We start from the raw sequence: 71811 nt of genomic DNA, 5'->3' as shown, positions 1-71811 counted from the left end.
GTGTTTTGTGAGTAAAGTGGGGGTTTATTTGTCAGGCAAAATGCGTACATCACTGCACTGATTTGTAGCTCAGCTCTCTGAAACCTTGAAAAATGTTAAAACAAATCCCTCCCCATTGTCTCTTTATGGCCTACAGAGGAAATGTTGGGCTTTTCAGTGTTTTAGACCTCCCATTAGTTGGGCAGAATCTGGAATTCTTCTTGGTTATGAGTCAGTGATCATACAGGCAAACGCTCGATAAACTGAAAAGAGAATTTTATATATTACTTAGCCCTGATGCTGTTAGTGATGTATCCTGAATATATGAAGAGGAAGAAGAAAACCGTATTTATAAAAGAAGCCCAAATCCAGACTTTTGTGTAATCTTGTAGGTACCAGTGACTAATATTTCATGCAGACAAAAGCTAGTTAAAACTGACTTGAGATAAGCATTCTTCAGCAATGACTCATCTTCCCTAGCAATAAGGAAAATGTAGCCCCTGTTTATGAGATATCTGAAGTGCAAACAGCAGTGTCCCTGAAGTGAGGTTAATTACAGGAAGGACTTTCATGATAATTGCTAATAAACAGCACTTGTCCTCCTTTGCATCTGTATTATCCTTTGCAGAGGAAGTTAGCTTCTGCAATTTGAATAGAATTTTGAACATTTGCTCAGGAGGTGTAGGCAGTAAGAGGCAGGGGTGAATAATAAAACTCAGCCATAAAAGGGTAGGAAGCTGACCACATATGACATTTTCTCTCTTTTAAAATGTAGAATTCTGAACGGGTTACTGAATTCCCACAGATCGTCACTGTCTCAGCACGTAACGTGGTATGACCAAAAAGAAGCAAATGCCTGTATCCGTTCCGAGATTAAAACTGAAACCTAGGCAGTCTGGGAGTGATCATGTCTTCAAAGGGACAGAAAAATATTCTTTTAAAGGCTTCTAGTTCTCAGGAGTGTCTAGAAAGCTGATTTTAGATTTAAAGAGATGTTCTGTGAGGGATTAAAATGGATTTTAAATCCACATAGAAATTGTAAAATCATAGCAATTAAGCTTGGGAGCATACCACTAGTAGTGTTGTAAACTGTGAAGAAAGCAACTATAAAAGCATTTTGAAAGGTGCATGATAGTGGTATTAATTTTATAAAAAACTTTAAATTGAACCCCCCTTCTTTGTGTATCCTCCTCTTTAAATTCCTGCAGAGCTGCTGTAAAGTCTGTTCCTTTCAGAAGAAATGCCAACAAAAGTTTGTATTGGAAAGGCACAGAAGGTGACCAGGTCTTAGTCTGTGCTCTTTACAATGCCACATAAGTATCTTTATCTTATCTATATTTGTTAAATCAATTAAAAGAACATATGGAAGTTAATCCATGGCTGACTTACTTTTGTAGTGTGACACAGTGTGAACACAGCAGATTTCTTTTCAGTGCAGAAAACACAAAATAGCTTTTTGGTATATGTCAGCAGGTCAGATTTGTGGCTGTGTTGAAAACAAGCTGCTGTTATCTTTGATAAAATTATTCGGCATTTATTTTAGATGGTTAATGATTTAAATTCCTTTTTACCACAAATATTGCAACACTAAAACAGGAATGGTATGCAGCCTTTTTGAGAGATGCAGAGTTCAACTGGCTTAGTGACAGAGCTGCTGGAACTTTGTTGAATGTTGCAGTAACTGAAAAACAGATTTGGTGATCCAAAATGATTCTGACATAATGCTTCTATCTTATCAGTTAGCGTGTACCTGCATCCTCTTGAAAATTCACATTGCTCTTGTTTAGGTGGATTTGAACCTGCACTTTTTACCTCCAAGGTGTTGCCTTGGGCTGGAGACATGGGACCTTCTTCTACTTGATCAAAATAAACATTTATTTGAGTAGGTACCAGAATATGCAAGAGGTGGAGCTGTACACCAGAACCAGATAATTAGGGTTTTCTCTGGAAATAGGAGATTTAGGCATGTGTGCTCCAAGGGAGAAGGGAAAAAGAAACAAGGAAAGATTACTACTTTATTTTTGCCACCTTTATGGATGTAGTTTGTCACGTCTCTTATAGTATCCCTTTGAGAAGCATCTCAAAATATTTTTCTTGATCTTAAATATGGAATTTGATATAAATTTCTTCTTTTGCAATTGAGAAAATGCAATTGGATCCAACATTTCAGGAGGAGTTCAGTGTATCTTCTAGGTTTTGGGGTCTTTTGTTTTATGGCCTGACCTTTTACAGTAATGGTAAAGCAGTAAGTGAAGACTTTAAGAAAGTATTAGATGAGGCAAGACACCTCATCAGTAGACAATGAGATTGGTGAGTGCTTTGAAGTCTAACATGCTCCTAAAATGCATCTACAGACAAAAGGTTTGCTGCAAGCTAGAAATCTAGTTGCATAAAGATCATAAACATAAATCATAGGTGTATGTAAGACAGGAGCTGTGATAACGGGTGGGGAAAAGCAGGGCTATATATGCACAGAAGTACACGGGATACAGTGCTGTTTAGGCTCCTTTGTGAGGATGGATGCTCAGTGGATGGAGAAAAAGGAGGCTAACTTTACCTACATTAAGTTAAAGAAAGGGCAGAAGTTTTGGAAGCTGCTCCAGAGAGATGGAAGATTTGGAAGGTTCCACAGAGATGCTTGCCGGAGAGCAGATCACTGAATACAAGTCAACTGAAGAGAAGGAGAGGGTTTTCTGCCCTTGCCTCCAGCTGGCCCTGAGCTGGAAGTGCTTTGCTTGGGTGTATCAGACACCCCATGTTACAGGGGTTGCGCAAAGCGCATGCACACGGGGCTATACTATTACCAAGGCATGGAGGCAGAGAGACTCCTAAGAATATTAGATAATCGCTTTTATAATTGTAAATTAGCTTCCAACAGTCTTTCAGTTTTCAAATCACAGATAAATCTTTTAATTTAGTGAAGGCATCCTTCTGATGTTAAGCACCAATAACACACTGTACCCTTGATTACTTCAGATTTTGTAATAATATTTCGTAGTTCAGAAGTGATCACATAATTGGCTTCTAATATGTGAAATTTTGACTTCTTAAACTATCAAAAAGTTTCAATGTGTTCTGTCTAAATACATATTAAAAGTGATACACAAATTTACATTTACACAATTGTCCAGAGCTGCAGTCTTCTAGAACAAAAAAAAAACCCAAAGGAGATTGTGAATAATGTACAAGTATTTATATTTATAAAAGGTTCCTTAACAGTGTTCTATTTCAACTAATTTCTTAGGTTTTTAAGATGAAAATAGGTGTCTCATTACATTTACATTAAATGGAGATTTTAATGAAATAATTCCTGTTTCATAGAAATAAAACGAACTGCATGCAGTTCTGTAAAAGATGTAAGTGTAAGCTTCAGCACAAAGTTTGGAAAACCAGATGTTTGTGAAGCTGTTGCTGCTGATACCTGGATTTTTGAGAGAGACCTGCAGAGCATGTCAGCGTCCTGAGCAGGCAGTTCTAAAAGCGTCTGGGACAATAGAATATTTTTACTCCTTGAAATGGGTATATAATCATCTTGTTAATGTGGTTTCATTGAAGATAAATGGAGAGTGGGTTGAACAGAAGGGTTATTAATAATGACCTTGGAAATAAAGCTTCATTTTGTCTTTGCCCCAGCGCCGTACTGGACCCGTCTCCCACAGCCAGGCCAAAACTCCAGGTGGCACAAAACCAGCTTCATAAAAACCTACATGACTGAAATATTAATGCACTATTTTACATTTTTTTCCTAAATCACATTTGAAAAATCTGACTTTCTTAGAATGTAAATCTAGATAGAATCTGACTGTAAAATTTCCTGGTATGTTCTATGTTACAAACACAGAATTGTCTGCTTCAATAATGCAGATTTCCATCTTTTTCTATCTTGTTTGGATGCATTGAATTTGGCATCATGTTTAGCATCTGAATAATGCAGCAGCAGGACCAAATTGACTCCTGTTTCACTAGAAAACTTGTTGCTAAGAAGTTGTCATGTCTCATTTGTAAAAAAAATTATTTTGGGAACTTCTCTTTCCTTTTACGTTTATAACATGCATTGTTATGCAAAGGAAAAGATTGTCAGACCCATAGGCTTGAGAAAACCCAGTTCCCACTAATTCTATAATAATTGGATTCCATTGCCATTGATTTTAATAGGGGCAGTATACCTGGCCTGCATCTCTTAGTTTAAAAAGCTTGAGAAACTGTTTGGAAGATGAGTTAGAATTCAAAGTGTAGTGGAACCATTAACTTAACCATTAAGTTATAATTTAAGCAAATTGGTTTAAACCAATTGGTTTAATGTAAACCAAATTGGTTTAATGTAAAAATACAAGATAGTTTGAGCTTCAACACTTGAAAATAATTGGAAATCTTTTCAGAGGTGTCAATTTTATTTTGCAAAACATCAACAGTTTTATTAGAATTAGATAGAATGATTAGGTTTGGAAAGAACCTTAAGATAGTTCCAATCCCCCTGCCATGGGCAGGGGTGCCTCACACTAGACCATGTTACCCAAGGCTCTATCCAACCTGGCCTTGAACACTGCCAAGATGGAGCAGGAGCATTTACCACTCCTTTGGGCAACCTGTTCCTCACCACTCTCACAATAAAGAACTTCTTCCTTATATCCAGTCTAAACTTCCCTTCTTTAAGTCTAAACCCATTACCCCTTGTCCTCTCGCTACATCCCCTGATGAAGAGTGCCACTATGGCTTCCTTAGAGGCCCCCTTCAGATACTGGAAGGCTGCTATGAGGTCTCCACGCAGCTTCTCTTCTCTAGGCTGAACAGTCCCAACTTTCTCAGCCTGTCTTCATACAGGAGGTCTTCCAGGGCCTGGATCATCTTCATGGCCCTCTTCTGGACTCAGAGTTGAGTGCTCTAACCATAGGTGGCCCTGGGTTATTGCTTTTGTAATGATACTTTTTGGGAGGCTCTACATAATTTTGTGCTTTAAGGTCTCTCATTCTTACAGTTTTCCCCTTGTAAGCTGGTCATCTTATGTCATAAGTGATTTTCTTTCTTTATAGATTAATTGAGGCTGAATTAAAATATACTTTTCCATTTTCAATGTTAACTTTGTAGTCTTGCAACTTTCTGTAATACATTTTCTCAAGTGTTCTTGCTCTGTAAGATGGCAGATTTGTAGTATGTGGATTTCCCATCTCGGTTGTATTTGCGTTAAAGTCTCCTTCTAAGCAGACAGCAAGTAAACTTACGAGTGAAGAAAACAAGTTTTTCTATTAGAATTATCAGAAGTCTGTTCTGTGTAACAAGCAAATCAAAGTATGTGCACAGAACACGATGTTTGCTAGGTAAAAGAAAAAAATTGCTTAAGTTTTTATATTGTTGCAGACTATTTTTACAGATTTTTTTTTAAAGTAATTTAATAGTCCCATAAAAGGAAGCGAGGTGTTCATTGGAAAGATGTTTAAGTACAAATTTATGGTTTAACAAAAATCAGATACTCAGATTTGAAGATATGTCATGAGTAAAATTAGATTGAGGCTTGCACATAGATACCAGAATCTCAAGGGCTATTCTGATAAAATTTCAGCCTATATAGCAAAATCTCAAAATATTCAGCGCATTCTTGAATATTTTCTTCCTGGTCTTGGAATATTTTCTTCCTACTTGGAAATGCAAGCTGTATGGGTAGGTTTGGTTATTTGATTCAGTTAGAAATCACCCCTCCAAAAGAAGAGAGAAAATATCAAAAGTCTTCAGGACTGTGGAATGATTTTGTGATTTCCCACTGATGTATTTTGTCCCCCACAGGGTTTGTTTCTGTAGAAATGTCCTCTATAAAGTATTAAGGTTTAGAATGGTATTAGCAGGTATTTGAGGTTTGGCATGGTCAAGAAAAGTAGCTATAGGGGATTTTGTTACCTTTTCTATTCCTTTCACTTGTAATTTTAGTCCGACCTGGGAATCTTATGGTTGAAATGAAGAGAAAAACAAAACTGAAACAAAATGCAAGTCCTTCAGAGATTCCATTACTCTACAAAACTTCCATCATATTAGCCATATTTCTTTAAAACTTTATTTAAAAACCTATATTTCTTTTAAGGCTTGCTTCTTTAGGATCTAGGAAATATTCAGCCTGGTACATTTTGCTAGTGTTTTGCTCATGCAAACTGTGACAGTGACTATTGCAGGGAGCTAACTCCAAGCTATCATGTTCTGTTCAGGAGACAGCCAGGGAGCAACTGTCACAGTATCACAGTATGCTGGAGATTGGAAGGGACCTCGAAAGATCATCTAGTCCAATCCCCCTGCCGGAGCAGGAACACCTAGATAAGGTTACACAGGAATGTGTCCAGGCGGGTTTTGAATGTCTCCAGGGAAGGAGACTCCACAACCTCCCTGGGCAGCCTGTTCCAGTGTTCCGTCACCCTCACTGAGAAGAAGTTTCTTCTCAAGTTTAAGTGGAACCTCTTGTGTTCCTGTTTGTACCCATTACCCCTTGTCCTATCATTGTTTGCCACTGAGTAGAGCCTGGCTCCATCCTCGTGACACTCCCCCTTTATATATTTATAGACACCAATAAGGTCACCCCTCAGTCTCCTCTTCTCCAAACTATAGAGACCCAGCTCCCTCAGTCTTTCCTCATAAGGGAGATGCTCCACTCCCTTAATCATCTTCGTTGCCCTTCGCTGGACTCTCTCCAGCAGGTCCCTGTCCTTCTTGAACTGAGGGGCCCAGAACTGGACACAATATTCCAGATGGGGTCTCACCAGGGCAGAGGAGAGGGGAAGGAGGACCTCTCTCGACCTACTAACCACCCCCCTTCTAGTACACCCCAGGATGCCATTGGCCTTCTTGGCCACAAGGGCACAGTGTTGGCTCATGGTCATCCTGTCGTCCACTAGGACCCCCAGGTCCCTCTCCCCTACACTGCTCTCTAACAGGTCGTTCCCCAACCTAGACTGGAACCTGGGGTTGTTCCTGCCCAGATGCAGGACTCTACACTTTCCCTTGTTATATTTCATCAAGTTATTCCCTGCCCAACTCTCCAGCCTGTCCAGGTCTCGCTGGATGGCAGCACAGCCTTCTGGCGTGGGAGGTGGGCCTGGCATGTCCCCCTGTTGGGGGGGGGTCCCAGACCCACATGTGGGGGTCCCAGCCCCACATACAAGGGGGACATGGGGGGGGGTCTCCATATACGAGGGGTCCCTTTACCTGATGGGGGGGGCGCCCCCCCGTGGCCTCTCTGGGGGTAGGGGGGGGTTGGGTTGGGGCTCAGCACCAGCTCTGTGAGGGAGAACAGGGACACGGCCCTTTGCACTGGGGGGTGGCACGTCAGCACCCCCAAACCAGCCCTAAACAGCCAAAATACCCTAAAACCAGCCCCAAACAGCCAAAATACACCCAAACCGGCCCAAAATACACCAAAACCAGCCCAAAACATTCCAAAACACACCTACAACACCCCAAACCAGCCCAAAATATCCCAAAACAGCCAAAACCACCCCAAAAGATTCAAAACACCCACAAAGCAGTCTCAAACACCCCAAAACACCCCAAAACCACCCCACAACACCCCTGAAACAGCTCAAAACACCTCAAAACTAGTGCAAACCACCTCCACAACAGTTTAACACCCCCAAAACACCTTGAAACACCCCCAAACCACCAGAAAACACCCCAAAACACCCCAAAAGAGCCCAAAATACCCAAAGTAGCCCAAACCACCCTGAAAAACAGGCCAAAACAGCCCCAAAACTCATAGAGGAACCACACAGGCGTCATAGAGCAGTCATAGAGGTGTCAGAGTGTCATAGAGGAGTTACAGAGGAGTCATAGGGGAGTCAGAGAGGGGGCAGAGAGGACTCAAATAGGGGTCAATGAATGGTCATAGATGGGCAGAGAGGAGTCAGAGATGCCAGGGATGGGGCAGCCACAGCTTCTCTGGGCAAGAGTCTGCGACTCCCTCCCTAGCCTGGATATGAGGAATATTTTCCTAGCGTGATATGAAACAAAAAAAAAATAATAACTGAAATGAAATTAAATCTTTTTCCACTTGGAACCATTGTGAGTCCTTAAAAATTATTATCGATCTGAAAAAACCTCTGACATTTCAGGCAAATAACAGGCTCATCATTATTTGAATAATGCTCAGTGCACAGATTAAAAGGGAACAGCACAGCACCTCAGATTGCCTCACAGCTTAGCACAGCACAGCATGGCACGGCACAGAACAGCACAGCACAGCAAAGCACAGCACAGCTCTGGAGATCCTCCTGCTCTGATATCCCAGTATCTGGAGGTGAACTCACCCCCAGCCCGCAGTGCGGATCATCGGGCCCACGTTCTGGGGAGATGCTGTCTCAGGCAGTCGGCTGTGTCCCCTCTGCCTTGACAAACTGCCACCACAATCCACAAGTGGCCCGTGCCCACTGCGCCCAGAGCCTGGGATGCAGAGAATTACAAGGGTGTCCCAGTCACACGGGGAACCCCAAATGTGGTTTTACACAGGGTTCTCACGCCCTTCAAACGCTCACGTACCACACATTTGGACAAAGACCAGCGCCCTCACTGCCAATGACCAGTCCTGGTCAAACTCTGCCAGGCGCTCACGCTACTTCTGCTGCACTCCTGCTCTTGTCTATTGATGCAGATGCCCCTGGAGCCAGTCCTGCAAGAGACACTGATGAATGGTGTGCGGGACAGTGGGAGGGTTTCAAAGACATGCTGGAGGGGCTGGGATTCTGACATTATTTCTGCTGTGCTGCAATACCCCTTCTCCTTCACAGACAGCTCTAAGATACCCCAAAGAAAAGTCCTAGTTCCAGGCCTGGGCTGAAGCTTCAAGGACAAATCCACTGCCTCATCACATTACAGTGTACATAGAAATATATAGAGACACATGTATAAATAAAAGACCTATGGATACTCTAAAGACTGGTTGATGCAGGAGTTAGCTGGAAGAGAATTTTCATAACATGCCTTGTGGATCCCACTAAACAGGGTCCCAAATGCCAGTGACAGGGTGAGGAGAGGCAGCAAAGATGCCATCCCAGGGGGATCACTCTCCTGGGAAGGGGGAGGAAAAAGCAACCCGAAAGTGAAACAGCCCGAAGCAAACCCTGATGTTCCCTCCCTCAGCTGGCAGACACACTGCCTTCCTGCAGTGCCATTTCTCTGATGAGAGGCAGAGTTAAGGCAAAAAATCAACTTTCCTCAGCATCACAGAATCATTTCATTTGAAAAGAGGCTTGAGAACATCGAGTCCAGCCATTAACCTGTCCCTAACAACCTGACAATATCAACATCTCTGTGGGATACCCTGTCTGGATGGTCACCAACAGCAACTTTAAGTCCAATTTTACAACTTACCGTAATTTCACTCATTTCCATTCTATTCTGTTTGTTCTTAAACAGTCGGCTCTATGGTAGAGCATGGAAATCAGCTGGACAAGTTACGGTACTGCAGAAACCTCTTGGCATAAATCATGGGACTTAAACACCTGAAACAAACTCTTAACCACTGAGTAAACCAACCCAACTTTTCCCTCAGTTTATAACTGGAATTCAGCACTAGTCTCTTTGGAGGCAAAGACGCAAGAGGTGACCACACCGCTCTGTGAGAAGGATGGATTGAGGGGGACCCTTGCACCCTGTGCCACTGTCCCACCACCCTCACAGGGAACAACTTCTAAGATCTCATCTCAATCTCCCCTCTCTGTCACGTTAAAATCGTTCCCCCTTGGCCCATCCCCACAGGCCCTTGCTCTCCCCACAAGAAATGAGGGCAGATCCCAGGATCATCCCTCGGCAGCCGCAGCGCTCCGCTGCCGGCTCAGCCGGCCCAACTCACACACCGAGTCCAAAGCAGCCACTCTGGGGAAGTCTCTTGAGGTGTTCTGGCAACTCCTACAGCACCCCAAGATCGCCATCGCCACCCACCTCCTTCCACGCTCCTGTGTCCACAGGCGGCACCGCCTCCGAGACACCAAGACGGGAACCACCAGAGGAGCTGCTCTTGCCTCCTCCACCAGTAGCTTGTGTTCCGTGGGGCAGCTGTCGTCTCCCGGTGCCTCTGCTGGAGGGTTCCGTGGGGTTCTGTGACCTCACACACCTGAACACGGAGAGTTCCAGAATCAGCCACCCCTGTGGTCTCCATGTCCCCAAGGTCATTGTGATGCAGGAGCTCTGCCTGGGTCCATGGGGTGCTCTGGAGGTGCTGCAGGCATTCTCTGGGATTCTCTAGGGGTATCCCCAGGATGCCCTGGGAGTGCACAGAGACACAGGGCCGTGGAGCAAGCTGCTCTAGTGGAAGGTGTCCCTGCCCGTGCCTTTGGGGGTTGGAGCTGGGTGAGCTTTAAGGTCCCTTCCAGCCCACTCTGGGATTCCATGATTCTCTGCTGCGCCAATGTCGGTCCCTCTCCACTCCTCGTAGGTGGCCGTGACGCCCTGTTCCACGGCCCACGTTGAGCTGTGACCCCTCGCATGCTCCACCTCCGGACCAAAGGCACTGAGGAAGAGCAGCCCGTGAGGGACCTCCCCGAGCCGGCTGGGCAGAGGCTGGTCCCCCCGCAGCGACTCCCGGAGCACCCCTGGGTGCCCAGTGGCCATGGGCACGATGCTGCCGCCATCCCAAAGCCGTGGCGGTCGCTGTGGATTTGCCCATTGTGACGGGGCCCCCACGGTGAGCGTGGGCTCTTTAAGGAGGGAGAGCCCTGCAGTAACCGGTGCAGAGGAGAGCCCTCCCCTCCCTCGGGAGGCTGCATCTCCCGGGGCTGCCCTGCGCATCCAGGTCCGTGTTCTTTGACTTTGCAATCCTGTTTTAGTGTTGGCCTCAAACACATTGTGGGTGCGTGCGTGGGGTTTGGGGGGTTCCCTTTAGAAACGGCTTCATGTAACCAAAAACGGGGGTGGGGTGGGCAGGGAAGGTGGGGGGGGGGGTCATTAAGTGCCTGTTGATGAACTGTCTGTGGGGAAGGGGGGGATGGGCCTCACCTCCCCCCCAGCACCCCAAAACGGGGGGTGGTTGGGGGAGGGTCCCCAATGGACACAACCTCCCATCCCCCACCCGGGGGTGTCGGGGGTGGCACCTCCCCCCCTCTTTATACCCGGGATGGGAGAAGGGAGGATAAAGGGGGGAATGGGGGGGGGTCTATCCGAAGCCTTATTGACACCGATGTAAATAGCGCGGGGGGGGGGCACCATAAGAATGTATAAAAAGGAAACTTAACCAATAAATAAAGATTTCACAGGAAATCTTTCTTTCGGGGGTCGGCTGTGGGACCCCCCAAAACCCCACAGAGCCCCCCAAAACCCTCAAACGATCCCCACCCTGCCCCCCAAACCTGAATCTCCTTGAGGTGCTGGTACCTGAGCCCCAAGTTAAGGAGGAAACCCGGGGGGGTTGGGGGTTAAAGGAGGGGTTGGGGGGCGTCGGGGAGGATCATGGGAGGGAACTGGGGGGTTTCTGGGGATCCCAATGGGATTTGGAGGGGTCCTAAAGGAATATGGGCTCTTGTGCATGGATCTGGGAGAAGGGGCTGGGGGGGGTCACAAGGGGGAATTGGGGGGTGCTGGGGGGTTGTTGGGATCCCAATGGAATTTTGGGGGGGTCCTAACAGGCAAAGGGGTTTGGGGGGGTCATGAGGGGTTTTGGAGGCTTCCCAATGAACTTGGGTGTCGTCCCCCCCCCCCCTTTGGGGTGCAGCAGATACCACAGCAGGTTCCCTTTGATCTTCTTCACATTCCTACAGGAACACACACACACACCCCCGCCATGTATTTTAGGGACCGATCCGAGGTTTGGGGTCCCTCCAGATGTTGCAGTTCCTCCCCCCCAGATGTTGGGGTGCCCCCCTCACCGCGGGGGAGAGACAAAGAGAGGGGGTCAGGAGCACCCGAACCCCCCCCCAGGACCCCAAAAGCCCCCACTGGGGGGTGCCGCGGGCTCCAACCTGCGCAGCTCGGGATCGGAGGGGAGCTCCAGCTCCGCCATGATGGGCGAAATTGGCGCGCTGGGAGCGCCGCGCGGCACGACGGGAGTTGTAGTCCAAGCCGGGCGGCGCCTTAATGGCGCTGTATGGGTGTCGCATTGCATCATGGGAGTTGTAGTCCAGGATGGGCGACGCCACGACAGGCCTCTCTGGTTGCCGCGCGGCATGATGGGAGTTGTAGTCCTCCCCTGGGCACAGCCATAACGGGTCTCTATGGGCAGCGTGGGGCATGATGGGAGTTGTAGTCCTGGCTGAGCAGCGTCATAGCGGGGCTCTATGGGGGCAGCGTTGCATGATCAGGGTTGTAGTCCCTGTAGTCTATGGGTCTCTATGGGGTCTCTACTATGGGTCTCTGTGGGTCTCTATGCTTCACTTTGGGTCGCTTTCGGGCTCTCTGGGGTGTCTATGTGGTATCTATGGATCTCTATAGGGTCTCTGTAGCTATCTATGGGTCTCTATGGGTCCCTGCAGGGTCTGACCATGGAGGGGGGGGTCTCTTCACGAGTCCCTTGGAGGGGGGAGCAGCAGCTGCTCCAGTACCAGGACGCGGGGGGCTGCGGGGTCAGAGCTCCGAGACCCCCCCCTCTACCCCTATTGCCCCCATTACCCCAAACTGCTCCCATTGCCCCATTACCGCCATTGCCCCCATATAAAGCCATGGAGCAGCAGTGGGTGTGAACCTGTCCCTGCCCCATAGGGTTCTATAGGGGTCCATAGGGATCCCATCGCCCCCCATCTCCCTCCGTTCTCCACCCCCACCCGCCAAAGCGCGCCCTGTTCCTGTCGCCCCGCCTACTTCCACAGCAGCCAATCAGCTCCTGGCTCCGCCCACTGCACCTCGGAGCCAATCAGAGCGCAGGGCGGGAGAGTAGACCCTCCCCTCCCCTCAGCTGACTCCGCCCCCTGTGACGGCCACAGGCGCGAGGAGAGGTGGGGAGGGGGAATGGGGCCAATGTGGGGGTAATAAAGGCAATGGGGGGCAATGGGGGGTAAGTGGAGGGGCAATGGGGATCCTGGGGTCTCCATGGGGCGAACTGCGGCCCTTTGGGGCATCAAACTTCACAACTCCATTTCCTCACCCCCATTTCCTCCCTTTTTTCTCCTCATTCCCCCCCATTTCCCACCTATTTCTCCCCCATTCTCCCCCTCCCCCCCCCCCCAGGCTGTTCCCATGAAGCCGCCACAACTCCGCTCCCTCCCCCCCGCGCCGACGCCTCCGCACGAGGCGGGAACTGGACGGGACTAAACTGGGCCGGGGAGGGGGCGAGGCCCGGGACCGATCCTGGCCCCTGCGCGCCCCCCGCAGCCCCCTCCCCCCCTCCGCGTCACGTGGTCATCACCCAGCACCGCCTCCTGCCCCACCCCCGCGGGCTCTTCGCCCTCCAGATCACCTCGGGTCACGTGGGGCGGGGCCTCGGCACCCCCCCGCACTATAGGGGTGCCCCGTAACTTTGAGGGGGGCACAGAGGAGGTGCCCCATAACTTGGGCGGCTCCATAGGGGGGACCCAGACCCCGCCCCATAACTTGGGGGCCTCCACAGGTGGGGAGCCCCATACCTTGGGAGAGGGCACAAAGGGGGACCCTCAGACCCCACCCCATAACTTGGGGGCACAAAGGGGGGGGGGGGGGGGGCACCGGGATTCGAACCCGGGACCTCGGTACCCGAACCCGGGAGCTCGGGGCTCGAACCCGGGCTCCCTGGAGCCTCAATGGGAGCCGCAACCGGATGTGCGGCGGGACCGGGGCATCCCCAGCCCCATCTTTGGATCCAGTGCGGAGCAGTGGGAAGTGAGTTGGGGATGGGGGTAACGGGTGGCAATGGGTAATGGGGGTAATGGGTAATGGGGTAACAGGGCAATGGGGGTAATGGGGGCCAATAGGGTCAATGGAGACAATGAGGGGCAACGGTGGGCAATAGTGTCTCTCCCCCCCACCCCAGAGCCCCCCCTCCTGGAGCCCAGTTCTGCTCTTCCAGCCCCATGGAATTCCCTGTCCACGCTCCCCCCTACAATCGGATCCGGACGTGGATCTGTGTCCATGTGTGGGGCATCCGGATCCGGATCCAGATCCCATAGGATCTGCTCCCCAGCACCAGGAGCTGTGATGCCAATGGGATCCCGTGCTCCCAGATGATCCAAGGCTCTGGAATGAGGCAGAGCTGCAGCACGACCCGGTGCTTCGGGATGATTCCATGCTCCCAGAGAGCCTGGTGCGGCTCCGGCACAATCCGGTCCTCTGGGGTGATCCAGGGATCTGGGATGATCCAATGCTCCGGAATGATCCAGGGATCCAGGGTGATCCAGGGATCTGGGATGATCCAATGCTCCGGAATGATCCAGGGATCCAGAATGATCCAGGGATCTGGGATGATTCAAGGATCCGGAATGATCAAAGGTTCCAGAATGATCCAGGGACCCAGGTTGATGCAGGGATCCAGAATGATCCAGAGCTCTGGAATGATCCATGGCTCCAGAATGATCCCAGCATGATCCGGTTCGGCTCCATCAGGATCCATTTGTGTTCCAACAGGATCCAGTGTTCTGGCATGATCCACAGCTCCAGAATGACCAAGTCTGGTCCCATTCCAATCCCAGTCGGCTCCATTCACACCCAGTTCAGTCCCATTCCGATCCCATTTGGCTCCATTTGGACCCAATTCGGCTCCATCCCAATCTGGTTCACTCCCATCCCAATCCTATTCAGCTCCATCCCAATCCCATTCAGTCCCATCCCGATCCAGTTCCACTCCTTTTGGACCCAGTTCAGCCACATCCCAATCCCATTCGGCTCCATTCAGATCCAATTCGGTCACATCCCAATCCCATTCATCCCTAGACTGATCCCATTCGGCTCCATTTGGACCCAGTTCGGTCCCATTCCAATTGCATTTGTCTCCATCCCAGTATGATTCATCCCTATCCCAACCCAATTCAGCTCCATCCCGATCCCATTTGGCCCCATCCGGGCCCGGTCCAGCTCCATCCAGACCTAACCCAGCTCCATCTGGGCTCAACACGGCTCCATCCGGCCCCATCCAGATCCGATCCAGCTCCATCCAGACCCAATCCGGCTCCATCTGCATCCAATCTGGTTCCATCCGGACCCATCCCAGCTCCGCTGCTGCTGCCCCTCCCTGGCGCCTTGGGGCTGCTGTGGGCACTGGGACTGAGAGCCCCCCCCCCATAAAACACTCCTTTGCGTCAACATCATTTTGGGGTGAAACCAGCACTTTTAGGGTCATTTTCTGGGTTATAATGGGGTATAATGGCAGTATAAGGGGTTGTAATGGGGTTATAATTAAGTATAATGTTATAATGGGGTTACAATGGGGTATAATAGGCTATAATGGGGTTATAATAGGGTATAATGGGGTATAACGGTGGTATAATAAAGTATAATAGATTATAATGTGTTGCAATAAGGTTACAATTGGGTATAATGTGTTATAATGGGGTATAATGGGTTATAATGGGGTTATTATGGGGTATAATAGGGTATATTGGGGGATAATGGGGTTATAATGGATTATAATGCGGTTATAATGGGGTATAATGGGGTATGCTGGGGTTATCTCTTTCACGGACACCCCCCTGTCATGGGGGCAGAGCCTGCATACCCCAGTGAGGTTGGGAGCTACGCTGGTGGTGGCTCATGCCTCCGGTAGGGTCTCCCATTCCAGACCAGTCTCAACTGAAGGGGCAGACAAAGTGTGTCCATGGCAGGATGGGCTCACCAGCCTTGGTGCAACCATCCTAGGAGAAGGACAGCTCTAACTTCAAACCTGGGCAGACGGAGCTCGTTGGGCCCTGTAAGGCCATCCATCTAAGAAAAGGACACTCTAACCAAGCCTGCGACCGGAGGACTTTGCTGTCACCGTCCAAGCTCGCTAGGCCCTGGCAGACAAACATCAGGCATAAAGGACGGGGCCAGTTCTGCGCATGCTGTGCCTCACCTAAAAAACCCACTGCTCCTTGGCCTTTTTAGTTATCAGCACTATTGTAGTAAGCGTGGGTAAAGCCCCTCCCAAATCAAGTCAAGCCATCAATAGTTGCTAACAAAGCCTAACATCCTTGAAGTTAGTCATTTACAACCCCATACATCAATCAACCCCAGTCACAAATCAACGCCATCCTTCAATAAAACCCATCCTTCAATCAACCCCATCCCTTAATCAACCCCAATCTTCAATCAACCCCAGTGGCCAATAATGGGGTCTATAGCCAATAATGGGGTCTATGAGGCAATAATGGATCTGTATGAGGCTATAATGGGGATCTATGAGGCAATAATGGGGCTCTATGACGCAATCATGGGGCTCTATGAGGTAATAATGGGGCACTATGAGGCAATAATGGGGCTCTATGAGGCAATAATGGGGCTCTATGAGGCAATAATGGGATCTATGAGGCAATAATGGATCTGTATGAGGCTATAATGGGGCTCTATGAGGCAATAATGGAGCTCTATGAGGCAATAAAGGGGCTCTATGACGCAATCATGGGGCTCTATGACGCAATCATGGGGCTCTATGGGGTTATAATGGGGCACTATGAGGCAACAATGGGGCTCTATGATGCAATAATGGGGCTCTATGAGATAATAATAGGGCTCTATGAGGCAACAATGGGGCACTATGAGGCAATAATGGGGCTCTATGAGGCAATTATGGGGCTCTATGGGGCAATTATGGGGCTCTATGGCAGTATAATGGGGCTCTATGGCAGTATAATGGGGCATTATGAGGCAATAATGGGGCTCTATGAGGCTATAATGGGGTTTATGATTCTATAATTGGGCTCTATGAGGCAATAATGGGGTTCTATGGGGCTATAATGGGCTGTATGATGCTATAATGGGGTTCTGTGGGGCTATAATGGGGCTCTATGGAGCTATAATGGGGCTGTATGAGGCAATAATTATAGAATCATAGAATAATTAGGGTTGGAAAGGACCTTAAGATCATTCAGTTCCAACACCTCACACTAAATCATGGCACCCAAGGCCTCGTCCAACCTGGTCTTGAACACTGCCAGGGATGGAGCATTCACAAACTCCCTGGGCAACCCATTCCAGTGCCTCACCACCCTAACAGGAAAGAATTTCCTCCTTAGATAAAATCTAAACTTCCGCTGTTTCAGTTTTAACCCGTTACCCCTTGTCCTGTCACTACAGTCCCTAATGAAGAGTCCCTTCCCAGCATCCCTATAGGCCCCCTTCAGATACTGGAAGGCTGCTATGAGGTCTCCACGCAGCCTTCTCTTCTCTGCTTCTGCAGAAAACCCAGAGAACTAGATGGTACTGGTATGGGTAATCAAAGCTAGGAAGTAAGATCCCGAAACATCAGCATTACAGTGCAGATGCCCTGCTAACAGTTTCCCAAATGAACTTACCCAAGTGCCCAGCGCCAGCAGAGCGCATGCCGGGTACTGTGGCTCACGGTAGCCGGCCTGTTCGGTGCGCATGGCCACGCACAGCACAGTCAGGATGCTCCTCTTCACACACAGCTCTGCAAACGCACCGCAGTCCTGACCTCCAGCACTGCTTATTGTGGTTTGGAATGTTTCTGAACAGCTACTGCCAGAATTGTCAAAATGAAAGAAATAAAAAATTGACCTACAGTGAAAACCACGCTTGAATTTTTATGACTCAAAATAACAATATACCTTTCTACTTTTAAAGTCTGTCAAATAAGGAAAGTTTAAAATTATGTAGATAATTCACAATCAGTGATGAAGTTTAAAGTCAGCCACGTGTCTTCAGTTCGTGTCAATACATCTGAAGAAATTCTCTCGTTCGTCTTTGGTATTCAAAGAGTTGGAAGCACGTTGGAATAAACAAACAAGGACCCATGCAGAGATATCAATGGGTGGTATTGCCACAAGGCATGAAAGATTCACCACCAATATGTCAAGGTTATGTTGATGTAGCATTGCGTCCATTTCGGGGAAGACACCCCCAATTATTAGTGTATCGTTATATGGATGATATACTGGTGGCTGAGAAAATAACCTAGAAGCTGTTAAACACGAATTGTGTTCAGTGTTGCAACAACATAAATTGCAAATTGCCCCTGAAAAGGTTCAGGATACCACACCATGGAAATATTTGGGTTGGAAAATCTTAGATCATACCATTGAACCTCAGGAAATTAGCCACCAAGGTCAATATCCATACACTTAACGATATGCAAGTCTTGTTAGGGAATATCAATTGGATTCGAACATTATTGGGAATTGACAACAAAAGTTTAGAACCATTGTTTGAATTGTTGAAGGGTGACACAGACTTCAATGCACCCAGACAATTAACACCAGCAGCAAAACAAGCAATAGCGATGGTAGAAGCCGCATTGAGAGACAGGCACATCGTGCGATGAATGGAGTTCCTACTGAGTTTTTGACTGTCAGTAATGATTTCCAGCCAGTAGGATTAACCATGCAATGGGTTGAATCTGATAAGGAGAAATTGAAAATTCTTGAGTGCCAATTTTTGTCACATCAAACATTAAAAAACATCGTGACCAGAGCTGAAACATTTGCTAGTAAGTTAAATATGAAACGAAGGGATCGTATCATAGACCTATCTGGTAAAGAACGCCAAACCATAATTGTTCCTATGACAGAACAGTATTTGCAATGGTGTATGCAGAATAGTGTAGCACTGCAGATACCTCTAGCAGGATTTGATGGAGCAATCAAGGTCCATCATCCTAGCCATCGAATATTGACTTTTATTCAGCAGAAATGTATAGAGGAAAAACCCAAGTACAGTCTCAAAGCTGTGAATGGTATCACAGTCTTTACAGATGGGAGTGGAAAATCAGGCAAAGCAGATACTACATGGCAGGAACAGGGCCAGTGGAAATCACATATAGTTTTTTCTGAGGGATCACCCCAGATTGTAGAACTGAAGGCAGTGAGTGAGGTGTTTAAGCGATGGAACACATGTCCAATCAATACGATTTCAGACTCAGCGTATGTCGTAGGAGTTGTGCAACCATTAGAAAGGGCTTATTTGAAACAGGTTGCAGTTGAAACCTTGTTTAGCAATATGAAACAGTTATGGTTGTTGTTAAAACAAAGAACAGAAGTGTACTGTATATGTCACCATCGCAGTCACACACACTTGCCAGGATTCTATGCAGAAGGAAATGCTAGAGCAGACCATTTAACTCAACCTGTCAGTGTGTCACCTGTGCCCAACGTATGGCAACAAGCTCACATTTCTCATGAATTTTTTCACCAATCAGCAAAGGTCCTAAAACGGGGGTTTCACTTGTCAATGGCAGAGGCAAAAGCTATCATACAAGCCTGTCCTGATTGTCAACAACTCACTAAGGGTCCTACATTGTCGGTTAACCCCAGAGGTATTCAATCACTTCAAGGATGGCAAACAGATGTCACACACATATCCCTGAATTTGGCAAACTAAAATACGTTCATGTTTCTATGGACATCTTTTCTCTGGCAGTTTGTACGACCGCTTTGGGAGGAAAAACTTCTAGACATGTGCAAACTCATTTTCGTCATGCCTTTGCTACTTTAGGAGTCCCACCACAAATAAAAACAGACAATGGTCCAGCATATGTTTCACAACTGACTGAAATTTTTGTCCAAACTTGGGGAATCGAACACAGAAATCACTTTGTTACAGACTGTTCCTACGTAATGTGCAAAACCAACTCAAGGAGAAGCACATATAAATACCTTCAAATTAATTATTAAAGCAGCATTCCTCTCAAAATAAAGAGTGGCTTTAGCACAAATACTGGAACCTTGGATTGAGTCATCTGTGAACCAGCAAACACCCCAACACCAAGAAAACCTCCTTAGAAGTAGCTGCTAGTGTCAACAGAAACACAAGCCCCAGACCCCCTCCAGTTAAGCACAAAAGCCTGAAGCAAAAAGCAGACAACGGTTGAAGCGTGACAGCTGAGAGATGGCGATCTTGGCAATCCCTTACCCCTCGGGACTGCCAGAGGAAGTGTCCTGATCAAGAGCATATCTCATGGCATATATTTTCAGCAAGTGTCCCTGAAATGGGGAAGGCCCCCGAGAAGCTCTCTCGGAAGCCAGGCTTTTACTCCTGGGACAGAAACCTCTGTGACTATGCCATAACCAGCTGGAAGGAAGTCTCCATCCACACACCTCTCCCCACGCAGCAGAGTAACAGAAGGTCCCTCACGTTAGGCTCAGGCAGCAGGTACTAGCTGCCAGCCAAAGGAAGGATGCTATTCAAGCAGACCTGCAGCTCAGCCTCCACAGGGGGAATCCTGCACTTTCTTTCCTGTCAAAAGTCAGTGCTGAGGGTTTTGGACATACACAACAGCATTTGAAAACCCAAATTCATGCAGACACACAATAAGAGAAGTCTTCGGCTGGTATCCAACTACCTCACTCTGCGAGGGTACTGCACATCTGGGAAATACAAGTGGCTAAAAGATCCTACCAACATCCCATTTTCCTGTAGTTCAACATCAGCCAGAATCCTCATGGATAAAACAATTCCCACATCACAACTCTAAAAATACATCTGCAGGGCTCCAGAGGGCTTGAAGGTTGCTTCTCCTAGCTAGAACATCCCTGCTGGGCTGGAGGGAAAGCTTTACAGCAGCTCATTAAACCACAACTCCATCTGCTGCACACTTCTGCCAAGGTTTGTTTGATTTGGGGAACTTCCTTCCACACACCATACAGATTGATTCCCAAAGGAAACAAAAGAGAACTAAGGATGTGCCTGTCTCCGCCCAAAAGGCACTCCCTCACAGTTGAACATTGGGCCATACAGTCACACTTTTACTGCTTTCTTCCCTGCTAGGGTAATCACAACTAAAATCCAGGTAAATGCAATTTTAGCAGCGACCCAAAGCCCCACTTGCCAAAAGCACAGGCCAGAAAGGATGGAGGAATTCCGCACTTCACCCTCTGAAGGGGGACACAGCCCAGTTCCATGCACACAACCACACCAACTGCTTTGCCAGCAAAGCCTTGTGCTTCACACCTAGGCTTCTCCTGCATGTTCGTTCACAGCAGATGAGACATAACAGCTCTCTTCCCTTAAAACCTACCAACCCATCCTTGTTTGGCCACTGCTGATGGCTCACAGGGACCAGCCCAACTGAGCTGGGGCACACTGAGCCCTACACAGGGAGCACAGATCCAGCCCCACGCTGCCACCAGACACTGGCAAAGGCTCTGCCAGTGGCAAAGAGGAACATCATTTCCTTGGGCAAAAGCTTCACTGCATTATTACAAGAAAATGGTTTTCACAATTACATTGAAAAAAATCCAGATGGTTGGGAACACATGTTAGCACTCCATGCAACACAGAAACAGTTTCATGACATGTTATAGCATCCAGCTCTTTCTGTAGAGCTGAGAGAATGCTACTTCTGTTCTCTTAGTGCCACTCTCTTCTGTTGAGAGAGCTTTTTGGAAAGATTGCATCTCATCTGCACATCCACAGCACCTACCAAAATGCAGTCCCTATCTCATGCCAAGCCTCTGCAACCCAACAGCAAGAGAGGGACGTCAGAAGAGCACCTCTGACACACAAACAAGGACAGGTGAAGACTGGACCTGCTTTGGCAACACAAGTAGCAGCAAAGGAAGCAAAACTGTGGCTCACCTTGTAACAAGAAAGAAAAAGCAGCTCCCACTCTCCAAGGCTGCTCTTCACACAGAGCAGGGGGACACTGGACAAGGTGAGCATGTGCTGGCACATGGGAGCCACCTACAAACTGCACTGACCACTGCAAGCAAGAACCTGGAGAGCTGCTGCAGCTGCAGGCCCAGCCTGCGGGGCTTGTCCCACAGAACACCAGTGCAGCCAAACACAAGGTCCAGCCTGAGCTTACCTTTAAAGTAACTTTGCTTTCTTCCGCCCTTATTTAGCAGGGACTCCCAAGTCCTACCCAGAAAAGGCAAGCCTCAAGAGCTCTTGTAATGTTATTTATGAATTATAATCCTTTTCAATAGACAAGATTTAGAGAAGAAAGAATTGAAGGAAAGGGACAAGTGTCCCTCTGACAAATCCACATTTAATGAAGTTTTTCTTCCGAGCCACAGCAGCAGAGGTCAAAGCCCAGCCCAGCCCAGCCAAATGAGCTGCTGCAGATGAAAGCACAGTGCTCCTACAGGAATCTTCCACACCTTAAAAGTTCCAGGAAGATTTTGGAGAGCTCTAAACCCCTGTATCAATTTTAGTTGGTTTTAAATCTGACAGTTAAGTACCCCAGCCTCATGCAGGTAGCTTAAAATACAGCTAACAATTCTTGGGGACTCCAACAAGTTTCTGCCTGCAACTCAAAATTGCAGACAACCCTTTTTCTGTAAGCCTTATACCTTAAGCACCTTGTATCTTAACACTCACTGCCTCATTTCAAATAGGACTTCACCAGAAGTTTCTTCATCCAGCGTCAGCATGGTTTGGTCTTCCACAGCCCTCACATGCTCACAAAGGAGGTGATGGACACTCCCAGGGCCATTGAATGCCTTTTCAGGGGAGAGCGCCAAAGGGGATGAGGAAACATCCCCCCTGGCAAATGCACACAGAAGAAAACAAACTTCTTGACCATATATTGTTTCCTGTAAACCCCATCTCAGTCTTGCTCTCTGTCTCTCTCACACACACACCCCTTTTTCTTTACATTGCAAATGTGACTCTCAGCATCATTACATTTTCCTTTGGGAAACCAAGGACATTAATCTCAAAACTGTGTCCAGAGAATATGCCCATTTGATTGCTTCCCAGCTGTCCTGGGTTCAGCAGTAGCAGTCATGTTTTTTCCTTTGTGTTAGCTGGTGCAGTGCTGTGTTTTGACTTCTAGTTTTGAGAACAGCGTTGGTGAAGCCGATGTTTTCGGTTGTTGCTAAGTGATGTTTACCCTGACCAAGGACTCTGTGAGGCTCATGCTCTGCCAGGGAGGAGAGGAAGCTGTGAGGAAGCAGAGACGGGGCGCCTGACCCGGGCTAGCCGGGGAGGTATTCCATACCACAGCACGTCATGCCCGGGGTGGGGGGTAACTGGGAGTGACCCGGAAGGACAGGAGCTTCCGGGTGGAACTCGTTTTCTTGGCCGGTGGTATCGTATTCTCTTCCCTTGTTATTTTCCCTTATCATTGTTTTAGCTGATAGTAGCGGTGGTGATTTGTTGCTGGACTGTTCTTGTCTCAACCCGTAGGAGTTGCACTCTCTCGATCCTCCTCCCCGTTCCTCCAGGAGCGGGGAAGGGGAGAGCCCCGGTGCAGGGAGGGGGGGGGAGACGAACACGGACCTTGATTGTTGTCAGCTTGGCACCACTCACTGGGAGTGAGTGAACAAGTTACCTGACTGGGTTTAAACCACGACAGTTCTTTTTGGCGCCCAACGTGGGGCACGAGGGGTTGAGATAAGAACAGATCTGACTGGATTGATAGTCACTCATCACAATGCTGATTTATTGTCTCTCAAGGTTTTTCCTCTTGATCTCACAGTTTCAGTATACCATATCTTACGTCCATCCGGTATTGGCTGTATTAGTGTTTTTCAAGTGTGGGGCTTGGGCTAAGGTTTTTATCCCATTGTACTTTATGGTAATGACTTGTAATACAATAGAATCATTGATCATGAAACTGATCTGGTTTATGTTCCCAGTGTGGTCACCACCTTTATACTTTGGGAGGTATATGATGGAGGTGCTTAGCAATTACACATCTTTTTTCTCCTTCTCAGGTGCTCAACCTGTGAAGGAGACATCCTTTTACCCTCCTAGTCGTCCCCCCAGACCATTTACATTTGAGAGTTTTGAATTTTTTAAATGGCCTTTTAATGCTCTTGAGACTTGTTTGCTGATGGTGATGGGAATCACCATGCTAACACGCATACAGAGTGTGTTTTGCCCACTACTGATTTCAAGAGTTAAGCAGATTCAGGTTTGGGTCTTGTCTGGGGTCAAACGACGATGTAGGAGGACCGAGAGATTTTCCCAGAGGCTGGACAGCCATGAGTGGCAGGGTGTGTGGGATAGTATGGGCAAGTATCTAGGTCAGTGGGCCCCTCCAGTATTTTGGAATTTCACTACCGAACAACTGCAAAATCCAGAAGAATTAGTAAAACACTTAAATGAGGTGTGTGGTCATTCTGGCCATACCAGAGATGGACAAATCACGGCAACGTGCTGGGGCTTGGCCTATGCTTACAGGGCCTTGTTCAACACTATCCAGCACCTTCAAAAGGAAAAGAATGTCGGCGGATTTGAGGGCAAAGTGACAGTCGCTACTCAAACTTTGGCTGCAATGAACTGCGCAGCTACCCCAGTGGCAAGTACAGCAGCTGCTCGAACTTCAACTGCAACAGACAGCGCGGTTACCCCAGCTCCAAGCACGGTAGCTACACCACCCCCAGCAACAAGTACAGTCGCTACTCAAACCACAGTGATAATCACTGCAGCCAAACCAGAGGACCAATTCGTACCAATATCAGTTGCCCCTGTACGCAAGAGAACAAGCAAAAAGGAGGCAAAAAGGGTGAAGCGAGATGAAGAACCAATGAATTCACCACCCGGTCCAGAATCTGATCAGGAGTCATCCTCACATGACGAAGAAGAAGAAGAAGAGGTAACTTCTCGACCTCGGACCTCAACCGAGCTGCGGAATATGCGAAAAGATTTTACCCGTCAACCAGGGGAGCACATCATCACCTGGTTACTCCGATGCTGGGACAATGGGGCCGATGGTCACGAACTAGAAGGTACAGAAGCCAAGCAGCTGGGATCACTTGCTAGAGAAGGGGGAATTGACAAAGCAATTGCAAGAGAGAAAAAGTCCCTCAGCCTTTGGAGGAGGCTCTTGGCAGCTGTGAAAGAAAGGTTTCCGTACAAGGACGATGTTACGAGTCGTTCGGCCAAGTGGACTACTATAGACAAAGGCATCCAGTCTCTGAGGGAATCGGCCATCGTAGAGATGATCTATCACATCAAGCCGAATAACGGAGATACACCTATAGATCCAGATGAAGTTGAATGTACACGACCCATGTGGCGAAAACTTACACGGAATGCACCGTCATCATATGCCCATTCATTGGCAACAGTGACCTGGAATGACATAGTACCACTAACAGTGGATGAAATGGTTCATAAACTCCGAGAGTTCGAAGACAATCTCACTCCTTCCATCATCTCAGCTGTGAAAAAACTGTCCCAGGACCTCGAAAAATTGAGGGACGATGTATCTGATTTATCCAGCTCCTCACGTGTACCAACACGCGTCTCAGCTATTAATAAAAGACGTCCTATTGTTCAAGAGAGGAGATACAGAAGGTATACGCCACGGGGTACCCTATGGTTTTACCTGCTGGATCACGGAGAAGACATGACAAAGTGGGATGGAAAACCTACTTCAGCTTTGGAGGAACGGGTGAGTGAACTGAAGAGGGGAGCAAGGGCCAAGACTGATCGTCCCATGAGAGCTACGGCTTCAGTTTCTGGTGAGCAGTTTCCCAGATGGAGTGGAAGAGCTGATTTTACTCCAGCTCCTGTGATAACGAAGAATAATCCCTTTCAACACGACTTAAGTGTCCAATGCTGTGACGACCATTAGAGGGGCCCTGCCTCCAGCCAGGTGGAGGTAGGGGACAATCGGATTTACTGGACTGTGTGGATCAGATGGCCTGGCACATCAGTCCCACTGCAGTATAAGGCTCTAGTAGATACCGGTGCACAGTGTACCCTGATGCCATCAAGCTGTCAAGGGGTGGAACCCATCTATATTTCTGGAGTAACAGGAGGATCCCAAGAGTTGACTGTGCTGGAGGCTGAAATCAGCCTGACTGGGAGGGAGTGGCAAAAGCACCCTATTGTGACTGGTCCAGAGGCTCCATGCATCCTCGGCATAGACTACCTCAAGAGAGGGTACTTCAAAGACCCAAAAGGGTACCGGTGGGCTTTTGGTATTGCTGCTTTGGAGACTGAGGAAATTGAGCAGCTGTCCACCTTGCCTGGTCTCTCAGAAGATCCCTCTGCTGTGGGGTTGCTGAAAGTTGAAGAACAACAAGTGCCAATTGCGACCACAACAGTGCACCGGCGGCAATATCGCACCAACCGAGACTCCCTGATTCCCATCCATCAGCTGATCCGTAGACTGGAGAGTCAGGGGGTGATCAGCAGGACCCGCTCACCCTTCAATAGCCCCATATGGCCAGTGCGAAAGTCTAATGTAGAATGGAGACTAACAGTAGACTATCGTGGCCTGAATGAAGTCACACCACCATTGAGTGCTGCCGTACCGGACATGCTAGAACTTCAGTATGAACTAGAGTCAAAAGCAGCCAAGTGGTATGCCACGATTGATATTGCCAATGCATTTTTCTCCATTCCTTTGGCAGCAGAGTGCAGGCCCCAGTTTGCTTTTACTTGGAGGGGTGTCCAGTTCACTTGGAACCGACTGCCCCAGGGGTGGAAACACAGCCCTACCATTTGCCATGGACTGATCCAGACTGCACTGGAACAGGGGCAAGCTCCAGAACACCTGCAATACATTGATGACATTATTGTGTGGGGCGATACAGCGGAAGAAGTCTTTGAGAAAGGGAGGAAAATAATCCAAATCCTGCTGAAAGCCGGTTTTGCCATAAAACGGAGTAAGGTCAAGGGACCTGCACAGGAGATTCAATTTTTGGGAATAAAATGGCAAGATGGACGTAGACAGATCCCCACAGATGTGATCAACAAGATAACAGCAATGTCTCCACCAACTAATAAGAAAGAAACGCAAGCTTTCTTGGGTGCAGTGGGGTTCTGGAGAATGCACATCCCAAATTACAGTTCGATTGTAAGCCCTCTCTATCATGTGACCCGGAAGAAGAATGATTTTAAATGGGGCCCTGAGCAGCAACAAGCCTTTGAGCAAATTAAACGCGAGATAGTTCATGCAGTAGCCCTTGGACCAGTCCGAACCGGACCAGATGTAAAAAATGTGCTGTACACTGCAGCTGGGGAGAACGGTCCTACCTGGAGCCTCTGGCAGAAAGCTCCAGGGGAGACTCGAGGTCGACCCCTCGGCTTTTGGAGTCGGGGATACAAAGGATCTGAGGCCAGCTATACCCCAACTGAGAAAGAGATACTGGCAGCCTATGAAGGGGTTCGAGCTGCTTCGGAAGTGATTGGCACTGAAGCACAGCTCCTCCTGGCACCCCGGCTGCCCGTGCTGGGCTGGATGTTCAAAGGCAGGGTCTCCTCTACACATCATGCAACTGATGCTACATGGAGTAAATGGGCTGCACTAATTACACAACGAACTCGAATAGGAAATCCCAGTCGTCCAGGCATTCTAGAAGTCATCATGGACTGGCCAGAGGGCAAAGATTTCGGAATGTCACCAGAGGAGGAGGTGGTGCGTGCTGAAGAGGCCCCACCATATAATAAACTGTCAGAAAGTGAAAAGCAGTATGCCTTGTTTACTGATGGCTCTTGCCGTATTGTGGGAAAGCATCGGAGATGGAAGGCAGCTGTATGGAGTCCTGGACGACAAGTTGCAGAAACTGCTGAAGGAGAGGGTGAATCGAGTCAATTTGCCGAGGTGAAAGCCATCCAGCTGGCCCTGGACATTGCTGAACGAGAAAAGTGGCCAGTACTTTATCTCTATACTGACTCATGGATGGTGGCAAATGCCCTGTGGGGGTGGTTGAAGCAATGGAAGCAGAGCAACTGGCAACGCAGAGGTAAACCCATCTGGGCTGCTGCACTGTGGAAAGATATTGCTGCCCGGGTGCAGAACCTGGTGGTGAAGGTACGTCATGTAGATGCCCATGTACCCAAGAGTCGGGCCACTGAGGAACACCAGAACAACCAACAAGTGGATAAAGCGGCTAAGATTGAAGTGGCTCAGATGGACTTAGATTGGCAACATAAAGGTGAATTATTTTTGGCCCGGTGGGCCCATGACACTTCAGGCCATCAGGGCAGAGATGCAACATATAGATGGGCCCGTGACCGAGGGGTGGACTTAACAATGGACACTATTGCCCAGGTTATTCATGAGTGTGAAACATGTGCTGCAATTAAACAAGCCAAGCGGTTAAAGCCTCTTTGGTATGGAGGACGATGGTTGAAGTATAAATATGGGGAGGCCTGGCAGATTGACTATATCACACTGCCACCAACCCGCCAAGGCAAGCGCCATGTGCTTACCATGGTGGAAGCAACCACCGGGTGGCTGGAAACATACGCTGTGCCCCATGCCACTGCCCGGAACACCATCCTGGGCCTTGAGAAACAGATTTTGTGGCGACACGGCACCCCAGAGAGAATTGAGTCAGACAATGGGACTCATTTCCGGAATAACCTTATAGATATTTGGGCCAAAGAGCATGGCATTGAGTGGGTATATCACATCCCCTACCATGCACCAGCCTCTGGGAAAATCGAACGGTACAATGGGCTGTTAAAAACTACACTGAGAGCGATGGGTGGGGGAACTTTCAAGCATTGGGATACACATTTACCAAAGGCCACCTGGTTGGTCAACACCAGAGGATCTGCCAACAGGGCTGGCCCAGCCCAGTCAGAACTTTTACATATTGTAGAGGGGGACAAAGTTCCCGTGGTGCATATGAAGAATTTGCTGGGGAAGACAGTCTGGGTTATTCCTGCTTCAGGTAAAGGCAAACCCACTCGTGGGATTGCTTTTGCTCAGGGACCTGGATATACTTGGTGGGTAATGCGGGAAGATGGGGAAGTCCGATGTATACCTCAAGGGGATTTGATTTTAGGGGAAAACAGCCAGTGAACTCAATTGTATGCTGTTGCCTGCTGTGTAATGCTTTTATAGCCCATCAACTAGATGTCTCCAGGTCACCAGCGACTGGCCCTGACTTCCCTCCAGCCATCATCCCAACAGAGAATGAACTTGGAACATCATGGACCGAATGGACTCGGCAGCATTATAGGGATTGGTCCATGCACTAAGAAAATGATTTTTTTTTCCTCTTGGTCTGTATGTATATGGATGTATATATGTGGGAGAGCGATGGTGTATTGAAAATGTGGGATCTGAGCACGACGTGAATGGTATGGAATAAGGGGTGGATAATGTCCTGGGTTCAGCAGTAGCAGTCATGTTTTTTCCTTTGTGTTAGCTGGTGCAGTGCTGTGTTTTGACTTCTAGTTTTGAGAACAGCGTTGGTGAAGCCGATGTTTTCGGTTGTTGCTAAGTGATGTTTACCCTGACCAAGGACTCTGTGAGGCTCATGCTCTGCCAGGGAGGAGAGGAAGCTGTGAGGAAGCAGAGACGGGGCGCCTGACCCGGGCTAGCCGGGGAGGTATTCCATACCACAGCACGTCATGCCCGGGGTGGGGGGTAACTGGGAGTGACCCGGAAGGACAGGAGCTTCCGGGTGGAACTCGTTTTCTTGGCCGGTGGTATCGTATTCTCTTCCCTTGTTATTTTCCCTTATCATTGTTTTAGCTGATAGTAGCGGTGGTGATTTGTTGCTGGACTGTTCTTGTCTCAACCCGTAGGAGTTGCACTCTCTCGATCCTCCTCCCCGTTCCTCCGGGAGCGGGGAAGGGGAGAGCCCCGGTGCAGGGAGGGGGGGGGAGACGAACACGGACCTTGATTGTTGTCAGCTTGGCACCACTCACTGGGAGTGAGTGAACAAGTTACCTGACTGGGTTTAAACCACGACACCAGCCCAGCAACAGAAAATTAGAGTATTATCATCACTATTACTCATGCCTGCAGTTTAGAAATACAAAGGTTAATAAAGCCATTTCATTCCCTGGAAACAAGTCTAGATTGAGCTGTCTTTCCAGTCGACAAGGGGGCCTCCAGTCTCTAGGGGGCCTACAAGGATGCTGGAGGGGGACTCTTCACTAGGGACTGAAGTGATAGGACAAGGGGTAACCGCTTAAAACTTAAACAGGGGAAGTTGAGATTGGACAGAAAGAAGAAGTTCCTTACTTTTGCACAGATCCAACACGTGCACATCTCTCGAGCTACAAAGCTCCGTGGCAAGGGCCAAATCACCTCCAAGGGCTTGCTGCTGAGCACAACCCTTGCTCGTACACATGAGCTGCCACTCTGCTTACAAGAGCTCTGACCCAGTTTCAAGGCCACACCGAAACCTCGATTCAGGTCACAACCTTGACGGGAAGCCCCTCACCAGCAACACTGAACCTCCCAAAGAGCAGAGCTGGGAGCGCTGCGGCTCTGCGGCAGCCCCAGCGAGCCCCTCCAGGGGCGCTCCGGGAACCTGCAGCACCCCGGGAACCCCGCTCCGCCCCCCCTCCCCGGGCAAGCCCCGCAATTGCCCATGGAACACCCCCACCTCCCCCGGGCCTCACCGCCCACGCAGCCGCCCCCCCCGCCCCTCACCCCAGGGCCTCCCCTACCCCTGCCCCTCCCCACGCACCACTGACTCCTGCTCGGAGCTCGCCCGACCCACGGAACCACGGCACATCCTCACACAAACCTCTCGTCCCCTTGCCCCGAAACCACCTCACGCCTCTGACCCCGCACCCGGCCAGCACCCACCACAACATCCTCCCCGCTGCACTTACCTTCCACACACCCCCGAGCTCCTGCACGGCCAACCCCGGCTCCGCCGTTCCCGCACCGACACGGCCCCGCTCCCTCGCACCGACACGGCCCCGCTCTGGCGGTTTGTGTGGTCTGTGGTTCGGGTGGGCAGCGGGCAAGGAGCGTCTGTGGAGGTGGGACGGGGCCGCTGGCCCGTGGAGCCCCAGCAGGCTCTTGTGACAGCTTCCCCGTGGATCTCTTGTGGCCAGCTGCTGCCCCAGGGCATCGCAGCCTTGTCCGCGGCTGAAGGCCGTGTCCCTGCCTCTGCCCTCCAAGACGGGGATCCAGAGAGGAGTGAGAAGGGACAACCCCCTTGGTATAGGCCAAACGCCCCTGCTGGGAGCTGCTCTTGACTTGTCTCCCCCTGTAGCTGTCGAGAGGGCTGAGGAGAAGCGGCAGCAGACCCCGAGCCCACCACCATCGCAGGGAAACGGAAGGCCACGCAGGAGGAGCATCTGCCTGCTGGTGCCCTGGGGTAATGAACCACTGGTGCTGGTACGTCGCTGTCTCGCAGCCTCTTTTGCCGTCGTCTGGGGACGGAATGTGCCCGGTGCAATCCCTGCAGGGCTGGGGGCAGGCTGACCTGCCTGCCTTGGGGCAGGAGGTCTCATCCTCAGCTGAGTGGGAAGTGACGCTCTCCCCTGGCCCAGTGTGTGGTGGGCTGTGTGTGACTGTGCTGCCCGCTGCCAGAGCAGGTACTGGCTGGGCGAGGGTGCTGTGCCCTCAGTGCCAAGCTGGGGACCAAAACGAATGGTGACCAGAGCTCTGCGGTGGCTGTGGCAGAACCACGGCATCCCGGCTCTGGCGCCAGCCTGCTTCGACACCTCCTTTAGAGCTGCTCTGCCGGCTTCCCTGAGAAGGAACTAAGCTACTGCTCTCTTGGCAGCCCCCTGGGCCTGATCCCGGCTACCCCATCATGGCAGAGATCATAGAGGAGGAGAGGAAGGCAGCGCAGCAGCGGTTGCATTGACTCCCAGGGCATAAGGCAGGTAAGGGCAGAGTGGGAATGTGAAGGGCACGGCAGGGAGGAGACGGCCATGGCACGGGCTGGCAGGGCAGTGGGGTGTCCGTGCAGCGCAGGCTGAGGAACCTCCTGGGCCAGTGCTGCCTGGTCCTCGGGTCTGAAACTCCTAGGACCCTAGGATCCAGGACCCAGGGAACGCACAAGGGGCTAAAGGCACGGATCCATCTTTTCCATGATAAGTAACGGCCAGTGCTGCTGGCCCCCCCACCTGCGGGGCTCTGGTCCAGAGCAGCCCCGAGGCAGGACCAGAGTGATGGGGTCAGCCTCCTTCTCTGCTGCCAGCAAGAAACCGTGCTGGGTGGCAGCACCCAGGGTGGCATGGGGTGAACCAAACTCTTCCTACTGGAAGAGTTCCACCCCCAAGGCTGGATGGACGTCTCTGCATCTCTGCAGCCTCTCCTTCCTGGCTTTATTTTGCTGTTTTTCCTAAGGTTCAAACCTTTGTTCCAGCCCTGGCACTCCCTCCGCTCCCTTCTCTTCCCCTCTCTGCTGGTGCCCCTCCCCATGTTTGAGTGCTCTGGAGCCAGCTGGGGAGTCCAGAGGGGATGGGGATCCTCCCCAAATCCAAATTGTTTTCCATCTGTGGCCCATCCCCACCCGTTTGGGGTTTACCAACTCCCAGGAGCTGCGGTGCTGTATCCCCTGGGGCCGTTCAGTGGGAGAGGGGCAGAGGCTGCCAGAGCCAGAGGTCATATGGGAGCTGCCCCCCCCCACCCGCAGGGTCCCCACCACCCGCAGGAGGGCTTTGCTGCCGGCTCCTTTACTCTCTGAGCTGTGTGAGTGTGTGTGTCTGTGGAGTCTAAATTACAGAAACCCCACAAACATTTAAATGTTCTTTAATGGAATACCACTTTGGTTTTCTATCTGAGCTCTTACAGCAGCTCCCTGCTCCTGAATTGTGATGCATGTGGATGTGACTAAACCTGTCCTGTTTGGTTTTTGTTCTTCCCCAGGGAGGAGGTCCACGCCAACGCCAAGTGGCTTTTTGGGCCATCAGCGGCAAAACGTCACTGGCTGTGATGCTCGAAGGTGACACCAGCAGTGGCCAAAGGAGCCGGGCCAGCAGCAGGGCCACTCGCTGACCCTGCTGGATCAGAAGGCTCCACTTACCACCCAGAAACCTTCCCCTAGCTCTTATTAAACACTTGAACATCCCAGGAAGCGTCTGGCGTTGTTGCCCAAGTTTCCAGGTGAGGACGAAGCAGTGGCAAATACGGTGCAGAGCCCATGGCGACGTCCCCCCCCAGCCACGCCCTGTGACGTCCCCCCCAGCCACGCCCTGTGACGTCCCCCGCAGCCACGCCCTGTGACGTTGCTGCTGGCACTGCTTCTATTCCACCCAGTGACTTCCACAGGGCACTTGCTGTGGGAGACGACTCTGAGGAGGTCTCAGAGGAGCCCGTGCAGCAGCATCACTCAGCGCCCGAGAGGAAGGTCTTTCTGGACTGCCAGTGCCAGCAGCACCCGGGGTGCACCAGCCCTGTGCTATGGAGCCACAGTATGTGGGGGGCTTCCCGGCCTCTGCCTGGGCGTCCATTTTCCAGAAGCACCCTCAGCTGCTGCTCTTGCTGAACGCCTGGGTGTCTCGGGAGATGAAGCAGTTCTTTGGCGTGCAGAGCTTTAAGGCGTTCATGCTGACACGCATGATCCTGGAGGTGCTGCCCGTCTACGGCCTGGACGAAGGCATCCTGGTTGCGGTGCTGCGCCCCGAGCTGCAGAGCCACGCGTCCAGGTTTGTGCGAAGGCTCCTTGAGGCCACAGAGAAGGAGTGCGTGGACAAAGCGATGAAACTCATGATCCGCCAGGAGAAGGGGCACGGGGCCAGCGACTGCTGGTCTGAGTTCAGCTGGTGGCAGGAGGGCAGCCCTGTGGCCAGCACCAGCTGGACGGCCTGCCAGGAGCTATGCAAGGGAGAGCTCGTGGTGAGAAGCAGCTCCTCTGGCAGCCAGCACAGAGGCGAGTGGATCAGCACGACCAGAGTGACCCGCTCTGACCGCCCCGGGGGCTGGGAGCAGAACCCCGAGCCCAGCCCCAGCCCCGCTGCCTGCACGCTGGGGACCCCTGTGCCCGGAGCAGCCCCCTCCAGCAGCGCGGACGCAGACGCGCTCCCGAGCACCTCGACCGCTGCCGTGCAGGGGGGTCCTGCCTGCGTCCCCGCTCCCACCCCAGCGCAGCAGGAAGATGCGCAGCAGGAGCCAGGGCAGGCTGTGCCCGGGGCCTCTGCTCCCCTCCGGGGCAGGGCCCGCTCCAAGCGCAGGCGCCACCGCACTCGCAAGAGGAAGACCAGCAGCTCTCAAGACTCCGCTGCACCCGCCAAGAAGCTGCCCCGCCAGTGATGCTCGGAGCCGACACCAGCAGTGGCCGAAGGAGCCGGGCCAGCAGCAGGGCCACTCGCTGACCCTGCGCGACCAGGGGGCTCCATTTTTCACCCGCAAACCTTCCTCGAGCTCTTATTAAACACTTGAACATCCCAGAAAGCGTCTGGCGTTGCTGTCCAAGTTTCCAGCTGAGGATGAAGCATCCTCCTACCCTACACACACCCCCCCCCCCCCCCCCATACTTCATCCTTCCTGAGGGTGCTTCAACACAGGGCCTTCCCTTGGAGCCATTTCTGATGGTTTGGGGGCAGCAGAGTCCGGAGGAAGGCGGGATGCTCACTGCCCTGTAAAGCGCAGCTGCAGGCTGCACAAGGGGTTTAATTTCCCATCCTAGTGAACCATGTCCATAGTCCTCTCCTCGGGGTGTGCTGGCCACGGTGGGATTGGTACAGCTGAAGAGCTGACGATGCCATGTCCCAGTTCCTTCCTTCACTGGGAGGAGGGCGTCTCGCTGGCCGGTGCACGGCGCCTGGCGCCCACAAAGCTTTTCATTTTCATTCTTTATTTTAAATTCTCATTTTGTTTATTTATTCATTTATTTTTCCTTACGAAGCTCAGCTGCTGTCTGAGACAAGGGCAAGGGCTCAGCAGCATGGCCTCGGTGGCCTGCAGGGGGAGATGGTGCAGGGCGGGGGACCGCATCCAGTCCCGCGTTCGTCATCACTCAGCACAGGCAGCCAATCTCCTAGGAAACCATGGCAAGGACTCGGTGCAATTACAAACCCCCAGTTTTCCCCATTTTCCACCCTCCCCCCAGACCTGGGAATCAGCCTTAAAAAGAAATCGCACTGTAAAAACCCAGCTTTGGTGAATTGGTTGGAGGGGAGCAGTTCCTGGCCCTGTGATTTTGTGTGATTCCTGCTTGGGAGGGGAAAGAAAAGGCGAAGCAGGTGTGAAGGAAAGAGGCAAATCCCCAGTGCTGCTGGTTCAGCCCCTGCCCTTCCCGTGGTGACCAGTGCATCTCTATGGAGAGCTGGAATGGCACATTCTGCCTAGTTGAAACCAGACATTTTTCCATTGTTGGTTTGTGGAGGGAAATGTGGAGTGAAATTTTGCCCATAGTGAGAGGGCTGAAGGAACCACCTCAAACATCAGCCCAGCCCCAGGTATGTGCAGGCCTCCCAGCTTGCTCAGCACTGCCTTGGAGCCTCTGCTTGTGTTATTTGCTTTCACTGTCTCCCGACCTCCAGTAAAAACCCCAGGAATGACATGCCACAAAGGCAGGATGTTTTCCAGGAGGTATTTCGTATCAGGGAAAAACCCATTGGAGTGTCAGAGCGGGTGTCACGGTGTTCCCCCTTCAGTGGATATTAACATCTTGTCCTGCCTTTGAAAGGGATTGGAATATAGTTTTAACAAAATTAATAATTGCCCAGTATAGGTCTGGATTCATATACAGAGGCTCCTAAGTGTGCTGCTGCTGGCTGGGGGAAGGATGCCAGGGAGTGTGGAAATGTCATGGAATTCTTGCTCAAATCCAGCCGGCAATCACTCCAGAAATTTCCCAGTTGGGGCAGTGCATTTAGGAAACCCCATTCCCAGCTTAATTATAGACAGAGCCATGGAAGGAAGGGCGATCTCATCACACAGGCTTTACAGCTGCCACTGTAACTATTGCCTGACACTGGGAATCCTATTCCTCGTAGCCATCTGTAGTGGGAGCAGAGCTGGGAAACAGGGCAAGTGCCCTGTGCCTCCATCGCCTCCCAACAGAAAAGCCTTGTCTGTATGGACCATTCCTCTTTGTATCCCCTAGCCATAACCTCTGCCTTCCTCAGAATCCTGTGCTGGTCAGGAATGTCCAGGATGTCTGCATCCACGGCACCAGCTGGGCTCTGCAGAGCCAGGACTGCTGTGACTCTGTGTAAATCCACGTCATCCCCTGCATCCCAGTGGGATGTATGGCATGGCTGGTGCTTCCCTGACACCTTCAGTGGCTGCGTGTATGCTCTGAGAAGCCAAACTCTGGTGGTAACCACGCTCCTTACGCCACCTCATGGTGCACAGGGCAGCGCGTACAGGAGACACAGCCGAGGGTGCATCGTTGCAGCAAGGGTGGAAACCCTGGAGCTCCGTCCCTGACTGTTGCAGACATGAAGATTGATGTTTCAGTGCTTTTTGGATCCAGCCCTTGGGGAGCAGGATTGGCCTGCAGCTGCTGCGAGTCCTGGCCTAATAAACCCCTAAGCCTGGCCTCTGAAAGGTCGCCCGGCGTGTAACATTTAGAAGAACCTCAAAATGTTATTTCAAGGAGTATTTTTATTTTTTTCTCCACGGGAAAAGCAAATATCTAAGCTACCATGACAAAAAATGCCCCCTTCCTGACTCTCCCCTGTGCATGGGGATTCATGAACGGTGGGGATGCAGTGGGAGGAAGCACGGGAGCAGAATGGCAATGGCAATGGCACTGTCGCCTTTCGCTCATTAATGTCCCAGAGCCAGGGAGGATGCTGGAGCCACACGTGGGGCAGCTGCACATAACCTTGGCACGCTTTATGAAGGTGAGAGCTGTTGACAGAAGAGATTCACACCTCCTTGTGTGGCATTACCCTCTCCATTTAGGGTGGTTAACCCTGAATTCTCTCTCCTTAGACTCACGGTTCCTCTCTTGGGAGCAACCCAAGGGGCACAGAGTGTGAAGCTGCAGGTGAGCTCAAGGGGTCACAATAAGATTCCCAAAATAGTGTTAAATGCACATGCCAAGGGCTGGCTCCTGCATCCGTCACCACTCATAACTCACTTCTGAGATAAGAGGTGCTTGACCTGAGTGACGATGGAACAGTCGACTGCAAGCCCTGCGCATTTTCCTCCATCCTTCAAGCTAGAATTGCCACTGACAATGCTTGCACCCGTGGTTAGCCTGCCCTCGGGCTCCACTAGCATGCGTTATCCATCGCCAGAGCTGGAGCCTCTAGGCCAGTCACCAGCATGCAGGCTGCTCTCTGTCTTTCCAGCAAAGAGATTTTTTTCCCCAACTCTAAAGAGCAAAGTGGAGACAAAAGAAATGGGTAACTCCTGCTTCTCTGTTAATACTCCTGCTTCCCTTCTCTTGCATCTCCTTCTCGACAGGCTGGAGAAACAGGCTGACAAGAACTGCAAAGGTTCAAGAAGAGCAAGTGCAAGGAGCCTAACCTGCGAACAAAAAGCTTCACGAACCGGGAAATGTTGGGTAATAACTGTTTGGAAAGCAGCTTTGCAGAATAGGGTGTGAGGGTCCTGGTGGACACAAAATTGAAAGGAAGATGGCAATATGGCCTTGCTACCAAGAAGTGAAATGGTATACTGGGTTGAATATACCAAACCCAGTGCCCTCACAAGAGGAAGCCCAGGAGATCCAAGAACTCCTCTGCACCCGCCAAGAAGCTGCTCTGCCAGTGATGCTCGAAAGCGACACCAGCAGTGGCCAAAGGAGCCGGGCCAGCAGCAGGGCCACTCGCTGACCCTGTGGGATCAGAAGGCTCCACTTATCACCCAGAAACCTTCCTCTAGCTCTTATTAAACACTTGAACATCCCAGGAAGCGTCTGGCGTTGTTGTCCAAGTTTCCAGGTGAGTGCGAAGCAGTGGCAAATACGGTGCAGAGCCCATGGCGACAGCCCCCAGCCACGCCCTGTGACGTCCCCCAGCCACGCCCTGTGACGTTGCTGCTGGCAGTGCTTCTATTCCACCCAGTGACTTCCACAGGGCACTTGCTGTGGGAGACGACTCTGAGGAGGTCTCAGAGGAGCCCGTGCAGCAGCATCACTCAGCGCCCGAGAGGAAGGTCTTTCTGGACTGCCAGTGCCAGCAGCACCCGGGGTGCACCAGCCCTGTGCTATGGAGCCACAGTATGTGGGGGGCTTCCCAGCCTCTGCCTGGGCGTCCATTTTCCAGAAGCACCCTCAGCTGCTGCTCTTGCTGAACGCCTGGGTGTCTCGGGAGATGAAGCAGTTCTTTGGCGTGCAGAGCTTTAAGGCGTTCATGCTGACACGCATGATCCTGGAGGCGCTGCCCGTCTACGGCCTGGACGAAGGCATCCTGGTTGCGGTGCTGCGCCCCGAGCTGCAGAGCCACGCTTCCAGGTTTGTGCGAAGGCTCCTTGAGGCCACAGAGAAGGAGTGCGTGGACAAAGCGATGAAACTCATGATCCGCCAGGAGAAGGGGCACGGGGCCAGCGACTGCTGGTCTGAGTTCAGCTGGTGGCAGGAGGGCAGCCCTGTGGCCAGCACCAGCTGGACAGCCTGCCAGGAGCAATGCAAGGGCAAGCTCGTGGTGAGAAGCAGCTCCTCTGGCAGCCAGCACAGAGGCGAGTGGATCAGCACGACCAGAGTGACCCGCTCTGACCGCCCCGGGGGCTGGGAGCAGAGCCCCGAGCCCAGCCCCAGCCCCACTGCCTGCACGCTGGGGACCCCTGTGCCCGGAGCAGCCCCCTCCAGCAGCGCGGACGCAGACGCGCTCCCAAGCACCTCGACCGCTGCCGTGCAGGGGGGTCCTGCCTGCGTCCCCGCTCCCACCCCAGCGCAGCAGGAAGATGCGCAGCAGGAGCCAGGGCAGGCTGTGCCCGGGGCCTCTGCTCCCCTCCAGGGCAGGGCCCGCTCCAAGCGCAGGCCCCATCGCGCTCGCAAGAGGAAGACCTGCAGCTCTCAAGACTCCGCTGCACCCGCCAAGAAGCTGCCCCGCCAGTGATGCTCGGAGCCGACACCAGCAGTGGCCGAAGGAGCCGGGCCAGCAGCAGGGCCACTCGCTGACCCTGCGCGACCAGGGGGCTCCATTTTTCACCCGCAAACCTTCCTCGAGCTCTTATTAAACACTTGAACATCACAGAAAGCGTCTGGCATTGCTGTGGGGTGCAGGGACCACTGAGAGCAGGGCTGCAGCCGAGCTGCCACAGCAAAGCCTTGGGAGAGGGCTGCCCTTCAGTAGGACTGAAACTCCTCTGTCCTGCAGTGGCCTTGCCCTGCCCCACCAGAGCTCACCCCCTGCTGGGTGCGTACTTCACAGCCACCATGGAAAGACCCCCGGTGTCAGACACAGCGCTTTGCATAGAGCTCTTTGCTGATCAGACGGAAGCACGGCCGGTAACAGCCTGGCTGGCCGGCGCTGCTGCTGCTGCCTGTGCTCCTGGAGGAGGCTTTTGCTGGACATCGATCTTGGGAGCCTCTGTGCCTCAGAGGCTTTCCTGGATCCCGCCGTTGGGCACCGGATCTGCTCCCCAGAGCTGAGGAACTGAATAGAAAGCTCTGTAGCCCTGCGTGCAGAGAGAGGTGCAGAGCAACACTACAGGCCTGCTCGGGACACACGTGCTGAGATCTGCTTCTGGCTGGAGAGATCAGATCCATGGTGCCTGGGATGCGACCCCAGCCTGCAGCGCTCCACACCATGAGAGCTGTCAGGAGAAGCCCCCCTTGGCCCAGGTGTTGGAGGAAGTCAAAGCAAGAAAGGGCAGTGCTGGGCAAGGGCTATGCTTGGAGATCCTTACACGAGGGACTCCTCCTCACCACCCCAGAAACGGGCTGTTCCGCTACTTTCCTGAGGAGGCGGGTCGCTGCTCCTCGCAAAGCCCACTGGGTCCCTGGGGAAAGTCTCCTACCACAATGAGGAGAAAGTCCCACATCTTGACCGAGACCTTCCTGCCTCTCCCCTCTCCCAGTCATGCTCACCCTATGGTCCCACTCAACCCCACAGTGCTGACTGTGCCTGGGGCTGCAGAGAGGCACCAGGCAGTGGGGACTGAGCCGGGACATGAGAAAGGAAAGGATGCTACCCTTGTCCAGGCCCATGGCTCTGGGATTTGCTTCCCCCACCCCCGGCTGGGCCATCAGCCCCCAGCTGGCCCAGGTCTGTCCTGAAGCTGGTCCACACTCACCTTTGCACATATGAGTACTGCGAAGGGCAAAGCCTCAGCTTGTGCTCTGGGCTCTCCTCATCCTCTCCTGGTGTCTCGCCACCACGTGGGAATGCCACGAATGCAGGACCCTGCACGCAGAGGTAAGAACAGGAGATGTCGCTGGGCAATGGGAAGGTGCCTCGAGCTGGTACAGTCCCGCAGAGGACAGTCAGCACCCACGCTCCTCTGCCTTAGGGACCTTCCCACCTTGGCTCCCTGGAGGACAGGAATGCTCTTTTCCTGTTTTCCAGCATCTTCTGCTTGTGGGTACTGGCTTCCCCTGTTCAAACACAGCTGTGCGGTCGAACAACAGTTATTATTATTATTGCTCTTTATTATTTCACTGGTTTTCCTCCACTTTGCTTCTGCTTCGAGCAGTGGCAATTTCAGTGCAGGACTGCAAAAACGTGCTGGGAAGGACAGCAGAGAGACAGAAACTCTGCGCTGGGTCATCCCTACAGTAATACTAAAAGCATGGTACCTCTGGGGCTGTTTGGATTCTGCTCTGTCTATGGCCAAGTAGCTGCTTCTTACGTACAACCACCAAACACTTTGGTCACGGAGGTGAATTCCATGATCACAATTGTACTGTATTAAAACTGCTTTACAGAAGTGCCTTGCTGGAAACCGCTTAACTGGCATGGTTCTTCCTGCTTCTCCATTCCCCATCTATGGATGTGAGAAATGAAACAGAGCTTGTAGATCCTGCTGCCAGGGCCGGGTTAGTTCAGTGACACCAACCTGTGAGTGGGTGCGATGCACTGCTTGGTGTTTCCACCAGCTGTGCCACACTTACTAGGTGTCAAGAAGCTTACTTTGAGAGCAAAAGCTCGAGGAGGAGCAATGACCCATCCGATAACCAAGCTGAGTTGATGGAGTTTGAGAGCTGATTCATGTTTTGGCTTCCAAGTGCAGGACCTGAGTTTGAGAGCTGGAGCCCTTCCGGTGGCTGTCACATGGACACACTGGGCTTTGTATGGAGTCGGTGTTTGCCGTGAGGAGTCTCCAGGCCCGCCCAGCCCAGGACCAGGCAGCAGGGAACCCCTGGGGGTGCTCTGGGGACACCTCTGAGATCAGATGACAGCCAACAGCCAGGGCCAGGTTGGCTGCCCCACCACCGAGTGCCACCATGGGGGTGAAAACTGGGTGCAATGGAGCAGCCAAACTTTTAAACCTCACTGCTAAACCTAACCCAAACCTGTAATCCTAAACCTAACTCTACACCTAACCCTAAAACTCAACCTAACCGAAAACCTAATCCCTAAGTCTAACCTTTACCCAACCCCCTAAACCTATCCCTAGCTCCTAAACTTAATCCTAACCAGAACACTAAACATAACCCTAACCCCCAAGTCTAAACCTAACACTAACCCAATCCCTGCCCTTAACCCGAACACTAAACGTGACCCCTAAGCCTAATGCTAAAGCTCCCCCTAACCATAGCCCTACCCTCTAACCCAAACCCTAAGCCTAAACCTAACACTAAACCCCCTAACCTTAACTCTAACACTAACCCTAAACTTAACTCCTAACCCTAATGCTGACCCTAACCCAAAATTGCTCATGTACTGGGACGAGCAGTTTGTAATCCACCTCTATCAGCTGCTGCAGCTGTCTGAGGAGTGGCCACTCAGTCAAGTCCCAGAGAAACTCTTCCTTTAGGCACTGGGACCTGCCTGAAAGGTCAGCAGCCGATACACTAGCCCTGGAGAACATCGTGGCCTCACCATCCTTGGTCACCAGCCTCAGCTTTTCACGGTCCTTTGCCCTTACCCGTTTTCAACGCGCACCTCTTTTGCTTGGGACATGACTGCTCCTCAAACCCCACCAACCACTGCTCCTCCGTTGCAGGACTCCTGCTGCTGCTCCCCGCCTGCAGCACGTTTGGAATCACAGCTCACATCGGCCGCAAGGGGACACTGAGAAAGAGACAGGTAGAAAATTTCACACAAAGATCATCTCAATGAGAACCACTCTAGAAAGGATAAAACCTGCTCCTCAGAGCAGTGGACAAAGAGGAGGTTTCTTGCTGCTTACTGCAGAGAGAAATAGCACAAAAATTGTTATCTTTTATTCCTGAACTTCCTTTGAAAATGCTGCAGCAACTCATCACCGATGTGCCACGTGATGCTGTCAAATCACACTGGGAACCATTCAGTATTAAATTCACTCCTTTACTAAAGGCTCAAGAACTTTGGGCAGAACTTCAGTTAAAAGCCTGAAATCCATTCTCAGTTTAACTGCTTCACTAAGGCAAGAGATTTGAACCCTATCTCTTTGCCTAGGTCCTTCCATTTCTATTCCCAAAAAAGAATCAACCTGCTTTTGGGTGGCAGGAAGATGTCCAAGGAGGACATCCTTATTCTTTTCTCACCTAAGAGTGTGTCCTCTCCTCTTCTTTTCTCCCACTTGTCTGTCTCTATTATCAGCATTCTGCAGCACAGCCTGTCTTTAACCACCCATCCCTGCAGCACTGAGCGTGAAGCCCCAGGAGACACACAGGCAAGCAGGGTGCAGGACCAGCACTTCCCAACCACCACAAAGGCAAGCCCAGCAAAGTACAACTTCTGCTTTTAAAACCTCTCTCCATTTTTATCTGTTGGATGTGCAGAGATCAAACCTCTCCATAACTCTTACCACCAGTGACTCGTATCAGCTGCAGTGCCAGCTTGTTTCCGTCTCAGGACAGCTGAATACACCTGGATGGTTTGTCAGGCAGGGTGAAAATATGGGACTTGTTTTGTTTCCGGATCCATTGGCATCACTTTCCCAACACAATGCATCAGCACTTGCCCACTTATTCTGAAGCAGGAGCTGCATTTCTCAAGAAGCGCCAGCTTTTACCACCTTTCATTTATCACAGCCCTAGTGAGCAGTGATTAACATCTCATGTGAGCACCAAGCAACGTGCTCTGGAGGAAAACAGAAAGATGCTTCTGCCAGGAAGCAGTTCAAGATCATTTCTGGGTACCAGAATCTTGCATAACATTAAGAGAAAAGCCTAACACGCAGCAGCTTCTTGCTGTCCCCTATGTGTGATGATGAAATATGCAGCTGAGCAGAGCAAACCAACTGGAGCAACTAGTAATGGGCTCTTGTTTCCAGTGTTCCATCAGTGTTTCCAGGACCCTTCCAAGTGCAGTTGCTCTGAGGAGAAGAGGCACCCTCTACCGGAATTCCTCTTTCCCCTTCCCTTCACCTCGACCAGAGTATTTTAAGCTGTATGGACAGACTTGCCAACACTTTCACCTTCAATTCTTTGCAAGGGAATTTCTGACAACACACAGCAATGAATGAACCGTATAAACCCGAGCCGTTTCCCTCCCAGCTCGTTGCTCACGCAGCTCCGGAGCCCTCGCCAGGCAGCCAAGCACCGGGAACAGCGAGTCCCGTCGTGGGGACCAGGAAGTGCCTGTTCTTGGTACAGCCACAAGGGGGGCATCCGGGGCTGCCCGGCCCTGGAGCGGCTGCGGCCCCGCGGCGCTGGGCACACGCTGCATTCCCGGCTCCGGCCACACTGCAGGGAGCGGGCGTCTGCCGGGCTCCTGGGCTCTGAGCGTGCTCAGCCGGAGAGCAGCCAGCTCCAGGGCTGCGCCAGAGGAGGTTTACATTGGATGTTAGGAACGATTGCGACGCCAAAAGGGTGCTCAGGCATTGGAAGAGGCTGCCCAGGGCAGTGCTGGAGTCACCGGCCCTGCAAGTGTTCACACACCGTGTAGACGAGGTCCTCAGTGACATGGGTTAGTGGTGACCTTGGCAGTGCTGGGGGATGACTGGACTTGATGATCTTAAAGGTCTCTTCCAACCTGCTTGATTCTTTGATTCTAAAAGCAGCTCCGCACCTCCTCCGAGTTGCAGCCCCCTTGTGTGTCATTGCTGGGACTGCTCTGCCCTTTGCTATACGTGTCTTATTCCTGGGCTCCTGAGCAAGAGGAGCTTTCTTTCCCTGCTTTTGAATCGCCCTAGAAAGCAGCGGGCTACTCCTCACCAGTGCAGTGCTGAGCGGCAGTGCTGGCTTTACCTGGCTCTGTGTCCAGCTCCTTCCCAGTCTTAGGATGCGGCTCTGTCCTGGGTTCAGCAGTAGCAGTCATGTTTTTCCTTTGTGTTAACTGGTGCAGTGCTGTGTTTTGACTTCTAGTTTGAGAACAGTGTTGGTGAAGCCGATGTTGTTGGTTGTTGCTAAGTGATGTTTACCTTGACCAAGGACTCTGTGAGGCTCATGCTCTGCCAGGGAGGAGGGGAAGCTGTGAGGAAGCAGAGACGGGGCGCCTGACCTGGGCTAGCCGGGGAGGTATTCCATACCACAGCACGTCATGCCCGGGGTGGGGGGTAACTGGGAGTTACCCGGAAGGACAGGGGCTTCCGGGTGGAACTCGCTTTCTTGGCCGGTGGTATCATATTCTCTTCCCTTGTTATTTTCCCTTATCATTGTTTTAGCTGATAGTAGCGGTGGTGATTTGTTGCTGGACTGTTCTTGTCTCAACCCGTAGGAGTTGCACTCTCTCGATCCTCCTCCCCGTTCCTCCGGGAGCGGGGAAGGGGAGAGCCCCGGTGCAGGGGGGGGGGGGGAGACGGACACGGACCTCGATTGTTGTCAGCTCGGCACCACTCACTGGGAGTGAGTGAACAAGTTACCTGACTGGGTTTAAACCACGACAGTTCTTTTTGGCGCCCAACGTGGGGCACGAGGGGTTGAGATAAGAACAGATCTGACTGGATTGATAGTCACTCGTCACAATGCTGATTTATTGGCTCTCAAGGTTTTTCCTCTTGATCACACAGTTTCAGTATATCATATCTTACGTCCATCCGGTATTGGCTGTATTAGTGTTTTTCAAGTGTGGGGCTTGGGCTAAGGTTTTTATCCCATTGTACTTTATGGTAATGACTTGTAATACAATAGAATCATTGATCATGAAACTGATCTGGCTTATGTTCCCAGTGTGGTCACCACCTTTATACTTTGGGAGGTATATGATGGAGGTGCTTAGCAATTACACATCTTTTTTCTCCTCCTCAGGTGCTCAACCTGTGAAGGAGACATCCTTTTACCCTCCTAGTCGTCCCCCCAGACCATTTACATTTGAGAGTTTTGAATTTTTTGAATGGCCTTTTAATGCTGTTGAGACTTGTTTGCTGATGGTGATGGGAATCACCATGCTAACACGCATACAGAGTGTGTTTTGCCCACTACTGATTTCAAGAGTTAAGCAGATTCAGGTTTGGGTCTTGTCTGGGGTCAAACGACGATGTAGGAGGACCGAGAGATTTTCCCAGAGGCTGGACAGCCATGAGTGGCAGGGTGTGTGGGATAGTATGGGCAAGTATCTAGGTCAGTGGGCCCCTCCAGTACTTTGGAATTTCACTACCGAACAACTGCAAAATCCAGAAGAATTAGTAAAACACTTAAATGAGGTGTGTGGTCATTCTGGCCATACCAGAGATGGACAAATCACGGCAACGTGCTGGGGCTTGGCCTATGCTGACAGGGCCTTGTTCAACACTATCCAGCACCTTCAAAAGGAAAAGAATGTCGGCGGATTTGAGGGCAAAGTGACAGTCGCTACTCAAACTTTGGCTGCAATAAACAGCACAGCTACCCCAGCGGCAAGTACAGCAGCTGCTCAAACTTCAACTGCAACAGACAGCGCGGTTACCCCAGCTCAAAGCACAGTAGCTACACCACCCCCAGCAACAAGTACAGTCGCTACTCAAACCACAGTGATAATCACTGCAGCCAAACCAGAGGACCAATTCGTACCAATATCAGTTGCCCCTGTACGCAAGAGAACAAGCAAAAAGGAGGCAAAAAGGGTGAAGCGAGATGAAGAACCAATGAATTCACCACCCGGTCCAGAATCTGATCAGGAGTCATCATCACATGACGAAGAAGAAGAAGAAGAGGTAACTTCTCGACCTCGGACCTCAACCGAGCTGCGGAATATGCGAAAAGATTTTACCCGTCAACCAGGGGAGCACATCATCACCTGGTTACTCCGATGCTGGGACAATGGGGCCGATGGTCACGAACTAGAAGGTACAGAAGCCAAGCAGCTGGGATCACTTGCTAGAGAAGGGGGAATTGACAAAGCAATTGCAAGAGAGAAAAAGTCCCTCAGCCTTTGGAGGAGGCTCTTGGCAGCTGTGAAAGAAGGGTTTCCATACAAGGACGATGTTACGAGTCGTTCGGCCAAGTGGACTACTATAGACAAAGGCATCCAGTCTCTGAGGGAATCGGCCATCGTAGAGATGATCTATCACATCAAGCCGAATAACGGGGATACACCTATAGATCCAGATGAAGTTGAATGTACACGACCCATGTGGCGAAAACTTACACGGAATGCACCGTCATCATATGCCCATTCATTGGCAACAGTGACCTGGAATGACATAGTACCACTAACAGTGGATGAAATGGTTCATAAACTCCGAGAGTTCGAAGACAATCTCACCCCTTCCATCATCTCAGCTGTGAAAAACCTGTCCCAGGACCTCGAAAAATTGAGGGACGATGTATCTGATTTATCCAGCTCCTCACGTGTACCAACACACGTCTCAGCTATTAACAAAAGGCGTCCTATTGTTCAAGAGAGGAGATACAGAAGGTATACGCCACGGGGTACCCTATGGTTTTACCTGCTGGATCACGGAGAAGACATGACAAAGTGGGATGGAAAACCTACTTCAGCTTTGGAGGAATGGGTGAGTGAACTGAAGAGGGGAGCAAGGGCCAAGACTGATCGTCCCATGAGAGCTACGGCTTCAGTCTCTGGTGAGCAGTTTCCCAGATGGAGTGGAAGAGCTGATTTTACTCCAGCTCCTGTGATAATGAAGAATAATCCCTTTCAACACGACTTAAGTGTCCAATGCTGTGACGACCATTAGAGGGGCCCTGCCTCCAGCCAGGTGGAGGTAGGGGACAATCGGATTTATTGGACTGTGTGGATCAGATGGCCTGGCACATCAGTCCCACTGCAGTATAAGGCTCTAGTAGATACCGGTGCACAGTGTACCCTGATGCCATCAAGCTGTCAAGGGGTGGAACCCATCTATATTTCTGGAGTAACAGGAGGATCCCAAGAGTTGACTGTGCTGGAGGCTGAAATCAGCCTGACTGGGAGGGAGTGGCAAAAGCACCCTATTGTGACTGGTCCAGAGGCTCCATGCATCCTCGGCATAGACTACCTCAAGAGAGGGTACTTCAAAGACCCAAAAGGGTACCGGTGGGCTTTTGGTATTGCTGCTTTGGAGACTGAGGAAATTGAGCAGCTGTCCACCTTGCCTGGTCTCTCAGAAGATCCCTCTGCTGTGGGGTTGCTGAAAGTTGAAGAACAACAAGTGCCAATTGCGACCACAACAGTGCACCGGCGGCAATATCGCACCAACCGAGACTCCCTGATTCCCATCCATCAGTTGATCCGTAGACTGGAGAGTCAGGGGGTGATCAGCAGGACCCACTCACCCTTCAATAGCCCCATATGGCCAGTGCGAAAGTCTAATGGAGAATGGAGACTAACAGTAGACTATCGTGGCCTGAATGAAGTCACACCACCATTGAGTGCTGCCGTACCGGACATGCTAGAACTTCAGTATGAACTAGAGTCAAAGGCAGCCAAGTGGTATGCCACGATTGATATTGCCAATGCATTTTTCTCCATTCCTTTGGCAGCAGAGTGCAGGCCACAGTTTGCTTTTACTTGGAGGGGTGTCCAGTTCACTTGGAACCGACTGCCCCAGGGGTGGAAACACAGCCCTACCATTTGCCACGGACTGATCCAGACTGCACTGGAACAGGGGCAAGCTCCAGAACACCTGCAATACATTGATGACATTATTGTGTGGGGCGATACAGCGGAAGAAGTCTTTGAGAAAGGGAGGAAAATAATCCAAATCCTGCTGAAAGCCGGTTTTGCCATAAAACGGAGTAAGGTCAAGGGACCTGCACAGGAGATTCAATTTTTGGGAATAAAATGGCAAGATGGACGTAGACAGATCCCCACAGATGTGATCAACAAGATAACAGCAATGTCTCCACCAACTAATAAGAAAGAAATGCAAGCTTTCTTGGGTGCAGTGGGGTTCTGGAGAATGCACATCCCAAATTACAGTTCGATTGTAAGCCCTCTCTATCATGTGACCCGGAAGAAGAATGATTTTAAATGGGGCCCTGAGCAACAACCAGCCTTTGAGCAAATTAAACGCGAGATAGTTCACGCAGTAGCCCTTGGACCAGTCCGGACCAGACCAGATGTAAAAAATGTACTGTACACTGCAGCTGGGGAGAACGGTCCTACCTGGAGCCTCTGGCAGAAAGCTTCAGGGGAGACTCGAGGTCAACCATACCACAGCACGTCATGCCTGGGGTGGGGGTAACTGGGAGTTACCCGGAAGGACAGGGGCTTCCGGGTGGAACTCGTCTTCTTGGCCAGTGGTATCGTATTCTCTTCCCTTGTTATTTTCCCTTATCATTGTTTTAGCTGATAGTAGCGGTGGTGATTTGTTGCTGGACTGTTCTTGTCTCAACCCGTAGGAGTTGCACTCTCTCGATCCTCCTCCCCATTCCTCCGGGAGCGGGGAAGGGGAGAGCCCCGGTGCAGGGGGGGGGGGAGACGGACACGGACCTCGATTGTTGTCAGCTCGGCACCACTCACTGGGAGTGAGTGAACAAGTTACCTGACTGGGTTTAAACCACGACAGGCTCCCAGCAGATGGGTGCCCCAGCAGCCATTTACTGCCCTGAAGGACGCAGCCGTGACAGCAGCACGGGCTGCCCAAGGCAGCCTTTGGCTCTTCTGCTTTTAAGGCTTTTCCTCCTGTGATTTCTGAGAACTGCACAGTCTGACCTGGCTTAGCAAGACTTCAGCCTGGCTTGAGCTAAAGGAGACCAGGGTAGCTATTGCTTCTCTCGCAGAAGCGTAAACTACAAGTGATTGTCTTAACATTGCTTCTGAGTTTTACATTGCCCTTTCCATGAGGCTGCTGGGGAAGCAGATCCCTGCTGCACCCATAAGGTGCCTGTGCTCTCCTGTTTTGGTTTCTGCAGCTTTCTTATAGTTGCCCATGTAGCACCTCATAGTGTTGGGAAGCACCATGCTCTGGTCAGCACTCTGGCTGCCAGATCCAGAGGGGAGAGGCGTCACCACTTGCTTGTTCTCCCAAATACCCCTTAAGGTCCCAGGCTAGCCCTAAACAGATTTGCTTGCTTGTGAGGTTTGGGCTCCTCTTGTCCACAGTCAGCTGCGGGCGTGTTCATGTGGTGTGAGGTGGCTGCATGCAGAGTCATGCTGTTGTCAGTGCTGATCCATGGCTTTAATTACAAACTAATCTTTTCTTAGTCTTGGATAAGTTAAAAGAGATGACTGCAGCTCAGCCCCAGCTTGGGAGTGCTTCAGTTCAGTCCTGGGGAGCCCTCATCTGCAGCAAAACTCAACTGGAGTGTGAATGTCTCTGGGCAGAAGCTGTTTTTTGTGTCCCACCACCAGTCCCCCGGCATCGAGCTGCTGGCTCCCCCAGCCTTGCTCTGCCCTCGCCACCGTGCAGCTTGTCCCTCTGATCAACTCCGGTGGCTCAGCCGAGCTTCTGGCTCACATACACCTCCTGTGTTGGGTTGGATGTCCCAGGAGGTTTTGCTGAGCCAGACCCCACTTTCTGCAGGGGACACAGGAGGAGGAAGGCAAGACAGGGACCTGTGGCTCTTGGGGGATGCTGCACCCCTAGATGCAGTGTAATGGTCAGGTCTTGGTCAACACCTGTTATTCATGGTCTTGCTTTGGGCACTGCCTTCAGGGCTTTCTGAGTGGCTGCAAAACCCTCCAGCAGCATTTTGCCTCTCCCTTTGCAGATGCCTGGGATGGGAGCGAGGAAGGCTTGAGGGTGGCATCCAGCTCAGGCAGCATTCAAGCCTTTGGACACCTCTATAAGCTAGCAAGCATTAGCCCCAGGCTGCAAGTGCAAATGGTGACACCAGAAACACAACATCCTGGTAAGCAGAGCTGGGGGGGATCCCCAAAATAAACCATCCCTTTGGGGACCCTCCCATGCCCTGGGGAGCAGCCTCTGTATGACACCCCATTTCCATGGGCCTCCCAGAAACGCACTGCAGCTCCGGCCCCAGGGGATGCTGCAGGCACCAGGTTAGCGTGAGGTGTCCGTGCCCATAGCAGGAGGTCATCTGCTGGGAGGGAGCAGGAAATCAGGACCCACAACTTGCTGTATGGGACTACCCCTTAACAGAGCCTCCCAGCATGAAGAGCTCACAGCTCTGGCCCTGGGGACCCTTGCCCATCACCCTGGCGACTGCAGGGCATGAGCTCTCCCACCAGAGTCTTCACCGGGCTCTAGGAGTTTCAGACCCGAGGACCAGGCAGCACTGGCCCAGGAGGTTCCTCAGCCTGCGCTGCACGGACACCCCACTGCCCTGCCAGCCCGTGCCATGGCTGTCTCCTCCTTGCCGTGCCCTTCACATTCCCACTCTGCCCTTACCTGCCTTATGCCCCGGGAGTCGACGCAACCGCTGCTGCGCTGCCTTCCTCTCCTCCTCTATGATCTCTGCCATGATGGGGTAGCCGGGATCAGGCCCAGGGGGCTGCCAAGAGAGCAGTAGCTTAGTTCCTTCTCAGGGAAGCCGGCAGAGCCGCTCTAAAGGAGGTGTCGAAGCAGGCTGGCGCCAGAGCCGGGATGCCGTGGTTCTGCCACAGCCACCGCAGAGCTCTGGTCACCATTCGTTTTGGTCCCCAGCTTGGCACTGAGGGCACAGCACCCTCGCCCAGCCAGTACCTGCTCTGGCAGCGGGCAGCACAGTCACACACAGCCCACCACACACTGGGCCAGGGGAGAGCGTCACTTCCCACTCAGCTGAGGATGAGACCTCCTGCCCCAAGGCAGGCAGGTCAGCCTGCCCCCAGCCCTGCAGGGATTGCACCGGGCACATTCCGTCCCCAGAAGACGGCAAAAGAGGCTGCGAGACAGCGACGTACCAGCACCAGTGGTTCATTACCCCAGGGCACCAGCAGGCAGATGCTCCTCCTGCGTGGCCTTCCATTTCCCTGCGATGGTGGTGGGCTCGGGGTCTGCTGCCGCTTCTCCTCAGCCCTCTCGACAGCTACAGGAGGAGACAAGTCAAGAGCAGCTCCCAGCAGGGGTGTTTGGCCTATACCAAGGGGGTTGTCCCTTCTCACTCCTCTCTGGATCCCCATCTTGGAGGGCAGAGGCAGAGACACGGCCTTCAGCCGCGGACAAGGCTGCGATGCCCTGGGGCAGCAGCTGGCCACAAGAGATCCACGGGGAAGCTGTCACAAGAGCCTGCTGGGGCTCCACGGGCCAGCGGCCCCGTCCCACCTCCACAGACGCTCCTTGCCCGCTGCCCACCCGAACCACAGACCACACAAACCGCCAGACGTGGCCACATCTCGCACTGTGCCACAGGACCCTAGCCACAATGGGCACACGGGAGAAAACGCCACTGCCTCAGCACCAGCACGTTCCTAGTTTCCAGGGGACACCTCAAGCTCATCCCACCTGCAGACCTGAGCTACCTCGTGTCCCGCAGCTGGCCCGCACCAGTGGCCCACCCAACCCTGGCAGAGAGCTGGGCCCCACCTGCACTCACCTTCCTCCATCTGTACAGCCCTGGTCGCTGTCACTGCCGCACAGCTCCATCGTCGCACCTCCCGTTCCCTGTGCAAGCAGGAGAGAGCCAGTTAGGGTCGGCCCCCTGCCCTGGGAGCAGGACGAGACACAACATGCCAAGGACTCCCACAAGCATCCCTGCTGTGTTTCTTTGCCGCCTTTGCCAAACAGCAGAGCTCAGGGCAACAGCCTTGAGTCACCGCAGCAGCCTGAGCGTGGCTCCAGGCAGAGGAGCTGCTCCGCTCCGCTCCCCTCCCCAGGGCCCGGGCTCGGGCAGCTCAGGGCAGCAGCCGGGGATCCCGGGCGGGAGCCGCTGCTCTTCACAGGGCCCTGGTCGCACCCACCCTGTCCTGCTGTTCCACAGCACCGCAGGGGAACAAGGCTGCACCCTGCGCTCTGGCCCAGGAACTAAACACGGGGAAGGCAGATGTGAACACAGACTGTTTATTTGACGTGGGGGACATAAAAAGTGGGAAGGTGAGCGAGGGAAGATTGCACCTTCGCAGCAAAGCGATACTAAAACGGTAGTAAAAACCCCAAGATGACAACTGCGGTAGAAGAAGAGAGCAGCTCCCCTCCAACCAATTCACCAAAGCTGGGTTTTTACAGTGCGATTTCTTTTTAAGGCAGATTCCCAGGTCTGGGGGGAGGGTGGAAAATGGGGAAAACTGGGGGTTTGTAATTGCACCGAGTCCTTGCCATGGTTTCCTAGGAGATTGGCTGCCTGTGCTGAGTGATGACGAACGCGGGACTGGATGCGGTCCCCCGCCCTGCACCATCTCCCCCTGCAGGCCACCGAGGCCATGCTGCTGAGCCCTTGCCCTTGTCTCAGACAGCAGCTGAGCTTCGTAAGGAAAAATAAATGAATAAATAAACAAAATGAGAATTTAAAATAAAGAATGAAAATGAAAAGCTTTGTGGGCGCCAGGCGCCGTGCACCGGCCAGCGAGACGCCCTCCTCCCAGTGAAGGAAGGAACTGGGACATGGCATCGTCAGCTCTTCAGCTGTACCAATCCCACCGTGGCCAGCACACCCCGAGGAGAGGACTATGGACATGGTTCACTAGGATGGGAAATTAAACCCCTTGTGCAGCCTGCAGCTGCGCTTTACAGGGCAGTGAGCATCCCGCCTTCCTCCGGACTCTGCTGCCCCCAAACCATCAGAAATGGCTCCAAGGGAAGGCCCTGTGTTGAAGCACCCTCAGGAAGGATGAAGTATGGGGGGGGGGGGTGTGTGTGTAGGGTAGGAGGATGCTTCATCCTCAGCTGGAAACTTGGACAGCAACGCCAGACGCTTTCTGGGATGTTCAAGTGTTTAATAAGAGCTCGAGGAAGGTTTGCGGGTGAAAAATGGAGCCCCCTGGTCGCGCAGGGTCAGCGAGTGGCCCTGCTGCTGGCCCGGCTCCTTCGGCCACTGCTGGTGTCGGCTCCGAGCATCACTGGTGGGGCAGCTTCTTGGCGGGTGCAGCGGAGTCTTGAGAGCTGCTGGTCTTCCTCTTGCGAGTGCGGTGGCGCCTGCGCTTGGAGCGGGCCCTGCCCCGGAGGGGAGCAGAGGCCCCGGGCACAGCCTGCCCTGGCTCCTGCTGCGCATCTTCCTGCTGCGCTGGGGTGGGAGCGGGGACGCAGGCAGGACCCCCCTGCACGGCAGCGGTCGAGGTGCTCGGGAGTGCATCTGCGTCCGCGCTGCTGGAGGGGGCTGCTCCGGGCACAGGGGTCCCCAGCGTGCAGGCAGCGGGGCTGGGGCTGGGCTCGGGGCTCTGCTCCCAGCCCCCGGGGCGGTCAGAGCGGGTCACTCTGGTCGTGCTGATCCACTCGCCTCTGTGCTGGCTGCCAGAGGAGCTGCTTCTCACCACGAGCTCTCCCTTGCATAGCTCCTGGCAGGCCGTCCAGCTGGTGCTGGCCACAGGGCTGCCCTCCTGCCACCAGCTGAACTCAGACCAGCAGTCGCTGGCCCCGTGCCCCTTCTCCTGGCGGATCATGAGTTTCATCGCTTTGTCCACGCACTCCTTCTCTGTGGCCTCAAGGAGCCTTCGCACAAACCTGGACGCGTGGCTCTGCAGCTCGGGGCGCAGCACCGCAACCAGGATGCCTTCGTCCAGGCCGTAGACGGGCAGCACCTCCAGGATCATGCGTGTCAGCATGAACGCCTTAAAGCTCTGCACGCCAAAGAACTGCTTCATCTCCCGAGACACCCAGGCGTTCAGCAAGAGCAGCAGCTGAGGGTGCTTCTGGAAAATGGACGCCCAGGCAGAGGCCGGGAAGCCCCCCACATACTGTGGCTCCATAGCACAGGGCTGGTGCACCCCGGGTGCTGCTGGCACTGGCAGTCCAGAAAGACCTTCCTCTCGGGCGCTGAGTGATGCTGCTGCACGGGCTCCTCTGAGACCTCCTCAGAGTCGTCTCCCACAGCAAGTGCCCTGTGGAAGTCACTGGGTGGAATAGAAGCAGTGCCAGCAGCAACGTCACAGGGCGTGGCTGCGGGGGACGTCACAGGGCGTGGCTGGGGGGGACGTCACAGGGCGTGGCTGTGGGGGGACGTCACAGGGCGTGGCTGGGGGGGGACGTCGCCATGGGCTCTGCACCGTATTTGCCACTGCTTCGTCCTCACCTGGAAACTTGGGCAACAACGCCAGACGCTTCCTGGGATGTTCAAGTGTTTAATAAGAGCTAGGGGAAGGTTTCTGGGTGGTAAGTGGAGCCTTCTGATCCAGCAGGGTCAGCGAGTGGCCCTGCTGCTGGCCCGGCTCCTTTGGCCACTGCTGGTGTCACCTTCGAGCATCACAGCCAGTGACGTTTTGCCGCTGATGGCCCAAAAAGCCACTTGGCGTTGGCGTGGACCTCCTCCCTGGGGAAGAACAAAAACCAAACAGGACAGGTTTAGTCACATCCACATGCATCACAATTCAGGAGCAGGGAGCTGCTGTAAGAGCTCAGATAGAAAACCAAAGTGGTATTCCATTAAAGAACATTTAAATGTTTGTGGGGTTTCTGTAATTTAGACTCCACAGACACACACACTCACACAGCTCAAAGAGTAAAGGAGCCGGCAGCAAAGCCCTCCTGCGGGTGGTGGGGACCCTGCGGGCGGGGGGGGGCAGCTCCCATATGACCTCTGGCTCTGGCAGCCTCTGCCCCTCTCCCACTGAACGGTCCCAGGGGATACAGCACCGCAGCTCCTGGGAGTTGGTAAACCCCAAACGGGTGGGGATGGGCCACAGATGGAAAACAATTTGGATTTGGGGAGGATCCCCATCCCCTCTGGACTCCCCAGCTGGCTCCAGAGCACTCAAACATGGGGAGGGGCACCAGCAGAGAGGGGAAGAGAAGGGAGCGGAGGGAGTGCCAGGGCTGGAACAAAGGTTTGAACCTTAGGAAAAACAGCAAAATAAAGCCAGGAAGGAGAGGCTGCAGAGATGCAGAGACGTCCATCCAGCCTTGGGGGTGGAACTCTTCCAGTAGGAAGAGTTTGGTTCACCCCATGCCACCCTGGGTGCTGCCACCCAGCACGGTTTCTTGCTGGCAGCAGAGAAGGAGGCTGACCCCATCACTCTGGTCCTGCCTCGGGGCTGCTCTGGACCAGAGCCCCGCAGGTGGGGGGGCCAGCAGCACTGGCCGTTACTTATCATGGGAAAGATGGATCCGTGCCTTTAGCCCCTTGTGCGTTCCCTGGGTCCTGGATCCTAGGGTCCTAGGAGTTTCAGACCTGAGGACCAGGCAGCACTGGCCCAGGAGGTTCCTCAGCCTGCGCTGCACGGACACCCCACTGCCCTGCCAGCCCGTGCCATGGCCGTCTCCTCCCTGCCGTGCCCTTCACATTCCCACTCTGCCCTTACCTGCCTTATGCCCTGGGAGTCAATGCAACCGCTGCTGCGCTGCCTTCCTCTCCTCCTCTATGATCTCTGCCATGATGGGGTAGCCGGGATCAGGCCCAGGGGGCTGCCAAGAGAGCAGTAGCTTAGTTCCTTCTCAGGGAAGCCGGCAGAGCAGCTCTAAAGGAGGTGTCGAAGCAGGCTGGCGCCAGAGCCGGGATGCCGTGGTTCTGCCACAGCCACCGCAGAGCTCTGGTCACCATTCGTTTTGGTCCCCAGCTTGGCACTGAGGGCACAGCACCCTCGCCCAGCCAGTACCTGCCCTGGCAGCAGGCAGCACAGTCACACACAGCCCACCACACACTGGGCCAGGGGAGAGCGTCACTTCCCACTCAGCTGAGGATGAGACCTCCTGCCCCAAGGCAGGCAGGTCAGCCTGCCCCCAGCCCTGCAGGGATTGCACCGGGCACATTCCGTCCCCAGACGACGGCAAAAGAGGCTGCGAGACAGCGACGTACCAGCACCAGTGGTTCATTACCCCAGGGCACCAGCAGGCAGATGCTCCTCCTGCGTGGCCTTCCGTTTCCCTGCGATGGTGGTGGGCTCGGGGTCTGCTGCCGCTTCTCCTCAGCCCTCTCGACAGCTACAGGGGGAGACAAGTCAAGAGCAGCTCCCAGCAGGGGCGTTTGGCCTATACCAAGGGGGTTGTCCCTTCTCACTCCTCTCTGGATCCCCGTCTTGGAGGGCAGAGGCAGGGACACGGCCTTCAGCCGCGGACAAGGCTGCGATGCCCTGGGGCAGCAGCTGGCCACAAGAGATCCACGGGGAAGCTGTCACAAGAGCCTGCTGGGGCTCCACGGGCCAGCGGCCCCGTCCCACCTCCACAGACGCTCCTTGCCCGCTGCCCACCCGAACCACAGACCACACAAACCGCCAGAGCGGGGCCGTGTCGGTGCGAGGGAGCGGGGCCGTGTCGGTGCGGGAACGGCGGAGCCGGGGTTGGCCGTGCAGGAGCTCGGGGGTGTGTGGAAGGTAAGTGCAGAGGGGAGGATGTTGTGGTGGGTGCTGGCCGGGTGCGGGGTCAGAGGCGTGAGGTGGTTTCGGGGCAAGGGGACGAGAGGTTTGTGTGAGGATGTGCCGTGGTTCCGTGGGTCGGGCGAGCTCCGAGCAGGACTCAGTGGTGCGTGGGGAGGGGCAGGGGTAGGGCAGGCCCTGGGGTGAGGGGCGGGGGGGCGGCTGCATGGGCGGTGAGGCCCGGGGGAGGTGGGGGTGTTCCATGGGGAATTGCAGGGGTTGACTGTGTGACTGTATGGCCCAATGTTCAGCTGTGAGGGAGTGCCTTTTGGGTGGAGACAGGCACATCCTTAGTTCTCTTTTGTTTCTTTTGGGAATCAATCTGTATGGTGTTTGGAAGGAAGTTCCCCAAATCAAACAAACCTTGGCAGAAGTGTGCAGCAGATGGAGTTGTGGTTTAATGAGCTGCTGTAAAGCTTTCCCTCCAGCCCAGCAGGGATGTTCTAGCTAGGAGAAGCAACCTTCAAGCCCTCTGGAGCCCTGCAGATGTATTTTTAGAGTTGTGATGTGGGAATTGTTTTATCCATGAGGATTCTGGCTGATGTTGAACTACAGGAAAATGGGATGTTGGTAGGATCTTTTAGCCACTTGTATTTCCCAGATGTGCAGTACCCTCGCAGAGTGAGGTAGTTGGATACCAGCCGAAGACTTCTCTTATTGTGTGTCTGCATGAATTTGGGTTTTCAAATGCTGTTGTGTATGTCCAAAACCCTCAGCACTGACTTTTGACAGGAAAGAAAGTGCAGGATTCCCCCTGTGGAGGCTGAGCTGCAGGTCTGCTTGAATAGCATCCTTCCTTTGGCTGGCAGCTAGTACCTGCTGCCTGAGCATAACGTGAGGGACCTTCTGTTACTCTGCTGCGTGGGGAGAGGTGTGTGGATGGAGACTTCCTTCCAGCTGGTTATGGCATAGTCACAGAGGTTTCTGTCCCAGGAGTAAAAGCCTGGCTTCCGAGAGAGCTTCTCAGGGGCCTTCCCCATTTCAGGGACACTTGCTGAAAATATATGCCATGAGATTTGCTCTTGATCAGGACGCTTCCTCTGGCAGTCCTGAGGGGTAAGGGATTGCCAAGATCGCCATCTCTCAGCTGTCACGCTTCAACCGTTGTCTGCTTTTTGCTTCAGGCTTTTGTGCTTAACTGGAGGGGGTCTGGGGCTTGTGTTTCTGTTGACACTAGCAGCTACTTCTAAGGAGGTTTTCTTGGTGTTGGGGTGTTTGCTGGTTCACAGATGACTCAATCCAAGGTTCCAGTATTTGTGCTAAAGCCACTCTTTATTTTGAGAGGAATGCTGCTTTAATAATTAATTTGAAGGTATTTATACGTGCTTCTCCTTGAGTTGGTTTTGCACATTACGTAGGAACAGTCTGTAACAAAGTGATTTCTGTGTTCGATTCCCCAAGTTTGGACAAAAATTCCAGTCAGTTGTGAAACATATGCTGGACCATTGTCTGTTTTTATTTGTGGTGGGACTCCTAAAGTAGCAAAGGCATGACGAAAATGAGTTTGCACATGTCTAGAAGTTTTTCCTCCCAAAGCGGTCGTACAAACTGCAAGAGAAAAGATGTCCATAGAAACATGAACGTATTTTAGTTTGCCAAATTCAGGGATATGTGTGTGACATCTGTTTGCCATCCTTGAAGTGATTGAATACCTCTGGGGTTAACCGACAATGTAGGACCCTTAGTGAGTTGTTGACAATCAGGACAGGCTTGTATGATAGCTTTTGCCTCTGCCATTGACAAGTGAAACCCCCGTTTTAGGACCTTTGCTGATTGGTGAAAAAATTCTTGAGAAATGTGAGCTTGTTGCCATACGCTGGGCACAGGTGACACACTGACAGGTTGAGTTAAATGGTCCGCTCTAGCATTTCCTTCTGCATAGAATCCTGGCAAGTGTGTGTGACTGCGATGGTGACATATACAGTACACTTCTGTTCTTTGTTTTAACAACAACCATAACTGTTTCATATTGCTAAACAAGGTTTCAACTGCAACCTGTTTCAAATAAGCCCTTTCTAATGGTTGCACAACTCCTACTACATACGCTGAGTCTGAAATCGTATTGATTGGACATGCGTTCCATCGCTTAAACACCTCACTCACTGCCTTCAGTTCTACAATCTGGGGTGATCCCTCAGAAAAAACTATATGTGATTTCCACTGGCCCTGTTCCTGCCATGTAGTAGCTGCTTTGCCTGATTTTCCACTCCCATCTGTAAAGACCGTGATACCATTCACAGCTTTGAGACTGTACTTGGGTTTTTCCTCTATACATTTCTGCTGAATAAAAGTCAATATTCGATGGCTAGGATGATGGACCTTGATTGCTCCATCAAATCCTGCTAGAGGTATCTGCAGTGCTACACTATTCTGCATACACCATTGCAAATACTGTTCTGTCATAGGAACAATTATGGTTTGGCGTTCTTTACCAGATAGGTCTATGATACGATCCCTTCGTTTCATATTTAACTTACTAGCAAATGTTTCAGCTCTGGTCACGATGTTTTTTAATGTTTGATGTGACAAAAATTGGCACTCAAGAATTTTCAATTTCTCCTTATCAGATTCAACCCATTGCATGGTTAATCCTACTGGCTGGAAATCATTACTGACAGTCAAAAACTCAGTAGGAACTCCATTCATCGCACGATGTGCCTGTCTCTCAATGCGGCTTCTACCATCGCTATTGCTTGTTTTGCTGCTGGTGTTAATTGTCTGGGTGCATTGAAGTCTGTGTCACCCTTCAACAATTCAAACAATGGTTCTAAACTTTTGTTGTCAATTCCCAATAATGTTCGAATCCAATTGATATTCCCTAACAAGACTTGCATATCGTTAAGTGTATGGATATTGACCTTGGTGGCTAATTTCCTGAGGTTCAATGGTATGATCTAAGATTTTCCAACCCAAATATTTCCATGGTGTGGTATCCTGAACCTTTTCAGGGGCAATTTGCAATTTATGTTGTTGCAACACTGAACACAATTCGTGTTTAACAGCTTCTAGGTTATTTTCTCAGCCACCAGTATATCATCCATATAACGATACACTAATAATTGGGGGTGTCTTCCCCGAAATGGACGCAATGCTACATCAACATAACCTTGACATATTGGTGGTGAATCTTTCATGCCTTGTGGCAATACCACCCATTGATATCTCTGCATGGGTCCTTGTTTGTTTATTCCAACGTGCTTCCAACTCTTTGAATACCAAAGACGAACGAGAGAATTTCTTCAGACGTATTGACACGAACTGAAGACACGTGGCTGACTTTAAACTTCATCACTGATTGTGAATTATCTACATAATTTTAAACTTTCCTTATTTGACAGACTTTAAAAGTAGAAAGGTATATTCTTATTTTGAGTCATAAAAATTCAAGCGTGGTTTTCACTGTAGGTCAATTTTTTATTTCTTTCATTTTGACAATTCTGGCAGTAGCTGTTCAGAAACATTCCAAACCACAATAAGCAGTGCTGGAGGTCAGGACTGCGGTGCGTTTGCAGAGCTGTGTGTGAAGAGGAGCATCCTGACTGTGCTGTGCGTGGCCATGCGCACCGAACAGGCCGGCTACCGTGAGCCACAGTACCCGGCATGCGCTCTGCTGGCGCTGGGCACTTGGGTAAGTTCATTTGGGAAACTGTTAGCAGGGCATCTGCACTGTAATGCTGATGTTTCGGGATTTTACTTCCTAGCTTTGATTACCCATACCAGTACCATCTAGTTCTCTGGGTTTTCTGCAGAAGCAGAGAAGAGAAGGCTGCGTGGAGACCTCATAGCAGCCTTCAGTATCTGAAGGGGGCCTATAGGGATGCTGGGAAGGGACTCTTCATTAGGGACTGTAGTGACAGGACAAGGGGTAACGGGTTAAAACTGAAACAGCGGAAGTTTAGATTTTATCTAAGGAGGAAATTCTTTCCTGTTAGGGTGGTGAGGCACTGGAATGGGTTGCCCAGGGAGTTTGTGAATGCTCCATCCCTGGCAGTGTTCAAGACCAGGTTGGACGAGGCCTTGGGTGCCATGATTTAGTGTGAGGTGTTGGAACTGAATGATCTTAAGGTCCTTTCCAACCCTAATTATTCTATGATTCTATAATTATTGCCTCATACAGCCCCATTATAGCTCCATAGAGCCCCATTATAGCCCCACAGAACCCCATTATAGCATCATACAGCCCATTATAGCCCCATAGAACCCCATTATTGCCTCATAGAGCCCAATTATAGAATCATAAACCCCATTATAGCCTCATAGAGCCCCATTATTGCCTCATAATGCCCCATTATAGCCCCATAGAGCCCCATTATACTGCCATAGAGCCCCATAATTGCCCCATAGAGCCCCATAATTGCCCCATAGAGCCCCATTATTGCCCCATAGAGCCCCATTATTGCCTCATAGTGCCCCATTGTTGCCTCATAGAGCCCTATTATTATCTCATAGAGCCCCATTATTGCATCATAGAGCCCCATTGTTGCCTCATAGTGCCCCATTATATCCCCATAGAGCCCCATGATTGCGTCATAGAGCCCCATGATTGCGTCATAGAGCCCCTTTATTGCCTCATAGAGCTCCATTATTGCCTCATAGAGCCCCATTATAGCCTCATACAGATCCATTATTGCCTCATAGACCCCATTATTGCCTATAGACCCCATTATTGCCTCATAGAGCCCCATTATTGCCTCATAGTGCCCCATTATTGCCTCATAGAGCCCCATGATTGCGTCATAGAGCCCCATTATTGCCTCATAGATCCCCATTATAGCCTCATACAGATCCATTATTGCCTCATAGACCTCATTATTGGCTATAGACCCCATTATTGGCCACTGGGGTTGATTGAAGATTGGGGTTGATTAAGGGATGGGGTTGATTGAAGGATGGGTTTTATTGAAGGATGGCGTTGATTTGTGACTGGGGTTGATTGATGTATGGGGTTGTAAATGACTAACTTCAAGGATGTTAGGCTTTGTTAGCAACTATTGATGGCTTGACTTGATTTGGGAGGGGCTTTACCCACGCTTACTACAATAGTGCTGATAACTAAAAAGGCCAAGGAGCAGTGGGTTTTTTAGGTGAGGCACAGCATGCGCAGAACTGGCCCCGTCCTTTACGCCTGATGTTTGCCTGCCAGGGCCTAGCGAGCTTGGCCCCCTCCCCGGCCCAGTTTAGTCCCGTCCAGTTCCCGCCTCGTGTGGAGGCGTCGGCGCGGGGGGGAGGGAGCGGAGTTGTGGCGGCTTCATGGGAACAGCCTGGGGGGGGGGGAGGGGGAGAATGGGGGAGAAATAGGTGGGAAATGGGGGGGAATGGGGGAAATACAGAGGGAATGGGGGAAATGAGGAGAAAAAGGGAGGAAATGGGGGTGAGGAAATGGAGTTGTGAAGTTTGATGCCCCAAAGGGCCGCAGTTCGCCCCATGGAGACCCCAGGATCCCCATTGCCCCTCCACTTACCCCCCATTGCCCCCCATGCCGCCATTACCCCCCATTGCCCCCCATTGCCTTTATTACCCCCACATTGGCCCCATTCCCCCCCCCCACCTCTCCTCGCGCCTGTGGCCGTCACAGGGGGCGGAGTCAGCTGAGGGGAGGGGAGGGTCTACTCTCCCGCCCTGCGCTCTGATTGGCTCCGAGGTGCAGTGGGCGGAGCCAGGAGCTGATTGGCTGCTGTGGAAGTAGGCGGGGCGACAGGAACAGGGCGCGCTTTGGCGGGTGGGGGTGGAGAACGGAGGGAGATGGGGGGCGATGGGATCCCTATGGACCCCTATAGAACCCTATGGGGCAGGGACAGGTTCACACCCACTGCTGCTCCATGGCTTTATATGGGGGCAATGGCGGTAATGGGGCAATGGGAGCAGTTTGGGGTAATGGGGGCAATAGGGGTAGAGGGGGGGGTCTCGGAGCTCTGACCCCGCAGCCCCCCGCGTCCTGGTACTGGAGCAGCTGCTGCTCCCCCCTCCAAGGGACTCGTAAAGAGACCCCCCTCCTCCATGGTCAGACCCTGCAGGGACCCATAGATAGCTACAGAGACCCTATAGAGATCCATAGATACCACATAGACACCCCAGAGAGCCCGAAAGCGACCCAAAGTGAAGCATAGAGACCCACAGAGACCCATAGTAGAGACCCCATAGAGACCCATAGACTACAGGGACTACAACCCTGATCATGCAACGCTGCCCCCATAGAGCCCCGCTCTGACGCTGCTCAGCCAGGACTACAACTCCCATCATGCCCCACGCTGCCCATAGAGACCCGTTATGGCTGTGCCCAGGGGAGGACTACAACTCCCATCATGCCGCGCGGCAACCAGAGAGGCCTGTCATGGCGTCGCCCATCCTGGACTACAACTCCCATGATGCAGTGCGACACCCATACAGCACCATTAAGGCGCCGCCCGGCTTGGACTACAACTCCCGTCGTGCCGCGCGGCGCTCCCAGCGCGCCAATTTCGCCCATCATGGCGGAGCTGGAGCTCCCCTCCGATCCCGAGCTGCGCAGGTTGGAGCCCGCGGCACCCCCCAGTGGGGGCTTTTGGGGTCCTGGGGTGCTCCTGACCCCCTCTCTTTGTCTCTCCCCCACCTCCAGGCTGTGCACGGGGCCCTGTGCCCCCATCCGGGAGTACGTCATGGGCCACGTGCGGCACCCGCGGTGAGGGGGGCACCCCAACATCTGGAGGGATCCCAAACCTCGGATCGGTCCCTAAAATACATGGCGGGGGTGTGTGTGTGTGTTCCTGTAGGAATGTGAAGAAGATCAAAGGGAACCTGCTGTGGTATCTGCTGCACCCCAAAGGAGGGGGGGGGACACCCAAGTTCATTGGGGAGCCTCCAAAACCCCTCAGGACCCCCCCAACCCCTTTGCCTGTTAGGATCCTCCCAAAATTCCATTGGGATCCCAAGAACCCCCCAGCACCCCCCAATTCCCCCTTGTGACCGCCCCCCCCAGCCCCTTCTCCCAGATCCATGCACAAGAGCCCATATTCCTTTAGGACCCCTCCAAATCCCATTGGGATCCCCAGAAACCCCCCAATTCCCTCCCATGATCCTCCCCGACGCCCCCCAACCCCTCCTTTAACCCCCAACCCCCCCCCAGGTTTCCTCCTTAACTTGGGGCTCAGGTACCAGCACCTCAAGGAGATTCAGGTTTGGGGGCAGAGTGGGGATCGTTTGAGGGTTTTGGGGGGCTCTATGGGGTTTTGGGGGGTCCCACAGCCGAACCCCGAAAGAAAGATTTCCTGTGAAATCTTTATTTATTGGTTAAGTTTCTTTTTTATAAATTCTTATGGTGCCCCCCCCTGCGCTATTTACATCGGTGTCGATAAGGCTTCGGATAGACCCCCCCCATCCCCCCCTTTATCCTCCCCTCTCCCATCCGGTATAAAGAGGGGGGGAGGTGCCACCCCCGACACCCCCGGGTGGGGGATGGGAGGTTGTGTCCATTGGGGACCCTCCCCCACCCACCCCCCGTTTTGGGGTGCTGGGGGGGAGGTGAGGCCCATCCCCCCCTTCCCCACAGACAGTTCATCAACAGGCACTTAATGACCCCCCCCCCCACCTTCCCCGCCCACCCCACCCCCGTTTTTGGTTACATGAAGCCGTTTCTACAGGGAACCCCCCAAACCCCACGCACGCACCCACAATGTGTTTGAGGCCAACACTAAAACAGGATTGCAAAGTCAAAGAACACGGACCTGGATGCGCAGGGCAGCCCCGGGAGATGCAGCCTCCCGAGGGAGGGGAGGGCTCTCCTCTGCACCGGTTACTGCAGGGCTCTCCCTCCTTAAAGAGCCCACGCTCACCGTGGGGGCCCCGTCACAATGGGCAAATCCACAGCGACCGCCACGGCTTTGGGATGGCGGCAGCATCGTGCCCATGGCCACTGGGCACCCAGGGGTGCTCCGGGAGTGGCTGCGGGGGGACCAGCCTCTGCCCAGCCGGCTCGGGGAGGTCCCTCACGGGCTGCTCTTCCTCAGTGCCTTTGGTCCGGAGGTGGAGCATGCGAGGGGTCACAGCTCAACGTGGGCCGTGGAACAGGGCGTCACGGCCACCTACGAGGAGTGGAGAGGGACCGACATTGGCGCAGCAGAGAATCATGGAATCCCAGAGTGGGCTGGAAGGGACCTTAAAGCTCAGCCAGCTCCAACCCCCAAAGGCACGGGCAGGGACACCTTCCACTAGAGCAGCTTGCTCCACGGCCCTGTGTCTCTGTGCACTCCCAGGGCATCCTGGGGATACCCCTAGAGAATCCCAGAGAATGCCTGCAGCACCTCCAGAGCACCCCATGGACCCAGGCAGAGCTCATGCATCACAATGACCTTGGGGACATGGAGACCACAGGGGTGGCTGATTCTGGAACTCCCCGTGTTCAGGTGTGTGAGGTCACAGAACCCCACGGAACCCTCCAGCAGAGGCACCGGGAGACGACAGCTGCCCCACGGAACACAAGCTACCGGTGGAGGAGGCAAGAGCAGCTCCTCTGGTGGTTCCCGTCTTGGTGTCTCGGAGGCGGTGCCGCCTGTGGACACAGGAGCGTGGAACGAGGGTGGGTGGCGATGGCGATCTTGGGTGCTGTAGGAGTTGCCAGAACACCTCAAGAGGCTTCCCCAGAGTGGCTGCTTTGGACTCGGTGTGTGAGTTGGGCCGGCTGAGCCGGCAGCGGAGCGCTGCGGCTGCCGAGGGATGATCCTGGGATCTGCCCTCATTTCTTGTGGGGAGAGCAAGGGCCTGTGGGGATGGGCCAAGGGGGAACGATTTTAACGTGACAGAGAGGGGAGATTGAGATGAGATCTTAGAAGTTGTTCCCTGTGAGGGTGGTGGGGACAGCGGCACAGGGTGCCCAGAGAAGCTGTGGCTGCCCCATGGCTGGCAGTGTTCAAGACAGAGCTGAAAATACCCTGACCCTTTCCTTGGTACATGGCTGAGTTGCTTTGGAGATAAATTTGACTTTACAGCTCTGACACCCAAAGGAACTTTTCACCTTCACGTGCAGCAGACACAGATCTCTTCTGTGTCATGTGCACTTGAAAGTTACTGAAGAAACTAGCTATGGGTGGGAAAGGAAAGAGCACAGGAGGAAATGTTTAGTTCATTGTTGCTCTTCCTTGTAAAACCTGTAGGGCTCTAGCATCTTGTTCCGTATTTTCCATCGTAATTGGAATGTATTTTGTGTTATTAAAGGTAATATTTCATTCCCTCCTCACCTGTGTTTCCTGGGAGAAACAGCAGCAAGGGTCCCCCTCAATCCATCCTTCTCACAGAGCGGTGTGGTCACCTCTCGCGTCTTTGCCTCCAAAGAGACTAGTGCTGAATTCCAGTTATAAAACTGAGGGAAAAGTTTGGTTGGTTTACTCAGTGGTTAAGAATTTGTTTCAGGTGTTTAAGTCCCATGATTTATGCCAAGAGGTTTCTGCAATACCGTAACTTGTCCAGCTGATTTCATGCTCTACCATAGAGCCGAATGTTTAAGAACAAACAGAATAGAATGGAAATGAGTGAAATTACGGTAAGTTGTAAAATTGGACTTAAAGTTGCTGTTGGTGACCATCCAGACAGGGTATCCCACAGAGATGTTGATATTGTCAGGTTGTTAGGGACAGGTTAATGGCTGGACTCGATGTTCTCAAGCCTCTTTTCAAATGAAAATGATTCTGTGATGCTGAGGAAAGTTGATTTTTTTGCCTTAACTCTGTCTCTCATCAGAGAAATGGCACTGCAGGAAGGCAGTGTGTCTGCCAGCTGAGGGAGGGAACATCAGGGTTTGCTTCGGGCTGTTTCACTTTCGGGTTGCTTTTTCCTCCCCTTCCCAGGAGAGTGATCCCCCTGGGATGGCATCTTTGCTGCCTCTCCTCACCCTGTCACTGGCATTTGGGACCCTGTTTAGTGGGATCCACAAGGCATGTTATGAAAATTCTCTTCCAACTAACTCCTGCCATCAACCAGTCTTTAGAGTATCCATAGGTCTTTTATTTATACATGTGTCTCTATATATTTCTATGTACACTGTAATGTGAATGAGGCAGTGGATTTGTCCTTGAAGCTTCAGCCCAGGCCTGGAACTAGGACTTTTCTTTGGGGTATCTTAGAGCTGTCTGTGAAGGAGAAGGGGTATTGCAGCACAGCAGAAATAATGTCAGAATCCCAGCCCCTCCAGCATGTCTTTGAAACCCTCCCACTGTCCCACACACCAAACATCAGTGTCTCTTGCAGGACTGGCTCCAGGGGCATCTGCATCAATAGACAAGAGCAGGAGTGCAGCAGAAGTAGCGTGAGCGCCTGGCAGAGTTTGACCAGGACTGGTCATTGGCAGTGAGGGCGCTGGTCTTTGTCCAAATGTGTGGTACGTGAGCGTTTGAAGGGCGTGAGAACCCTGTGTAAAACCACATTTGGGGTTCCCCGTGTGACTGGGACACCCTTGTAATTCTCTGCACCCCAGGCTCTGGGCGCAGTGGGCACGGGCCACTTGTGGATTGTGGTGGCAGTTTGTCAAGGCAGAGGGGACACAGCCGACTGCCTGAGACAGCATCTCCCCAGAACGTGGGCCCGATGATCCGCACTGCGGGCTGGGGGTGAGTTCACCTCCAGATACTGGGATATCAGAGCAGGAGGATCTCCAGAGCTGTGCTGTGCTGTGCTGTTCTGTGCCATGCCATGCTGTGCTGTGCTAAGCTGTGAGGCAATCTGAGGTGCTGTGCTGTTCCCTTTTAATCTGTGCACTGAGCATTATTCAAATAATGATGAGCCTGTTATTTGCCTGAAATGTCAGAGGTTTTTTCAGATCGATAATAATTTTTAAGGACTCACAATGGTTCCAAGTGGAAAAAGATTTAATTTCATTTCAGTTATTATTTTTTTTTTGTTTCATATCACGCTAGGAAAATATTCCTCATATCCAGGCTAGGGAGGGAGTCGCAGACTCTTGCCCAGAGAAGCTGTGGCTGCCCCATCCCTGGCATCTCTGACTCCTCTCTGCCCATCTATGACCATTCATTGACCCCTATTTGAGTCCTCTCTGCCCCCTCTCTGACTCCCCTATGACTCCTCTGTAACTCCTCTATGACACTCTGACACCTCTATGACTGCTCTATGACGCCTGTGTGGTTCCTCTATGAGTTTTGGGGCTGTTTTGGCCTGTTTTTCAGGGTGGTTTGGGCTACTTTGGGTATTTTGGGCTCTTTTGGGGTGTTTTGGGGTGTTTTCTGGTGGTTTGGGGGTGTTTCAAGGTGTTTTGGGGGTGTTAAACTGTTGTGGAGGTGGTTTGCACTAGTTTTGAGGTGTTTTGAGCTGTTTCAGGGGTGTTTTGGGGTGTTTGAGACTGCTTTGTGGGTGTTTTGAATCTTTTGGGGTGGTTTTGGCTGTTTTGGGATATTTTGGGCTGGTTTGGGGTGTTGTAGGTGTGTTTTGGAATGTTTTGGGCTGGTTTTGGTGTATTTTGGGCCGGTTTGGGTGTATTTTGGCTGTTTGGGGCTGGTTTTAGGGTATTTTGGCTGTTTAGGGCTGGTTTGGGGGTGCTGACGTGCCACCCCCCAGTGCAAAGGGCCGTGTCCCTATTCTCCCTCACAGAGCTGGTGCTGAGCCCCAACCAAACCCCCCCCTACCCCCAGAGAGGCCACGGGGGGGCGCCCCCCCCCATCAGGTAAAGGGACCCCTCGTATATGGAGACCCCCCCCCATGTCCCCCTTGTATGTGGGGCTGGGACCCCCACATGTGGGTCTGGGACCCCCCCCTAACAGGGGGACATGCCAGGCCCACCTCCCACGCCAGAAGGCTGTGCTGCCATCCAGCGAGACCTGGACAGGCTGGAGAGTTGGGCAGGGAATAACTTGATGAAATATAACAAGGGAGAGTGTAGAGTCCTGCATCTGGGCAGGAACAACCCCAGGTTCCAGTCTAGGTTGGGAACGACCTGTTAGAGAGCAGTGTAGGGGAGAGGGACCTGGGGGTCCTAGTGGACGACAGGATGACCATGAGCCAACACTGTGCCCTTGTGGCCAAGAAGGCCAATGGCATCCTGGGGTGTACTAGAAGGGGGGTGGTTAGTAGGTCGAGAGAGGTCCTCCTTCCCCTCTCCTCTGCCCTGGTGAGACCCCATCTGGAATATTGTGTCCAGTTCTGGGCCCCTCAGTTCAAGAAGGACAGGGACCTGCTGGAGAGAGTCCAGCGAAGGGCAACGAAGATGATTAAGGGAGTGGAGCATCTCCCTTATGAGGAAAGACTGAGGGAGCTGGGTCTCTATAGTTTGGAGAAGAGGAGACTGAGGGGTGACCTTATTGGTGTCTATAAATATATAAAGGGGGAGTGTCACGAGGATGGAGCCAGGCTCTACTCAGTGGCAAACAATGACAGGACAAGGGGTAATGGGTACAAACTGGAACACAAGAGGTTCCACTTAAACTTGAGAAGAAACTTCTTCTCAGTGAGGGTGACGGAACACTGGAACAGGCTGCCCAGGGAGGTTGTGGAGTCTCCTTCCCTGGAGACATTCAAAACCCGCCTGGACACATTCCTGTGTAACCTTATCTAGGTGTTCCTGCTCCGGCAGGGGGATTGGACTAGATGATCTTTCGAGGTCCCTTCCAATCTCTAGCATACTGTGATACTGTGATACTGTGATTTGGGGCTGTTTTGGGTTCTCACTGGGTGCCATCCATAGGAGAAGCAGGACAAGGTGGTTTGGGGTGGTTTGGCTGTGGTTTTGGGTGTTTTGGGGTGTTTTTCGCCTCTTTGAAGGCTGTTTTGGGGCTCTGACCCTGTATCCCACAGGAGAAGCAAGACAAGGTGATTTTGGGGTGGTTTTGTGTCTGTTTTGGGAGTTTTGCCTGTTTCTGGCCTGTTTTGGGGCTATTGGGGGCTCTGACCCTGTATCCCACAGCAGAAGCAGGACAAGGTGGTTTTGGGGTGGGTTTTGGTGTGGGTTTTAGGGTGTTTTGGGTTGGTTTTGGCCTGTTTTCGGTCTGTTTTGGGGCTCTGACCCTTTATCCCGCAGAAGAAACAGGAGAATGTTACCTTGGTGTGGTTTTGGGTGTGTTTTGCTTTTATTTTGGCCTTTTTGGGGTCTGTTTCGGGGCTCTGACCCTGTATCCCACAGGAGAAGCAGGAGAAGGTGATTTTGGGGTGGTTTTGGCCTGTTTTGGGGTTTGCTTTGTGTGTTTTCGCATGGTTTTTGCCTCTTTTTGGCATGGTTTTGGGCTGTTTTGGGGCTCTCACCCTGTATCCCACAGCAAAAGCAGGATGAGCTGGTTTTGGGGTGTGTTTTGGGGTGATTTGTGTTGTTTTTGGTCTGTTTTGCGTCTTTTTTAGGGCTCTGACCCTGTATCCCATAGGAGAAGCAGGACAAGATGATTTTGTAGTGGTTTTAGGATGGTTTGGGGGTGGTTTTGAATGGTTTTAGTTTTTTTTTCTCCTGTTTTAGGGCTGTTTTGTGGTTCTGACCCTGTGTCACATAGGAGAAGCAGGAGAAGGGGGCCTTGGGGTCCTTTTTTGGGTGTTTTGAGGCTATTTTGGGTCTGTTTCGGGGCACTGACCCTGTATCCCACAGGAGAAGAGGAGAAGGTGTTTTTGGGGTGGTTTTGTCCTGTTTTGAGGGAGTTTTGTTGCTTTGACCCTGTATCCCATAGCAGTAGAAGGACAGAGTGGTTTGGGGGCTGTATTGGGGCTGTTTTGGGGGTTTTGACTGTTTTTGGCCTTTTTTGGGGCTGTTTGGGAGCTCTGACCCTGTATCCCATAGCAGAAGCAGGACAAGGTTTTTTGGGCTGGCTTTTGGGGTGTTTTGGGTTGTTTTTGGCATGTTTTGGGTCTGTTCTGAGGCTCTGACTCTGTATCCCATAGGAGAAGCAGGACAAGGTGGTTTTGGGGTGGTTTTGTCCTTTTTGGGGGGTGTTTTGGGGCTCTGACCCTGTATCCCATAGGAGAAGCAGGATAGGGTGGTTTTGGGGTGTTTTGGGGCTGTTTTGGGGTGGTTTTGACTGTTTTGGGCTGTTTGGAGGCTGTGACCCTGTATCCCATAGCAGAAGCAGGACAAGGGGGTTTTGGGCTGGTTTTGGGGTTGTTTTGGGTTGGTTTTGGCCTCTTTTGGGCTGTTTGGAGGCTGTGACCCTGTATCCCATAGCAGAAGCAGGACAAGGTGTTTTTGGGGTGGGTTTTGGGGTGTTTTGGGTTTCTTTTGGCTTGTTTTGGGACTGTTTGGGGGTCTGACCCTGTATCCCATAGCAGAAGCAGGACAAGGGGGTTTTGGGCTGGTTTTGGGGTTGTTTTGGGTTGGTTTTGGCCTGTTTTGGGTCTGTTTTGAGGCTCTGACCCTGTATCCCACAGGAGAAGCAGGACAAGGTCATTTTGGGATGTTTTTTGGGTTTTGGGGGGCTGGTTTAGGGGTGTTTTGTCCTGTTTTAGGTCTGTTTTGGGGCTCTGACCCTGTATCCCAAAGGAGAAGTAGGACAAGGTGGTTTTGTGGTGTTTTGGGGCTGTTTTGGGGGTTTTGGAGTGTTTTTGTCCTGTTTTGCAGCTCTGACCCTGTATCCCACAAGAGAAGGAGTACAAGGTGGTTTTGGGTCTGTTTTGGTGGCTTTGGGATGTTTTTACCCATTTTTGGGGCTATTTTTGGCCTCTTACCCTGTATCCCAGAGGAAAAGCAGGACAAGGTTGTTTTGGGGTGTTTGGGGTCTGTTTTGAGGTTTTTTGACTGTTTTTGGCCTTTTTGGGGGCTGTTTTGGGACTCTGACCCTGTATCCCAAAGGAGAATCAGGAGAAGGTGATTTTTGGGTGTTTTTAGGGTGGTTTGGGGGTGGTTTTGAATGGTTTTGGGTTGTTTTTGTCCTGTTTTAAGGCTGTTTTGGGGTTCTGACCCTGTGTCCCATAGGAGAAGCAGGACAATGTGGCCTTGGCAAGGTTTTTGGGATGTTTTGGGGCTGTTTTGAGTCAGTTTTGAGGTTCTGACCCTGTATCCCACAGGAGAAGCAGGACAAGGTGGTTTTGGTGTGGTTTTGTCCTGCTTTTGGCTTTTTGGGGGGGTCTGTTTGGGGGCTCTGACCCTCTATCCCATAGGAGAAGCAGCACAAGGTGGTTTTGGGGTGTGGTTTGGGGGTGGATTTGTGTGTTTTGGGGTGCTTTTGTCCTGTTTTGCAGCTTTTTTGGGGCTCTGACCCTTTATCCCACAGGAGAAGCAGGACAAAGCTGGTTTTGGGGTGATTTTGGCTTGTTTTGGGGTTTTCTTTGGGTGTTTTGGCCTGTTTTGGGTCTGTTTTGAGGCTCTGACCCTGTATGCCCCAGGAGAAGCAGCACAAGGTGGTTTTGGGGTGTGGTTTGTGGGTGGTTTTGGGGTGGTTTTGTCCTGTTTTGGGGCTTTTTTGGAGCTCTGACCCTGTAAACCACAGGAGAAGCAGGCCAAAGTTGTTTATGGGGTGGTTTTGGCTTTTTTTGGGGTTTGCTTTGGGTGTTTTGGCCTGGTTTTGTCCTGTTTTGGGGCTCTGACCCTGTATCCCACAGGAGAAGACGGACAAAATGATTTTGTGGTGGTTTCGGGCCTGTTTGGGG

This window comes from Pezoporus flaviventris, unplaced genomic scaffold (genome assembly GCF_033815535.1).
Source record: "Pezoporus flaviventris isolate CSIRO_AGI_PZ_B2104156 unplaced genomic scaffold, CSIRO_AGI_Pfla_v1 ptg000179l, whole genome shotgun sequence".
Lineage (NCBI taxonomy): Eukaryota > Metazoa > Chordata > Aves > Psittaciformes > Psittacidae > Pezoporus > Pezoporus flaviventris.
Note: the sequence above shows the minus strand (reverse complement) of the source record.